This window comes from Dasypus novemcinctus, chromosome 1, assembly GCF_030445035.2.
Source record: "Dasypus novemcinctus isolate mDasNov1 chromosome 1, mDasNov1.1.hap2, whole genome shotgun sequence".
NCBI classification, from domain to species: domain Eukaryota; kingdom Metazoa; phylum Chordata; class Mammalia; order Cingulata; family Dasypodidae; genus Dasypus; species Dasypus novemcinctus.
Genome location: NC_080673.1, coordinates 62,288,080 through 62,360,168, shown reverse-complemented (window position 1 = coordinate 62,360,168; position 72,089 = coordinate 62,288,080). Strand labels below are relative to the sequence as shown.

Here is a 72,089-nt window from a genome sequence, read left to right as displayed (position 1 = left end):
CTTTTTATACTTCCATATAAATATTGCTCTGTTCCAGTCTCATCTCTCTATTTATACTTACTTGGCTTAATTTTTCATGTGCATGATGGCAAAATGGCATAATTAGTTGCCATTTTCAAAGACCTTCTCTACACAGTTTCAGGGATGAACTTGCAAAGTAGAAAACTGTTTGTGCAAATACGCTGTTTAACATTCTTCAAATCTGATCTCTAGATCCTTCATTGCCATAAGTTTTAAGATAATTCCAAGTTCCTTATACTGAGTTGTAAGCCTCTTAAATATTTGATCTTTTGCCTTTATTTCCAGAATCCTCTCTGGGTGCCCTCACTTCAGAAATAGGAGCTATAATGATCTTTATACATCATAGTACAAGACAGAGCTCTCACTCTCTGCTGAATTAAATACCCCATCAAACACTTACACACCTATATCACAGCATTAAAGAATTTATTATATTGTATTTCAGATCTTTACTAATTTTTAATATCTTCCCCCTATATTATACCCTAAAGTTTTGGAGAATAGGATTAGTAAATATTTATTGGATAAATTGAAAGGTGGCTAGGCAAATCAGCAAAACAGGTTTTAAATAAAATGCACACATTAGTTTTAAGTTTAACTCTAATTCATAAGAAATTTATTCAACCCTGGGTTGTTTTGTTGTAGAAATATTGTTTCCACTTTAAAATTGGACCTGAGTCTCAGTACTTGTTGTGTCACTTAGGAACCATGAGACTTCAGGTTACTTATATAACCTACCTAAGGCAGAATGCCTTCATCTCAATAATGGAGATAATAATACCCACTAAAGGCATTATAAGCGTAAAAGGACATAAGAAGATAAATGTATAAAATGGTTAATATATCCCCCCAAATTTAATAAGCACTCATTAAATTTCGATTGTTCATTTGTTGAAAACTTTTAATATATTACATATTCAATAAATATTTTGTGCTTACTATGCACAAAGTAATATTGTTACCATTTATCTACAACTCCTAATCAAGTCCTTGAAATTTGCAAAAAAAAAATTTTTAAATCACAAGAGTTGGCTTGTAAATCTAAGAGATCCCTAAAAAAAATTTCTATTAATTTTTAAATGTTTGTTAAGAATTTTTAACTGAAGACTTACTGATATTATTTTTCACTAAAAAATCATTAGTCCTACTATATTCAGTCTCTTAAAGGTTATAGAAATTACTCAAGATCACCTAGCTAATAAAGATGTGTTTTCAAAATTCACACATTTCCTTATACCTGTCAACAATGCCAAGTTATGAAGGTAGGTTGAGTTCTGTGAGGTCTGAAGAGATGCCGTTGAATTTGAAATTTGGGCACCTTATTAAGGCCTACCTTCTTAGAGTAATGGGAAGGAAGTGAAGTTCGTTGAGGGGAGGGGTGAAAAGAAAAGTGAAAAAGAAAGTAAAAATTTGTTGATTCACAATAAAGTTCATAACAAGAAAATGTGTAGAGATTGATGTCAAGACAAATGATGTCTTTTTCTGAAGAGTTGAAACACTGTGTTTTAGGAAGAACATAAATAGTAATGGCAAGAATGAAAATGAAGAATAGGGAGATAGAAGATATAACTAATAACAGAATTTTTCAAAAATGGTTCACAGGGATCCAACCGACAATGCTCAAATGGAGTGATATACCTTTGTATTAGGCAGGTTCTCTAGGGAAACAGAATCAATAGGAGATATCTGTAAACAGTATGAGATTTTATAAGTCTCTCATGTTTCCATGGGGGGGAGTTAAATCCAGGTTTGCAGGCGGGCTGCAAACCAGGGACTCCAATGAAAGTCCAATGTAAGTCCTTGATGAATTTCCAGGTGACGTTGGCTGTCCAAAGACTTCTCTCTGAATGCTGAAATTATTTCCCCCTTTAAGGCATTCAACTGATTGGATAAAGTGTCACTCATTGCTGATGGCAATCTCCCTGATTGATACAGATGCAATCAGCCATCTATGCAGTAAACTCAACGATGGATGACTAAAGCCCATAAATGTCCTTGTATTACAATTTGCCCAATGCTTGCTTGACCAAACAACTGGCACAGTTACCTGGCTGAGTTTGCACAGTAGACTATCACAACCTTAGAAAGGGTGTAGAATGGAAACCAGAAAGACCAGTTGAAAATAAAAAAACTATGCAGCTTTTATTTTCCTTCAGAGCAATGTAAAATTGCTTATTATGGAATTCAAACTCTCTATTAACTCGTATCAAGTTGCTTTTCCCTCCCCCACTTTACAGACCAATCCTTTACCCAAGCTGAATCACTATATTCATTGTCATTTTCATCTGAATACAGTTCCTGTTTTCCCATTTCAATGTCTCATTTAAGTGAATCTCCCAGCACAGATGTCTCTGACTCTCCATCACACCCACTCTCCTCACTCATGTCCAATCCAAAACTCCCTCTTCTCTGAAGTCTCCCTTAAAACTACATTTTAAAATTAGTTATTCCTTCATAGTAATTATTGCATGTATGAGTTCTTAATCATTAATAGTTTCATGACTTTTTTACCATTATATATAGATATAAGTCATCTCAACTAATAGATGACATGCTCCTTGATCATTTGTAATACCATAGAATCCAAAGTTATCTTTTCCCACAGAAACAGATGAGTAAATTATTTGAGTTAAATAAACCAATGAAAACAGTGATCTTTTGTCTTCCAGCATAAGGAACACATGCCTTAAATCAAACTTTTTCTGGTAAGTATTTCTTCTGTGTTCTACAAATTAAGCACAATATGGTGATTTCACTCCACAAACAAACATTTATTGACTAAGTGCACTGCATTAAAGAAAAGTGATTTATGTTCAGGATACAACAGTTGGCAAAACAGACTTCTTTCTTTTTCTAGTGGTTGTTATTACATGCAGTGACAGAAACTCTTACTAAATAATCATTAAAATAATCATGTATTTATAAAGAGAATTAATACTCATGTAGTGAGTTTGCACTGAAAACATTAAAAGACCCAAGCTGTTGGGAAATGGGCAAATCTGTTAAGGTAACATTACCCACTGCATATTTAGTGTGATATAGAGCAAAATGTGACAAATCATGTACACATTTCCTCACATAGACCTCTTTAGATAGGAGACATATGATGGATTGAATTATTTACTTCAGTTTGGACATGTTCTTAGTCTTGGTCCAAATTCTGGTGAGTGTGGACTAATTCTAGGTAAGATCTTTTTAAGTTATAGAGTTCTTTATAGCCAGAATGAATAGTCAGACAAAAGAGAAGCCATTGGGGCAAGCTGTAGCTGGAAGTCATTGGCACCTGGAAGATAAAATAGAAGATACTGCCATATGCATTGCCATGTTACAGAAAAGCCAAGAAACAAGAATCACTGGCAGCCAGCCACAGAATGCCAGTCTTCTGGGAGAGAGCAGTGCCTTGCTGACAGCTCAGTTCTGGACTTCTACTAGGCTCAAAACTGTGAGCCAATAAATCTCCTCATTAAAGCCAACATGGGAAACGGACTTTGGCCCAGTGTTTAGGGCGTCCGTCTACCACATGGGAGGCCCGCGGTTCAAGCCCCGGGCCTCCTTGACCCGTGCGGAGCTGGCCCATGCACTGCAGTGCTGATGCGCGCAAGGGAGTGCCGTGCCACATAGGGGTGTGCACCCATAAGGAGAGCTGCCCAGCGCGAAGGAGGGAGCAGCCTGCCGAGGAATGGCACCGCCCACACTTCCCGTGCTGCTGACGACAACAGAAGCGGACAAAGAAACAAGACGCAGCAAAAAGACACAGAAAACAGACAACCGGGGGAGGGGAGGGGAATTAAATAAATAAAAAAATAAAATCTTAAAAAAAAAAAAAAAGCCAACATAATGTATGGGATTTGTTTCAACAACTAGTAAACTAAAACAAGGTTAGTATATAAAGGTAAAATAAATATCTATGTACAACAACACATTATTAGAAAATCTTATATTTCAGAACAGATAGCATTTGCAATCACAACAAAAATAAATAACATACTCAGAAATAGTATATGTATGCTTTCTTTATAAGGTTCTTCAAATTAACATTCAAAATTCTTTATCAAACTTTTTAAAAGATAATGAAATCATTTTAAGGTGTCATTTCTATACTAGACATTTTAATATTTTAAAGAAATTTATTCTTCAAGTTGATCTATGGATTCAATACAATCACAGGAATTTTTGTGTTAAACACAATTTATAAAGCAATTTAAATTTAATAGTGAAAATTGTAGGGCCAAGAACAGTTAACACACTTGTGTAGGTGGAGAATAATTTGGTAGGACTTACTACATCAGTGCTAAGAACATATATTTTAAACCTATGGTAATTAAGACAGTGTTTCAGACATCAACTTAGAAACATAGTAGAGAACCCTACAGTCAACCAATTCATATGTAGAATATTTATTAATTACAGTGTGGGCATTGCAGTTAAGGAAAATGAACAAATAATGGAGTATTCATTAACTTTTGTGGGAATAATTGATTATACACTTAGATACAAATATGATTTTTCACACTGCACTTAAAATATTTAAAAAGAGGTTCAAGCCTGTACAGACCAACTATGGTTGGGAGGATGGGTCAAATGGTCCATGGAATTGGGGGGTGGGTTGGGGGTGAGCCGTTGAACATGGGTGATTGGCAGGTATGTGGTTAAAACTATAATGTTGAAGAAACTCTTCAGACAATATAATGAAGAAGAGTTACTGGTTTAGGGTGTTGGATGGGGGGGGACATTTGGCACAGGATGCACCTGGGGCAGGCTTCTAGAGAGGGTGTAAGTGTTCAACTTGTCATAGTGTGTTATATCAGTAGGTGGAGACTCATTCAATGAGTGGGAAAGTGTTGTAAACACCCATTTTGGGGAGGTCCAATGTTCTCAGAGTGGAGGGTATCTCATGAGAGCGTGGGTGGCTCCTAATGGGGGAGGACAGACTACTGTGTCAAGCCCCCAGCATTGTTGAAAGTAGCTATGGATCTTGTCCTTCAAGCAGTCAAGCTTGCTTGTCACTGTGGCTCCCAAGGGGAGAGGGAAAGAGGAATAGAACAGATGGCAGAAGAGGTAATTGGAGATGATTCGAAGTATTCCACATGATCGTGCAATGGTGGATACAGGCCATGTTAAATTTTACCAGAAATTCAGAAAAGTGTACCATCTAAAATATAAACCATAATGTAAACTACTGATCATGGTTTGTAGCTATGCTTCAATATTTGTACATGAGTAGCAAATGTTACAACCACGTGAAAAGATCATTGTTGGAGAAGGGGCAAAAGGGGGAAGATGTTGGGTATATGGGAGTCCCCTATATTCTGTATGTGGCTTTATTGTGACTTAAAACTTCTTTGAAAACATAATGGAAAAAAATGGGAAGACACTGAGAAAGAAATGGAAGACATTGCCTTGCAACTGCACATACAGGACAACACCTATTAAAGTGAAGAAAGGCAAAAAATCAAAAGAATTATAATATGTTTTATTTTTAATATCTCACTTTTTAAAAATTACTTTTCTAAAATATTATGAATTTTATTTCTAATATTTAAACCAATCATGACTATTTCATTTTCCTATTAATTGAATTTGACTATATTAGGCTTCATTTTTTAAGAAGTTTTGAATCACAGAGGGGTTCAACTATGGCAGGGGAAGAGCACAGGTCTGGGGTATCATTGACAGGGGGATGCATTGGAGGGAGTTCACCTGGACATGCATATAGGGTATATAAATATGTTCAGATATTCACTGGGTATTGACACAGTCAGTAGAGATTCACATGACAACTAGGGAGTGCTGTGTTCCCATCCTGGGGAGCTCTGTCACATTCCCCAGTGGAATAGGAACAATCCCTCAAATGCAAAGGCAATGACCAGTGAACAATGGTCCAATGATGGACCCTTGATACTGTTGACTACGCTTATGAGCCATTGCACTTGGATTTTCAAACTGGCCTAGTGTTGTAGGGTGGCCAATAGTTACCTCCTGAGAGCCTCCATGTTGCTCAAATGTGGACACTCTCTAAGCCAAACTCAGCATATAAATGCATTACTTTCCGCCAGCATAAGACATGACTTTTGGGGATGAGCTTCCCTCGTGCCAAGGAATTACTACCAATCACCAGCTGGTGTTGCAACTAGAAAAGCTCTTGAATCAAAGGGGGAAATGGCAAAGACAAATGAGTTTATATAGCTAAGAGACTTCAAAATCAGGAGGTCATCAGAGGGGTCACACTTATGCATGTCTCAGCAGGATCTCAGAGATAGCCAAAGTAGATACAACCCCAGGTAGTGGTACTCCTGAGGGCTTTGGAAACACTCAGGTCCTATTAGCAGATGGCTCTGGAGTTCAGTGCCTTACCAGTGGACCCTATTTTAGAATTTATGTTCCTGAGTGTGATGGATTTGGACTCAGATGTGAGTCCTCTACACATGCCTCTTCTGTCCCTTTTATTGAACCTGTGGTTGGTGTTGGGGTTGCTGTATGATCAGGAGACTTGAATCCCTGAGCTGTCCCTATGCCAGCTGGGCCCTGAGTCTCAGCAAAGATACAGCATTCAATATCCAGTTCATTGGACTTACCCAGGTCAGCTGACAGGTAGTTGAGGATGGACAACCACTACACCAAGGAACTGAAAGATTGTGTAGCTGGGGGCATGAGAATCCCATCCACCAGCCATATGGGATCAAAGCTCCCTCTCAATTGAGTGGTGGAGTGGGCTTCACCACCCCAGGGTCCTTAAGATGGAGGAATAAAATATGGATTAGAGTGGACTTACTGATATTCTACTATAGAATTATTGTGACTTTAGCAATGGAAGAAATTATATCATTGTGGTGGAGACAGTGGCCATGGGAGTTGAAGGCAGGGAGAGCGAAAAGGAGGTGTGATATGGGGGCATTTTCAGGACATGCAATATCCTGAATGCTAATGCAAGGACAGATGCAGGACACTATTTATCCTACTATAACCCACTGAATGGACTGGGAGAGAGTAAACTACAATGTAAACTATAAACCATGCTGTGTAGCAGTGTTCCAAAACATATTCATCAATTGCAATGAATGTACCACATTAATGAAAGAAGTTGTTGATGTTGGAAAAGTGGGGGTTATGGGGGTGGGGCATATGGGAACCTCTTATATTTTTTAGTGTAACATTTTGTACAATCTATGTATCTTTTAAAAATAAATACAATTATGTTTTAAGTAGTTCAAAATGAATTGTAGATCTAAATATTAAAATAAAAACTACAGAAATTTTTGAAGACAATATAGGAGAATAAATATATTTTTGATAAAATAGGGAATTATTTTAGGGCAAAAGATTGCAAGCATGAAGAAAGATTTATAAATTGTTTTACATTAGAACAAAGATTCTCTTTTCATCATAACACACTATGTCTCTAAATATAAGCTACAAAATGTAAAAAGTATTTGTATTTCACAAAAGAAGAAAATATGAATAATCAAACAATATTTTTAAGGTTTTTAAAATTATTTAGTAAGGAGGAAATGACCTGTCCTTCCATTCTTGTAATCTATGATCAGGTGCTTTCAGAAGCCCAGTTTTCCAAATAGTTTAGCTCACATCCTTGTTTTTAGTTTCCTTGATTCAGTTGTGATTTTCTTCCAACTCTAATTCTCTTCTGCTCCGGCTCTATCAGTCCAATGATGTCTCATGATCAAAGCCCAAATATGAATGTCACCTCCTCCAAATTTCCCATTAGGTGGAGATTGATCTTGAAAATGCAGCAGATAGGGATAAATTTTAAAACTGTGTACATGCAAATTTATGAAAAAATATAAAGCAAAGGGAACATTCATCCATTGCCATTTTGGAAAGCAGATGGAAAGGAAGATTGCATAAAAATGAGTCAATGATTATACTTCAAGGCATATACCTAAAGGTTTTAAACAGAGTACATGTCCTAGAATGTTCCTCTCAACATTATTCATAATATTAGAAAATAAAAGGAACTAATTCAAATGTCCATTAAAAGTAAATGCCATTATTTTTATGCATTACAATATTAGTCAACCATGAAAGTAGCCACTAGATCAGTAAGATGGATACCTTTCCAAAAGAAGGTAACCCTGACTGAGCAGCTCAAAGAAGAATGCATGTACTTTATAAAAATTCAAAACCAGGATAAATAAACAGTAGATTTACATATGTAGGTGGTAAAACCATAATTGAAAGTAATGAAATTATTGACATGAAATTGAAATTCAGTGCAATATTAACTATGGAACTTTCTGGGGAGTTAGGGAGAGCAATAGGGGATTAAGGCCTACTTTATAAATACAATTTTATTTTACCACATGAGTGAGGAGTACATTGATATCTTTTTTTTTTTTTTTGCTTTATTGTCTCCGTTTATTGAGGGTAGAGCATTAGAATATATACTAAAGGGAGGGTATTAGCAGGGGGTGATAGGCTGATGAAGCGACTCTTCCATATAAGGCAATAAAATGCTGTTACACCACTTGCTATAGGTTGCTAGTCTTCAATGCTGGTCATGGCTTCAACATCTTGTTGCGCAGGCATGACACTTTTTGCCCAGGAAACTGGGGAAAGGGGAAGAAGAAAGCGGAAGCATAAGGGTAGAATAGGCATAGTTATGAAAACCACCATGTTGCTGGAGACTGCAAATGCACATAGCTCTGGGCGGCTCCCCACAGGTCCCCCTTCTTTATTATATTTTATGAAGCTCCCTGAGTTCACGGGGAACTGTGCCTGTCTTAGGTCGGGGCGTGCAAACGGTTAGGCAGATTGCCTTACCAGTCATGGAGAGTGCAACAGCGGCGAAAGGCTGTGTCTCTGTCTTAGGTGGCTCTGCCATGGAACCGATCACGCCCAGTTGCCCGTCATTGGCTATCCAGTTCATCACCTCAGAACCTGACAGGGTTCATATGTATTTGAGAACCACTGCCAGCAGTCAGGGTGCTCCCATTTTGGTTATAATGTGTGGAGGCCAGAGGGAGGTGCGGTACGCACCGTGTTCTCTTACTGCAGTTTCATAATGGAGGTTTGGGGAGGTGAAAGCAAGAGGGGGAGAGAGAAACATGAGGGAGCTGTAGCAAGGATGGGCTCTTCAGTCGCAAACAGCTGGCACTGGCGGATGTGGTGTGCGGCGTTGGCTGATACACTCTTAGGTTGTACTAAAGACTTGGAGTGCCGGCGGCGTCACAGAAGGATTCCAGGGGGGGCTGTACAGCCGCATGGGTTTTAGCATTGGTTGCTCTCCTGCAAGAAAGCAGAGTTCATCTCAGGGAGAGTTCTTTACCCTGGAGAGGTTGTTATTATCTATTTGTTTTACCAATCGTTCCGGCAGGCACCTGGCTGCATACTGTGGCATGTTTTGTGCTGGTAGTAGGTTTGTGGGTGGTGATGGGGTGTACCCAGTATGCATCAGAGGAGCCGAATGCTCTATCCCTGTGGTCACTATCAATGGCAGTGTTGTTGGTGGGTATTAGGGGGAGTATCAGTAGTTGAGCGACCCGCTGTCTGGCAGGGAAGGAAATAATGCTTTTTGGAGCAGAAGCCATAATTTTTATTTCTCCGGTGAAATCACTATCCACAACTCCAGGGGAAATGTGGAGGCCACTAATAAGGGAGCTGCCTCACCCAATGATGAGGCCAAAAGTGCCTTTTGGTAGTGGGCCAAACACACCTGTAGGCAGGGCTTGAACTCCCATAGGCGGTGTTAGTACTGTGTGGGAGGAGGTACAGAGGTCCAATCCTGGGCTCCCTGAGGTGGCTCTACAGAGGTCGGAAATAGATTGCTGCTGGCGGGAACAAAGCTGATTGCCCCATAAGTCTTATTGTTTGTCGGGGGCTGGGGCTGGCCCCTCCTCCCATTTCCCTGATAAGGAGGGAGTGGGTGACCTGAAGAATCAGTTCTTGATTTGCATTTATTAGCCCAGTGTCTGCCCCTGTGGCAATGGGGGCAGGAGTTGGGAAGGGGGGTGGCTTTTGGCTAGCAGGGGGGCAGCAACGACAATCTCTGGCTAGATGGCCAGGGTTGCCGCAAGAGAAACAGGCCCTAGGTGCATGGGGCACCAGGGATGGAAGCACTTTTCTCAAGCTTGGGCCTGTTCAGAGGTGGCCTCCCTTATGGCGGCAGCTATAGCCAGGCCCTGCTGCTTTGTGGGGCCTATGTCTGAGCAAAGCTTAAAGTAGCCAGAGAGATTTTCCCTTTTTCTATAGGGCCCGATAGCCGCTTGGTAGGCTGCATTAGCATTTTCAAAGGCAAGTTGTTTTACATAGTCAGCATCAGTATTTGCATCACCAAACATTCTCTCAGTGGCAGTGCAAATTCTACCTATGAAGTCAGAGAATAGTTCCTCAGGGCCCTGACGGGTAGAAGTTAAGGAGGTAAGGGATTGTCCCTTGGTAGGCAGTCTTTTCCAGGCCTTAAGGGCTGCGGCAGGGACTTGTTCGAAAAATCCGGCATCATAATGCGACTGATTTGAGTTCTGCTTAAAATCTCCTGTGCCAAGAAGCATGTCCTCAGTCCACCCCTTCTAAGTTCTGAGATTCTGCTGTGCGGTTTCCTTGCAAAACTCACAATATTCTGACTTCCAGAGGAGATAATCTCCTGCACTGAGAGCGGAGTGGGCAAGGGTGTGCCAGTCATGGGGAGTGAGCCACCCATCAGCAATGTGTTCTAACAGAGAGAGGGTGTATGGAGCAGTAGGGCCATAGGTGGTGACCGCGTACTTAAGCTCCTTCAAGGTTTTGAAAGGGAAAGGGTTATAGATACGCTCAGGCACAGGTTCAACAGCAACCTCGCTCCCCTCCCAGCCTCATTAGGGCTCCCAGGCCTCTCCTTAACAGGGAATGAAAAAGGGGTGGTTTGCGGAAGTTGGCAGTTAGGGGATTTTTTAGAGGAGGGGTTAAGTTGAGCTGACACTGCAGAGTTGTGCATTGAGATTGTAGATACTTTCTCTCTTTTAAAAGAGAGAGCCATAACTTTAGATCTGCACTGGGGTCTAGGCTAGCAGGGGCAGAAGTGGGGGGTGCATATGGGGGTGGGCAGAAACCAACAGAGCATTCTTCAGCCTCAGGGTTGGAGTTATCGGAATCTGTACACCGGTCGTTAGGGTTTGGATTACTAATAACTCTCCTCCTCGGATTAGGGCCAGCTCTTCCCTTAGAGCAAGAGGAAGGGGCACTCTCATCATTGCTATCTATTTTAATAGACACTGAGTCTGAATGGGGGGGGGTATTCAGGACTTTTTGCCAGGGGGGATTTAGACCTGTCCTGTGCTAGGAGTTCCTCGCCTTTAGCAACTACTTGTGCAGCCTATACATTGGTGTGGTGGATCGCGAAGAGGTCATTTATAACATTCCAGTAGAAGAAAGCGGTCACAGGAACTCTCTCAGGGCCAAAGGTTTTATAAAAGTCTTGTAGAGCGTCCCCAACTCTACTCCACCACCTTTCATTTATGGTCTCTTCCTGAGGAAGCCACGGACAGACTTCTCTCAAAAATCTAAAGAATTCTATTAGCTCCTTAAATTAAACCTTTATTCCTCTCACCTTTAACACCTCTCCAAGGCTCTTAATAAAAAGTTTGTGCTCATTCATTGCTTGTCCCATATTCGCCAATCATTTACCAAGGCTTTGCAACCGGGAGGCAGGTTCCCTCACAGCGTCCTCTTATTACTCTCTGATTCTCCTTTTTGATTTCTGGACATTACACTTGGTCCGGCCAGACTGTCTGTCGGCGTTCCTCACTGGATCCCTCGTTTTCAGGTCCCTGTGTTCGGGCGCCAATTGACCTGGCCCGCAGGTCAAACAAACCGGCACCTGAAAGAGGGAGTGGGAATTGGGGGACAAGAGGCAAGAGAAATGGAGACAAGACAGAATTCTGATCAAGTCTCTGTTTATTGAGGGTAGAGCATCAGAATATATACTAAGGGGAGGGTATTAGCAGGGGGTGATAGGCTAATGAAGCAGCTCTTCCTTATAAGGCAATAAAATGCTGTTACACCATTTGCTATAGGTTGTGAGTCTTCAATGCTGGTCATGCCTTCAACATCTTTTTTGCAGGCGTGACATTTTTTCCCCGGGAAACTGGGGAAAGGGGAAGAAGAAGGCAGAAGCACAGGGGTGGAGTAGGCGTACTTATGAAAACTGCCATGTTGATGGAGACTGCGAATGCACGTAGCTCTGGGCGGCTCTCCACACTTTATGAAGTTTGAGAATGCAATGATACATTTAAAAATTAATTTTTACAGATCATGTACTTGCTAATGGATACCATGTGGATATTTGGTTTCATATGTAATACGTTATTGGTTATTTTTAATTACTGTGAAAGTTGTTTACAAATAAAATTTTTACGTTAATTTGAGAACAAAATTTATATCTATAATTTATATTTTGATACTGATATTATTAAAACGTAAAGAAATGGAGTTATTTTTTAAAATATTTATATATCTTGTAAAATGCTAAATCATAATCTTTCCAAATTACTGATCCTTGATTATTAGCACAAGATTTTTCTTATATTCTCTCTATAAAAAAAAAAAAACAGTTTTATGACATCTTCCTCTCATGTCACTTCAATTTTTTGCAAAAAGCTTTTCAGCCTTTGAATGTATTTGAAATCCTGAAAGTTCAATCTTTATCTTTCTTCCTCTGGAAATTTTCTATCATCAAACACAAATATTGATAATATTGTTCGTTTTACTTTTACTTTTTACCCTGTAGTAATTTCCTTACAATTGCCTTGAGCAGCATCTTTATTTTCTTTATATATCTATTAACTTCTACCATGATTAACATCATGTTTGATTACCTAATAGGCAGACTAAGTTCAGAATACCAACAAAGAGAGAGAGCACTCCTGCTTATACACACAAAAACACATACGCACACTATTTTTTAAACAGAGTATGTATAGAAGTTTGAAATATTCATAATATTTTATTATTACAATTTAGCCCTAACGTATGAAAACAGTTGTCTTTGTTTTCACACTTGACAGAATGTGTCTCTATATACACCCATACATACCCACGTACACACATATGCATAAAATCTCACAGCAAACCTGCATAATGGGCAAAAACTGAATGTTTTGCTTCTAGGATCAGGAAAAAGAAAAAAAAGTCCATTGTTTTCAATTATATTAACATTTTTCTAGAGGTTTTAGCTGTGGCAATTATGCAAAAACTACATACATTTCATACATCTTGGAATGAAAGCAGTAAAACTATCTCTATTCATAGTTAGCATGCACTATTAGAACTAAAAGCAGATTCAGCTAGCTATCATGATACAAGCTCAATATCCAAAAATCAACTGCATTTATATATACTAGCAATGAACAATCCAAAAATAAAAATAAAATTTAAAAAATTATTGAAAACAATAGCGTGAAGAAAAACAAAATACTTAGGTTTAAATTTAATAAAAGAATTGCAAGTCTGGCACACTGAAAACTACAAAACATTGCTGAAAGAATTAAAGAAGATTTAAATAAAAAGATAGGCCTCCATGTTCATGGATTAAAAGCCTTAATATTATTAAAACATAAATACCCTCCAAATTGATATACAGATTTGAAACAATCCCTATCAAAATCTCAGCTGTCCTTTTTTCAGAAATTTGTAGGTCAACACAGAAATTCATATGGATTTTTCAAAGGAGTCAAATGCTAAAATAGCTGTGGAAAATGAAAGAATATTTGAAAGAATCAACTTCATTTTCAAAATAATACAAAGCAACAGTTATCAAGATAATGTGATCCTGGCATAAAAAGAGTTTAGAGAGAGAGATAGAGATGATAGAGATAGAGATAGAGAGATATTAATAAAATAATGAGAGCCTAGAAATAAACCCTCACATTTATGGTTAATTAATTTTTGTCAAGGATGCTGAGAAAATTCTATGTGTAAAGAATATTCTTTTAAACAAAATATTCTCAGACAATTGGATATCCATATGAAAAAGAATGAATTGAAACTCCATCTTACATGTGTTACACCGGGAATAACTTACAATATATCATAAACATAAATGTAAGGAGTGAAACTATACAATTCTTACAAGAAAGCCTAGGTGTAAATCTTCATGACTTCAGGTGAAGTAATGTGACAGTGAAAGTGCAAGAAATAAAAAAAAAAAAATTTAATCTCAAAATGAAAATTTTGTGCTTCAAAGAACACCATTGAGAAAGTGAAAAGACTACTGACAGAATGGCAGTTATATATAAATCATGTATCTGAGAAGGGACTTGTATTCAGAATATATAGAGAATTTTATAGCTCAAAAATAAAAGGCAGGCGGTGGACTTGGCCCAGTGGTTAGGGTGTCCATCTACCACATGGGAGGTTCTCGGTTCAAACTCCAGGCCTCCTTGACCCGTGTGGAGCTGGCCCATGTGCAGTACTGATGCGCGCAAGGAGTACCGTGCCATGCAGGGGTGTCCCCTGCATAGGGGAGCCCCACCCACAAGGAGTGCACCCCATAAAGAGAGCCACCCAGTGTGAAAGAAAGTTGAGCCTGCCCAGGAATGGTGCCGCACACACGGAGAGCTGACACAATAAGATGACGCAACAAAAAGAAACACAGATTCCTGTGCTGCTGACAACAACAGAAGTGGACAAAGAAGAAGATTCAGCAAATAGACACGGAGAACAGACAACCGGGGTGGGGGGGAAGGGGAGAGAAGTAAGTAAATAAATAAATCTTTAAAAATAAAAAAATAAAAGGCAAATAACCCAATTAAAAAAAGTCAAAGGGTTTGAGTAGACATTTCTAAAAATAATATATTCAAATAAAAATATATTAAAATATAAGCACATGAAAAGATAGCCAATACAATTCAATATCATTAATCACTAGTGATATGCAAATCAGAACTGCATTAAGATATTTTTTACCTTCTTCCAAGGTTAAAATTTAAAGAGACAGATAGTAACAAGTGTTGACAAAAATTTGGAGGCATCAGAACCCTTCTACATTGCTAGTGGGAAGGTAAAATGTTGCATCTACTATGGAAAATGGTTTGGGATTTCCTCAAAAAATTAAATATAGAGTTATCATATAACACAGTAATTCCACTCCTACATATATACCCAGAGAAATGGAAGCATAAATCCACCCAAAACTTGTCCAGAAATGTTCATAACAGCAATATTTATAATAAAAAGGAGAAACAACTCAAATATTCATCAGCTGACAAATGCACAAACAATATGTGGTATATGCCTAAAATTAAATACTATAACAATTGAAAATAATTAGTATTAATACATGCTACATAGAATATAGATGAACCTTGAAAATATGCTGATTGAAAAAGTGAGTCACAAGAAACACATATTTTATGATCTTATTTATATGAAAAGTTCAGAACAGGGAAATCCATAGAGACAATTAGTGTTGGCCAAGGACTGGCAGGAAAGGGGAATGGAGAATCACTGCTAATGGATACAGATTTCCTTTTGTAGTATGATAAAAATGTTCTAAAGTTAGATAGTGGAGATGGTTGCACTCTGAGTAATCTAAAACCCACTGAATTTACACTTATAGAGTGAATTTTATGATATATGACTTATTTTTCAATAAAGCTGTTATTAAAAACTGTCTTACAAGGAGTGAGGCATCTATCTTAGTTTTGTCACATCTGAATAGAATCAACTATGTAGTATTTCAAATAAATGAACTGATCCAAAATGCTATACAAAGAGCTAAGCCAGGATTTTATTCAGAACAACTCTATTTATAGGAATTTATAATCACTCATAGAAACTTCATTCCCTGGTAGAATGGTCTAATTGTGAGTGTAAAGTCACCATTGTCCTTGGTACAATTCAGAGCTTTTATTTGAGGATGGAATTACATGTAAGAATGTGTGTGCATATGTAGTGTGTGTATATGTAGAGAAGGAATGATGGCAAGAGAAACACAGGCCCATAGGAGGAAGTATGTAGCCTAAAACATTCCAACAGCCACTGCTTTTAATATATTCACTAATCATTACTTATAGAGCACCATGATGTGTCAGTTGCTTTTCAAGGGACTGGGGATGCATTTAACAAACTAGCTCTAATAAAGTTTAGATGCTAGTCAGCAAATTCCAATGATAAACAAAATAAGTAACTAAAATATATGTAATATTAAAATGTGATGTGTGCTATGGAGGGAAATAAAGTAGGTAAGAGGATAAGAAAGAGAAAGGGTTGTAATTTCAAAGAGGATTGCTAGGAAATGACATAACGAGATGTTGAAATTAAGGTACTCAACAAGTACTGGGGAAACACTTTCTAGTGAGGGAGTCCTTGAAGCAGGAACAAGTTTGGTATATTTTCAGAACAGTAAAGAGGGTAGTATGGTTGAATTAAAATAGGAATATGGAAAAGTATGGGAGATTAAGGCAGAGAGATAAAGGGAGGTGGGCATATTTTGTTGGTCAAGGTTTTGCTCTGATGATAGGAGAAGGTGTTTTAAGATTCTGAGTCAAGGAGTAATATGATGTAACATGGCATTATAAATCTGACTACTGCATTGATAATGACAGTGTGTTAATAAGGGACGCAGGACCTAGAACTTATTAGGAGCCATGGAACTGTGAGAAAGATTGTTTCTGTGAATATACTGGTAAAGATAAATAAGAATTGATAATAGATTTTATGTGGATTACAAGAGAAAAAGAGAAATCAAATATGCTATCTAGCTTTGTGTTGTAAGTAATTCCAAGGTTCTAATTGCTATGAAATGGGGGTGGGGTTCTTTGAAAAGTGAAAAATAGAGTAAGTCAGTGAAGATCAGGTGAAGAACATCAGGGGAACAAGTGAAGGCCAGCATTTCTGTTTTAGACATATGAGGTTTGAAATGCATACTGGACATCAAAAAGAAATGTTAAATAGCAAGAAGATAAATGATTTTGTAGAATACTCTAGCCTGAAGAAATAAGTTTGGGGGTCATCGGTGAATAATAGTATTTGAGATTGAATGAATTTTCTGAAGAAGTGAGTGTGAATAATTAAAAAAGGAAAGGTACATTGAAAGAAAAAGATCTAAAAGATAGAAAGATGAGGAGGAACCAGAAAAGAGAAGACAAAAAAAAAAGACAACCAGGGAGGTAAGAGCAAAACTGAAAGTGCAGTATCTCAAAAGCTGAGTAAAGAAAAGTTTAAAAAAAGAAAAAAAGAACATGGGAGAGATGAGGGTGAGGTAAGAAATTTGTATTAAAGGGATAAGGAAGGCCTAGAAAACCTGAAGTTCTTTAAGTGACTGAATAGGCATAAATCAGCATGGTAAAAGTGATCCGCATGGTCCTTAAGTAGACAGGAATGGCACGGTGGCATTGGAAGGAGCAATAATTATACTGAATGCAAGATTTCTTTATCAATAACATAAGCAAACTCATTCTAATTGCTACAGTACATTTTTCCATAGTTTCACACATCATACAAGGAGATATAATCCTAATCGCAATATAGAGTATAAAACACAATGAATTTTGAATGGGATCTATTTTTTCTTTTTTTTGTTTTAACTGTACAGAAATATATCTATCCATTGTTATTGTACTCAGTTGGGACAATGAAAATCATACTCGTTATTTCAATGAACAGAATTTAATAGGATTAGTTACACAAACATTGGAGAGCTTAAAGCACAAAAATAGAAACTGAGGTGTTGCAAAGATAATCACAGGAAAAAGCAACACTGAACAACAGAAATATGCTGGAATTATCAGACGATGATTGGTGGTGGTTGTTCAGAATGCTGAGGACAGCAAGCTGGTGCTATAACAATGGAATGATTAGGCCGTTTCTATGAATGCCAAAGAAGAGAAAACTAGTAACTGCTCTCAAAAGAAGGGTAATTGCTGACTGATGGTGACAGAAGCCATAAATAAATAGGGTAAAGCAAACACTTTGACCCACACTCTTGAAAGATAGTATCTCAATAATCTGCCAAATATATAAGTATGACACAATATGTATTTTAAATCTCTACAACATTAATAATTAATATATAAAGTATGATATAAAATTTGATACTTATAATCCTAGGTTTACTGGAACTCTATGTTTAACTTCGAGATAACACATATTAAGCAATAATTCTTTGCTCACCAAAAGACACAGAGAATTCCAGGTCAGAGATCTTTAATATTTATTAGGTCAAGGTGTAAAACTAAGTTGTATTTATGGCAATAATAACAAAAATTTTAGTAGGCACCCATTTATCCAAAAATAATCAGAAATTGTGTCTTTTGGTTAACTGAACATTCTTATTAATTGACATTTGTCAAATATGTCATACATGGATTAACAGTATTTGAAGAACTAGAAGGTGTTTCTTAATTGTAAAATTCTGTAACGCTTTTCAGAACATACCAGTGTTCACATATCATGTAAAGTACTCCATTGATTCAAATTAATCAACAAATAATTCTAGTCATATAACATTTGATGGGTCAAAGGTTGTGATGTTTTGAAGCTGTATGGAACCCCATAAAGTCTTCTTAAAATTGATCTATTCCTGTTGACTCATTGTAAGTAGGATCTTTTAGTGAGTAGGATCTTAAGATGTGACCCACCTCATTCAGGGTGGGTCTTAATCTCCTTACAGGAGTCCTTTATAAGATAATGAAATTCAGAGAAGATCATGGAAGCAAGATGCTGAAAGCAACAAAATCCAGAAAAAAGGGAGACACCAGCAGTTGCTACTGTGTGCCTTGCCATGTGACAGAGGAGTCCAGGATCACCAACAGCCAGTCTTCAGACAGAAGGTATTGTCTTGATGATGCCTTGATTTAGATATTTTCATGGCCTTTGAGCTGTAAGTATGCTGATAAATTACCATTGTAAAAGCCAATCCATTTCTGTTCTATTGTTTTTGACAACCTAGAAAACTAGAACAAAGATGAAACTAATAAAATTAAATTATTGGCTGTTGTTTATAGCTTAAAATTTGCTTATTTGTATATATTTATGAAACCAAATTAAGCTATGTTACAAATATTATGAAGCTAGAATTTATTTGATATGATTTTCTTGGTTAACATGTTCATACTCTATCACGTTTTAATATAAGTAATATAATAATAATGACATCATCAAGATATATTTTCTAATATAATTATTACTTTTATCCATATTCTACTAGTATTATATTTTAATTTCTCCTTTGAATTCATTATAAGCTAGCAATTTGTTGGAATAGAATGGAAGCAAACAATCAAAAACTTCATATTTGTTCTATACAAACTATTTTTGCAGCAACCAGATTATAGAAAGAAAGCATCATTTTTTTTCTGTTTTATATTGAATAACCACTAACTGCACATTATTGCATTAATTCATTCTACTTGGCATAAAGAGTACCAAATATGAAATATGTTGTATAATAATAAATATTTTTGAGTAATTACCCTATATTAGGTACAGTTCTGTAAAAATAATTTTACATATGCTTTTAAAATATTTTATTATAGTATGTCATTCATATATGAACATAAACAATAAGTGTATAGTAAACGTTGTGAAATCACAAGACAAACATACATTTCACCATACAACATTCCCATATATCATCACACCACCATCACCTTGCATTGTTGTGAAACATTTGTTGCAAACTATGAAAAAACATTGTCAAAATATTACTAAAAACTACAGCTCATATCTTAGTTGTGTTATATTTTCCCACAACCCACCTGATTATTAACACCCTGTGTTAGTAGTATATATTTACTATATCTCAAGAGAGAGTGTGCTCACATTTTTTCATTAACTACAGTCCATCTTCATCAGTGGATTCACAGTGTTATACAGTCCTACGCTTTTACAATCCATCAATGTATACACCCATTGGCACTCATTTTCATCGCACAGTTGTACTGTCATCAGTTCAGTCCATTTTAGAATGTTTTCATTACTCCAAAATTAAAATCCCATGCCCCATTACACCCACCCTTGTGTCATCCCTTAGAATTAATATATCTTCTTTACCATTGTTACAAATTCTACACACATTAAGCATCAGCTCCCATTCTCAACCCACATTCTATTTCCTAATAATGTATTCTTTAGAGTTTACTTATCATATTTAGTTCATATTAGGGAGAACATTGAATATTTTTCCTTTTGTGTATGGTTTATTTCACTTAATCCAGTATCCTCAAGGTTTATCCATGTTGTCATATGTATCTCAATTTCATTTCTTCTTACAGCTGAATGAATGAATTGTGTTCCATTGTATGTACCACATTTGATTTAAACAATTGCTAGGTGATGGACACTTGGTTCCATATTTTAGCAATTGTGAATAATGCTGCTATGAACTTCAGTGTGCAAATGTTAGTTCACATCTTTGTTTTCTGTTCTTCTAAATATATTCCTATAAATGAATTGCTGGATCATATAGCAGTACTATATTCAAATTCTTGAGGTACTGCCAAACTGTCTTCCACAGAGACTGCACCATTCTACATTCCCACCAACAGTGAAGGAGTGCTCCTATTTTTCCACATCCTCTCCAACACTTGTAGTTTTCTGTTGTTTTCTTATTTTTAATTAATTAATTAATTAATTTATTTATTTATTTATTCTCTCTCCCCCACTCCAATTGTCTTTTCTCTGTGTCTATTTTGCTGCTCTTCTTTTTCCGTTTCTGTTGTTGTCAGCGGCACAGGAATCTGTGTTTCTTTTTGTTGCATCATCTTGTTGTGTCAGTTCTCTGTGTGTGTGGCACCATTTCCTGGGCAGGCTGCACTTTCTTTTGCACTGGGAGGCTCTCCTTATGGGGTGCACTCCTTGTGCATGGGGCTCCCCTATGTGGGGGACACCCCTGCATGGCAGGGAACTCCTTGCACTCATCAGCACTGCACATGGGCCAGCTCCACATGGGGCAAGGAGGCCCGGGGTTTGAGCCCCAGACTTCCCATGTGGTAGACGGATGCCCTAACCATTGGGCCAAGTCCGCCACCTGTTTTGTTTTTTTAAATAGTGGTCATTCTATAAGGTGTTAAATGGTATTTCATTGTAGTTTTGATCTGAATTTCCCTAATGGTCAGTGAACATTTTTTCATGTACTTATTGGTTATTTGTATTTCCATTTGGAAAAAATGTCTATTCAAGTCTTTTGCCCACTTTTAATTGGGTTCCTTGTGATTTTATGGTTTAATTATATGATCTCTTTATAGTATATAACATGGATATCAAACATATATCAACATATCATTTCCATATATTTTCTCTCATTGAATAGTCTGCCTTTTTACTTTCTTTTTAAAAGATTTATTTATTATTTATTTATTTATAATAGATATATTTATTTATTTATTTCTCTCCCCTCCCCCTGCCCCAGTTGTTTGTTCTCTGTGTCTATTTGCTGCGTGTTCTTTGTCTGTTTCTGTTGTTGTCAGTGGCATGGGAATCTCTGTTTCTTTTTGTTGCATCATCTTGTTGTGTCAGCTCTCCATGTGTGTGGTGCCAATCCTGGGCAGGCGGCACTTTCTTTCGCGCTGGTCGGCTCTTCCTACAGGGAGCAATCCTTGTGTGTGGGGCTCCCCTACGCGGGGGATACCCCTGTGTGGCATGGCACTCTTTGCATACATCAGCACTGTGTGTAGGCCAGCTCCACTTGGGTCAAGGAGATCTGGGGTTTGAACTGTGGACCTCCCATGTGGTAGATGAATACCCTAACCACTGGGCCAAGTTCACTTCCCCCTTTTTACTTTCTTGACAAAATTTTTTGAAGTATAAGACTGTTTAATTTTGAGAAAGTCTCATTTTTCTATTTATTCATTTGTTTCTAATGCTTTGAGTATAAGAATTAAGAGAGTGCTGCTTACCACAAGGTCTTGAAGAGGTATTTCTATATTTTCTTCTAGGTTGTAGCTTTGATACTTAGGCCCTTGATCCATTTCAAGATAATTTTTGTATGAGGGTGTGATATCAGTCCTCTTTCTTTCCTTTAGATATGGATATTATGTTCTCACAGCACCATTTATTGAATAGACTGTTCTAGCACAGCTGGGTGGGTTTAACAGCCTTGTCAAAAATCACTCAACCACAGGTGTGAAAAACTATTTCTGAGTCTTCACTTAAGTTGAGTTGGTCAATATATCTATCTTTATGACAGAAAGCATTGCTGTTTTCCCCACAGTAGCTAAGTAATAGGCTTTAAAGTCATGAAGTAAGAGTCCTCCACCTTCATTCTTGTTTAAAGACATTTTTGGCTATTTGTGGCTACTTATCCTTCCAATTAAATTTGATAATTCACCTTTCCATATCTGAGAAAGAAAAGAAAAGAAAGAGAGAAAGAAAGAGAGAAAGAAAGAGAGAGAGAGAGAGAGAAAGAAAAGTCTGCTGGGGTTGTTATTGGGATTGCATTTAATCTTCAATCAGTCTGAGTAGAATTGACATTTAATGAATTACTGATTGTTTTAAGATTCTGGTTTAGCCAGTGCCAAAATTCAATGCAGTCTCTGCTGGCCAAATTCACTGAAGTGAAATCACTCTCTGCCTTCCTCTGCATACTCTCTCTTCCCAGGGAAGATGGCATATATTCCCACCTCATTTGGCTGCAGTAAGCCATAGGCTTTATCCAGGATTTTTACCTAAAGGGTGGAGGATGGGTGCAATTCCTGGGTGTGGGGGTTAGTAATTTGCTGAGAGTTGCTATTCTAAGTTAGCAACCCCTGCTGTGGGCTGCTACTCTAAGTTAGCAACCTACGAGGACCGGGCGGGCTTCCACGGCTCGGCGGTGAGCCCCTAGGCCAACGCGTAGGCCTAGGTTCTCCAGGCGTGGGGGACGCGCGGTAAAAACCACGGAGACAGCCTGTGAGAATGAGCTAGTCCAATTTATTGCGGAAATACACTTGATTATATAAGGTCGGGTCAAGGGAGGGGTAGGAATTGGGGCGGGTAAACTACGGGGCGGTAGTGGATAGGCGGAACTGTGCAGGCAGCTATGAAGTAGGCGGTGATTAAGAAAGGGGGCAGATTATGAGTTGGCTAAGTGGACGGGACTGGCGGGAAGGATAGCAACGGCTGGAAAAGGGAGATAACAAAGGCTAGGAGGAGGGGTGAAGGGAGGCAGCAACAATTGCTCCTTTTGTTTTATAAAAAAAAAGTGTGAGAGAGTAGAGGGATGGGCTGTGGAGGGTGAGAGAAAAAGAGGGCAGGATTGACTGGCGATGGGCAAATGACATATCATTTGGCCAGAATGTATGCATAGCCCTTAGGGTTGGTGCGTGCCGGTGCTAGACGAAATATCTAACATGATGTTGCGCATGCTTTTTTGGGGTGGATAGCGCTGTGGCTAGCTTAACTGCGAAGAATTCTCAGATGTATAGCAATAAAGGGGGGCGGAGGGTGCACCCAAGCCCTTTACGCCGAGGGAAGCGAACCTGTACCGACGGCTAAAGTCAGAGAGCTTCACAGCAAGCAGCTTCACAGGCGGGATGTACAGTGGGAAGGGGGGTGAGGACGTGGTCGAGATTGAGGAATGGAATCAGAGGTAGCAAGACGTTGGTAATGGATTTGAACAAATGAGGAAAATACACTGTCAGCATGATCTTTGGCAAGGCGGATGATTCGTCGAATGGCCCAAGGACCAACGGTGAGACCTAGAATGATGAGCAGAACTGGGGTTAGTAACGGGAGGAGATAGGGGAGGAGGGGCTGCAGAAAGCCCCAGGAACCAGCAGTTTGGGCTCGTTCAAGTCGGCGTTGGTTGAGACCTTTTTCAAGTTCTTTTAAGCTGGAGTCTACTAAACCGGTATAGTTGGCATAGACGCAGCATTCTTCTCCCAGAGCTGCACATAGGCCACCTTCTTTGAGGAGGAGGAGGTCAAGGCCTCAGCAGTTTTGCAGGACAACTTCTGAAAGGGAATTGAGGGAGTCTCTAAGATATTTGACTGCATCTCGGAGGTAGATGATATCAGAGTCTACTGCTTGTCTGAGGTTTTGGAGGGCGGAGGCTTGTGTGGCTAGGGCTGCAACACCAGTGGCAGCTCCAGCTGTAGCTAGGAGGGAAGTGACAGTGAGTACAGCAGTAATAGGTTCGCGTTTGTGGAGGTAAATAGCTTCTTGAGTGTGATCAAAGGCTTCAAAGAAATGTAGAGGAGTGTGATAGACGACTCGAGGCATGAGGAGGATGAGAGCACACGTTTCTTTGGTCTTGTTAAGTGTGGCAACAGATAAGCATGGGGTAAGTCCGGTGGAAGAGCAAAGCCATTGGGTGGTGTTTAGAGGAACTAAGTATTTGGCAGAGATGTTTGGGGAGGCATAGTTGGCACAGGCAGTAAGGCTAGGAGTGTGGGAAGAACGGGGATGAATGCATAAACCTTTGGAAGAGATGTGCGTAAAAGTGAGTGGGACATGAGTAGATTGATTCCAATTGCAGGAAGAGGGGGAATCGTCGGTGGAGGAAGTAAAGAGTGGTGAAGGGATAGCAAGTGGATCATAGAGGGGGAGGCTGGGGGAAAGACACAACCAGCAAGAGCGAGTGAGGTTGGGGTGGGAGGCGTTGAGAGAGGAATAGGAGGTGTTTAGGAGTTTGAAGTAGGGACTAGAGGGGATGAGAGGATGTGGTTGTATACCTGAAGCGGGGGGGGGGGGGGGAAGTGGGGCTTGTAGAAGGGACGACGGCGGCCGAGGTGGAAGAGATTTTGAGGGGAGTAGATGAGGACGGAAGAAGGTGAACAGTGGGTGAGGGAGGAGGGTTAAGGATGTGGTTGGGACCAATAGCAGAGGGTGGGGCGGAGACAACACGCTTTTGGATTTCAAACAAAGCGCCACGATCATAGTTGCTCATATACAACCGGAGTCCATAGGGGCGAGCGGCCAGCCATGTATCGTCGTTTGGGTTTTTTACTGTCAGCGAAATGAAGTCCCAACGGGAATTGTTGGCTACTTGGAGAGAGAGATACGGGTCTCTGTTGGGGGCGCCGGACCATCCATGGGCCATGGTCACACATCCCCAAGAGGGACAGTAGAAGTGTGATGGGTCATGACAACCTCGAGCACTAGCAGGACAGATGTAAAAACCAGACACAGGGTTAAATTGAGGGCCAAGGAGACGATTGTTTCGAGAAAGCAGGCATGCTGTATTCCCGCCTCGACAGGATGAGGAATGGTGGAAGCCTACTTTTGCTTTTTTGATGTTACTCACTTGGCATTCGGGACGGAAGGAAATTCCAGCAAGAGGGCAGACGTGCGTGAAAAAGGAGGGAGCGACACTAGTAACATTATAAGCGAGAACACGTTTTTCTGGAAATGTCTGCAGGGTCCAGTTGAATGGCTGATGGGAGGAGGAGCTTTGGGCAGAGGAGGCTAGAGACAACATGAGAATGAGGAGATGGATGAGGTAGGGGAGGGTAGGGGAACAGGAGGCGGGGGTATGAACAGAGCGGGCTCGTCGGAGGAGTTGGAGAACTTGGCGTTCGATGGGGTCATCATCTTCAAGGGAAAGACGGCTTAGGCGGCGGGCAAAGAAGCGTTGTCGATGTCGTTCGCGGTGAGAAAGAGCTGGTGTGGTTCCCATGGACGACGGTGTCGGAGAGGTAGACTCGGGTGAATTTACCTGGGGGCGTATAGTGGTCATGGGAGAAGGACGACGAGAGAGGTGAAAGTGCCAATTAAAAGTAGAAAGGCGACAGCGAGGAGGAGGCGTTGATGGAGGTTCCAATCTGTTGGGGCTGTAGCTGCGAGGCAAACAGCTGAGAAGATTGTTAAGAAAATGAAAATTACAAGAAAGAAGCAGAGTAAGAGTGGGTGCGAGGGGAGCTTGAGGAGCATCTGCACTGAGAGTTCTTTTCTGATGAACTATAAAGCACGTTTTGGTGAAGGTCAGGCACTTTTCAACGGCGGGTTGCGGAGGTAGCAAAGGCTTTTCTTGTGGAGTATGCAGAGTTGGGTCCTTTGAGAGATCTGTAATGACAAAAGAAGGAGAAGAGAGCCCTCATAGAGGAGGGGCAATCAGCAGAAAGAAACTCGGAGAGAGCACTTATTTAAATATAAGCATTTCAGGGAGGGGCTGGTTGGTGCTGAATTTGAGCGAATGGGGCGACATCTGGGCCTCCGCTGTCAATGTTGTCTCTCACGGAGGGCATAGGGTACTTATCATTAAGGGGAACCTTGGGGTCGGTGGCAGGCCTGATATAGCGCCCAGGAACCCAGAGTGGTTGTGGCTCAGAGTCTGGGAAGATACAAGCAAAACCTCTCCCCTGTGCTAGCAAGGGAGCCGGGTCCTGCCAAAGATTTGTGGCAGGGTCTTTCCAGTGAACAAGAGGGACTTGCGAGGGTTGCCACATGGGTCCCCAATGTTTGTGGGTTGGGGAAAGTCCCTTGTCATCGAAGGTCAGGAGATTGTGATGAATAAGGAGGGGCAGTGATGACGTCAGCAGGGGCTTTATGGGTGGAGGAAGCTCTTTCTTTTTGAATGAGTAGCTTGAGCTGTTGGTGAGTGCGCTCAACAATTCCTTGCCCTTGTGGATTGTAGGGGATGCCAAAATGGTGTGTGATGTGGTACATTTGTACGAAGCTGGCAAAGGTGGCACTGCGATAGGCTGGTCCATTGTCGGTTTTGAGATCCCAGGGAATTCCCATGAATAGAATGGCTTGTCGGAGTGCTTTGATGCAATGTTTAGTGCTCTCTCCTGTGAGGGGCACGGCGTAGCACAGGTGCGAGAAAGTATCAACTGCAACATGAAGATACTTAAGGCGTCCAAAGGCGCTAACGTGTGTGACGTCAAGTTGCCAGCGGGAGTTAGGCCGTAGGCCGCGGGGATTAGCTCCGCGAGGCTGCAAGGGTCCAAGAGGCAGCAAAGGTGCACATGTTTGGCAGGAGCGCACAAGATGTTTACATGTTTCAATGGGGAGGTCTGGGAAGAGCTTTTGAATGGATCGCGCTGAGAAGTGGAATTGAGAGTGTAGGAGCTTAGCTTGGTTGACAAAGTCTCCCAGTCTTGTTTTGTCAGTGAGGTTTTCTTGAATGGCAACTGGGCATACATGGCGGCCAGATGCTAAAGCGTCGGCGAGGGCATTTCCTTGAGCTAGCGGTCCTGGCAGGCCAGAGCGACTTCTGATATGAGCAATGAACCAGGGTTGTTGCCTTTCTTCAAGCAGTCGCTGTACAAAAGCGAGTGCTTGGTCAATAGTTAAGTCACTGGGTAGGAAAGTAGCAAGCGGGAGGCTGCGACACACTTGTAAAGTGTATAAGCTGTCTGTGAAGATGTTAAGAGGCTGGTCTCGGTAGAGATTGAGGACTGCGGCGACAGCTAAAAGTTCACCTGTTTGGACAGAAAAGTCATTAGCAAACACCAATTGTCGTGGCTTAGGTTCTCTTGGCGTATATATGACAGCAGCGAATGCCTTTTTTGAAGCATCGGTGAAAGCAGTGATGGCAAAAGGAATTGGCTTTCTTGCGGGCAGCGGATGGAACGGGTTGGAAAATGCTAATTGAGATACCCCTTGTAGTAGTGGATGATGCGGATAGTGATTGTCAAAGGAGCCACGAAAGAATTCTATTAGGCTTTGCATTTGGGCATTATTCATGATGAGAGAGGTAACTTCTTTTGCATCAAAGGGCCAAACGATGGTGTGTGGCGGGACGCCGTATGTTTGTATGGAGAGAAGTACTAAGTCAGTGGCTAATGTGATCCAAGCCCTTGTAAATGGGCAGATTTTTGGGAGTTTACTTTTTGACGTGTGTAGAAAAAGAAGAGGACCATCTTGCCATAGGAGACCCATTGGGGTGACTGGTGTTGGCAAAACTAAGGCAAGGATTGGGAGATCGGGAGAGAATCGCTCTAGGCGGCATTGCTGGAGTGCAGCATTTACTTGTTGGATGGCTTCTTTGGCAGCTGGGGTGATGGTGATGGGGCGAACGACTGCAGCGGATGGACTGCACTTAGTCTGCAGGAGCTCGAAAAGGGGTTGCATTAGCGCTGTTGTGATGGGGAGTGCTGATCGAAGCCAATTGATTTGTCCGCAAAGCCGTTGGAGCTCAGTCAGCGTCATGTGATCAGAAACATGGATTTGCGGGCTGGTGGGCCGAATATATTGATGAAAATGAAAGCCTAAGAACTGGAAAGGTGGCTGGGGGTTGACTTTGTCAGGTTGCACTATTAATCCAAGACTTGAAAGGTTTGTCGTAACTGCAGAGAGTAAATCATTGAGAAGTGTGTTAGAACTTGCTGCTAAAAGGAGGTCATCCATATAGTGGATGATGTATGTGTGCTCTGGATGGAACTTAGAGCGTAGCGGCTCAATGGCATGATTGACATAGAGCTGACATATAGTTGGACTGTTCCGCATACCTTGTGGTAGTACTCGCCATTGGAATCGGAGTGCTGCTCCTTGATTGTTGGTATGCGGGACTGTAAACGCAAATCGTGGACAGTCTCGCGGGTGAAGAGGAATGGAGAAAAAGCAATCTTTGATGTCAATGGTGGCTGCATAAAAATGCTGAGAGACTGCAGTGGGATGCGGGCAACCAGGCTGAGGTGATCCCATTGGCTTAATATGTTTGTTAATTTCTCGAAGGTCATGAAGGAGGCGGAACTTGCTCGTGTTCTTTTTATTGATGACGAAGACTGGTGAATTGTAGGGACTGGTAGATGGCTCAATATGCCCTGCTTGTAGCTGTTCTTCGACGAGGGCAGAGAGAGCTTGCAGTTTATGAGTTGGCAAGGGCCACTGCTCAACCCAGATGGGCTCCTCTGTGTCCCATTCCAGAGGGATAGGGTCAGGTCTTGAGATGGGAGCAGTGGCCCCTATAAGGGGGGGGCGGCGCAGCTATGAAGGCTTCTGTGGTGATTCGAGCTTTTAGCTGGCTGAGTACATCTCTTCCCCACAGGATGGTTTGGACTGAAGAAAGGACGAGTGGACGAATCTGGCCTTCGTGACCTTCTCGGTCGCTCCAATGCAGAGGCTGGGAGGTTTTCCAGGAGGTAGCAGCTCCCGTGGCGCCGATGACTTGAGGGCCGGTTTCGAGGGGCCAATGATTGAAGGCGGCGATTTCAAAGGGAATACAAGAGATTTCAGCACCAGAGTCTAAGAGCCCTTCAAGCCAGTGTCCATTTATTTTAAGCTCTAAGGAAGGTTTTTGGTGACGTTTGATAGGCATTGTCCACATTAAGGTTTTGGAGCTCTCTGGAGGGCCTCTTGGGGGAGGGGCTGAGGCCTGCCCCACTGGAAGTTTAAAGGCTGGGAGATACGTTGCGATGAGCGGCAATCGCGGGCCCAGTGATACCCCTTGCCACAGCGCGGGCATGGTGTGGGGGGGCCTCTTGGTCTGTGCAGTGCTACAGCAGGGCGGGGAGCTGCCTGTTGAGGGCACTCACGGACAAAATGACCGGGCTGACCGCATCGAAAGCAGGCAGAAGTGGAGGCAGATGACACAGCCATGGCGGAAGCGAAGGCAGCAGTAAGTGCTTTAGTCTGTGGGTCAATATCTCGACAAGCCAATACCCATTCATGTATTGGCTTATCACGGATAGGAAGAATAACGGCCCGGAAGGGTGCAAGGCACCCATCGAGAATGAGTTCTTTTGCTAACACAAACTGAGCATCTTCATTAGTAATTTTCCGCTGGCATGCTTCTAAAACGCGTGCGACAAATGCTGGAAAGGTTTCTTGCAAGTCTTGAAGCATTTGCGTAAATTTGGTGGACTGCTTGGTAGAAACTAAAGAGAATGATCACTGGACAAGAGCTTTTACTCGGTGCCAAAACCCTGGATCTATGTTTATATAAGAACGAGGGTCAGCATAGCTGTTAATTCCAGTGTAGGCGTCAGCTGGATCTTGGATACCCGCCTGGACATTTTCTACCACTTGCTTATCAACAGCTACTTGATAGTAAGCACGCCATTCAAGGAACTGGCCTGGCGGAAGGATGGAACGGGCTAGAGAAATCCAGTCATAAGGAAGAGCAAGTTGAACCCCTAACTCTTCTATTAATTGTTGGACATATGGGCTACCTATGCCGTCTTCTTTAACAGCTTTGCGAAGAGTTTTAACTTCTTCGGCTGTGAAGGGAAGCCAAGTCTGAGGGCGTTGCTGTGTGGGCAGCGGGTTGAGCGGGTATAGCTGGGGGGCGGGAGAATGTGCTTCGCTAGAAGCAGGTGGGGAGCTGCTGCCATACGGTGGTGGCGAGGGATGAACGGTAGCGGGAAACAGATGAGAGAATGATGGCTTAGCAGCGTCAAGGCGGCAACAAACTGGCGGCGGGATATTTTTGGGCGCTGGACATTTTTGGGCGCTGGACAAGATGGCGGAGCGGCGACGTCACTTTTAGGCGCCTGCCAAGATGGCAATGTAGTTACGTCATTTTTGGGCGCCGGCCAAGATGGCGGCGAAGTCACGTCATTTCCGGGGGCCGGCCAAGATGGCGGCGAAGTCACGTCATTTCCGGGGGCCGGCCAAGATGGCGGCGACATTATGTCCGGGGCAGGGCCGGAAGATGACGAGACAGGGAGGGGCGGGTAAAGGTGAGAGGAGGCGCCTTTGTTCCCGCCGGCGGGCTCGGACATAGGTGAAGAAGAAGCCGGAAGTGCGCCATTTTGGGCAGAGGTGGAAGAAAAAGGAGAAAGTCCGCTATTTTGAGGAGCTACTGAAGCGGCTTCTGCGGGCCGTGGAGAGCGCGGGCGGGGAGGTTCGCGCTCGAGAGCGGCGGCGAGCTGGTCAGACAGAGAATTTGGGTCGCCAGGATCATCGGGCTCATAGTCATTGGGTTGCTTAACTGATTTGTCTCGGATGGCTTCTGACGGTGCACCAAGGAGACAGGCGCGTATGGCTACTAGAGCAGGCAGCAGGCCGTGCGGAAAAGACAGCTTTTCATGCTCTATGGTGGAGGTGACTCGATCTATGAGTCGAGAGTATGTGTCTGGGCTCCAGAGCTGGCAGGTGGCGAGCCACGGATTAAGAGGGAGTAGCAGGTCCCAATATTTTTGGAGCTGTTTTAGGGAAACGCGGACTCCATTGGTATCAAGCAGGGTGGCTAAAAGCCGAACCTGAGGGGTATGGTGTGAGGAGAGAGAGGTGCCCATAGTGGGAGAAGAAAAGACGGCGATGGGGTCCCTACCTGGAGAGCTGAAATGGTCGCCAGTAGACAGCAGCAGCAGCAGCAGAGAGGGGCCGGAGGGCGGTGGAAGGAAAGGATCCCGGGCGAGCCCCCTGCTGTGAGTTGCTATTCCAAGTTAGCAACCCCTGCTGTGGGCTGCTACTCTAAGTTAGCAACCTACGAGGACCGGGCGGGCTTCCATGGCTCGGCGGTGAGCCCCTAGGCCAACGCGTAGGCCTAGGTTCTCCAGGCGTGGGGGACGCGCGGTAAAAACCACGGAGACAGCCTGTGAGAATGAGCTAGTCCAATTTATTGCGGAAATACACTTGATTATATAAGGTCGGGTCAAGGGAGGGGTAGGAATTGGGGCGGGTAAACTACGGGGCGGTAGTGGATAGGCGGAACTGTGCAGGCAGCTATGAAGTAGGCGGTGATTAAGAAAGGGGGCAGATTATGAGTTGGCTAAGTGGACGGGACTGGCGGGAAGGATAGCAACGGCTGGAAAAGGGAGATAACAAAGGCTAGGAGGAGGGGTGAAGGGAGGCAGCAACAGTAATTCATGGTTTTCATTTTGGCTTTGACCTCCTGGAGGATGTGCCACACTCTCCTGGTCTGAAGACCCCAAAGCAACTCCTTTGGACATCTTTTTGTACTTCCTTTGTTTTGGAAAGTGTTGAGATCTGCATACCTACTCTAATGCCATCTTTCCAGAAGCAGTGTACATATGCTTTTTTACTTAATTGTCATCCCTATGAGTTTTGTGTATTGTCATTACCAAGTTCAAAAGGAAATTGAAGCAAAAGAAGCTAATCAAGGCTTATAAAATTACAAAGTAGTTGGACTGGGATCAGAATCCAGGCAGATGGGCCAAAAGTACTGACCTATCACCATTATATCACATTATCTACTTATAATTTTACAAAATTAGGTAAAATTTAAATGAAATATAAGGAATATCATTTATATAACAATTATTTTTGCTGTAAGAATAAAAGAAGGAAAAGTTTTAATAATCCTCAAAATATGACAGTGATAGAAAATGTATTATAAATTTTCATGTTCACTGAACAGAATAAACATTTTCATTTTTGAACTGTCAAAAACTATTAACCAGAGGTTTAAGTGGGATAGGTAGGAAGAAAGGGATGATTAGCATTAATAATTGGTGATATTATTGTCACTCTGACTTTAGCAAATGAGATATCCTGAAAGCTGTTATTAACCTGGAAGAGAAATAAAAAGTCCCACAATATATTATCATTACACAAGTATTCAACATGAGGTATAAAATTTGTTATTGATTAAATGATATACATACTCTAATCACCACTGATATGAATGGTAAAATTAAAATTAGAATTAACATTTATCATACCCATTAATTTTATTTTTCTTTTCTTTTATTGAAGTTGTAAAGCTTTATTGAGATTACTTAAAGTATAATAAACTGCATATATTTAAATCTACCATTACAGATTTGACACATGTATCTACGTGTGATACTACCAACAGAATCATCATAATAATATATGCATCAAACCTAAAGTTTCCTTATGATCCTTTGTAATCCCTTCCCCCATAATTCCCTGCACTTCTCTATACCCTGATGACCACTGATCTTTCTTTCACATCATATTAGCTTGAAAGTTCTGTAATTTTATTTAAATGTAATCATTTAGCATGCACCTTTTTAGCCTGATTTATTTCACTCACAATAAATATTTGAGATTCAACCATACTCTTTTATATACTGATAGGCCATTCATTTTTATTGCTGATTAGTATTCCATCATATTAATGGACTAAAATTTGTTTACATATTCTCCTTTTGATGGACATTTGAATCCAGTTTTGAGTTATAAAACTTCTATGAACATTCATGTGCATGCTTTTGTATGCATATTTATTTTACAATCCTTTGTGATAAGAATAGAATACCTGGATCCAATGTGGGTGTGTTTCACATTTTAAGAAATTGCCAAGTTACTTGGCAAATTGATTGTTCACTTTGCATTTCTATTTACACTGTGTGAATATTCAAGTGGCTCTAAATCCTTGCCAACACTTGTATGTCTAATTCTTAATTTCAGACATTCAAATATATATATATGGATTAATTTTCATAAACTTAATTATACATAATGTTAGCATATTTCATTGTGTTTATTTTCCACCAATATTTCTTCTGTAAAGTGTCTGTTAAAAACTTTTGTCTGCTGTTTTTAAATAGGATTGTTTTTTTTAATTGTTGAATTTTGAGAGTTCTTAATGTGTTGGATTCAAGTCCTTTGTCAGACCTAGTATATAGAAGATATAAAATATCTCATTAAGTGGTTATAATGATTAAATATTGAAGCAAGTTTCTGAATATATGAGATTAAACAAATATATAACTGAAAAAAAAGTCACTTTACTGAATCTAACCAAAAGATACCACATAGCATAGGTTCACATGCTCAAGAATGGTTTAGCTTAAGAAAATAATTTTCTGGGGTTCCCAAAAACCTCAAACTAAGAAAACTATTGAATGCAAAGGACAATGTGTGAATTCCACAAGCTGCAAGAGTAAAGCAATATTTTACATACAAGGGAATTCTAATTAGGTTGAGTGCTGATTTCTCATCAGAAACCATGGAGGCAAGAAGGCAGTGTGTTGAAATACTTAAAGTGCTAAAGGAAAACAAATGCCAGCTAGTAATTTTACATCTGGTGAGACTCTCTTTCAAAAATGAGGTAGAGATTAGTCATTATCAGATAAACAAAAGCTGAGAGAGTTTATCACCACTAGACCCACTTTACAAAGGAGGTCTTCAGGTTGAAAGGAAAGGACACTAGGCAGTGGTTCAAATTACTATAAAGACCTGCAATAAAGGTAACCATTTGGCTAATTATAAATGCTCATATTTTTTTATTTTACTGTATGGTATTTACCTATATTTCTTACTTCCTACAGGTGATAAAAATCATGTAAGTGATATAGGATAATGATAAATCTAGGATTTTGGAACATAATATGTGTGACTAAATAAGTGATAAATACAAAAAAGGTGGAGGCATACACAGGTTTAGGAAAAGTATACTTACATGTTTTTGAAGTTAATTTGGTATCAAACTAAATATGATTGTGATAGATACAGAAGGTCAAGTTTTAACCCCAGTAGCCATAAGTAACACAAATGAAAAATATATCCAGAAAGAAATGAGAAGGCACTCAATATTGTACCACACAAAAAAGCAAAGAAATATAAAACTAAGCTTTAACAGTAGTGAGGGATAAAAAAAGGTATAAGTTCTACAAAGGCTATCCAGCAAAATGCCAGAAGAAAGTCCTGTACTAACAGTAGTAACTTTAAATATTAATGAATTAAACTCTTCATCAAAAGATAGAGATTGTCAGAATGGATAAAAGCATTATCCAATTATATGCTTTCTGCAAGACCTTAACCTAACATTCAAAGATACAAATATATATGATGTAAGTATTAACCAAAAGAGAGCTGATATTGCTATGCTCATATCAGATAAAATAGATTTTAAGTAAAAAACAGTTATGAGTGACAAAAATGGTTATTATATACCCCTAGAGGGAAAAATTCAACAAGAAGCTGTAGCAAGTTTAAAGTATTATGTACCTAAGAGCAGAGCACCAAACTATGTGAAGAAAATGCTAACAGATTTAAAAGGAGAAATTATTACTTCTACATTAATAGTAGATGACTTTAACACAAAATATTTAATAATGGATGGAACATCTAGTCAGAAGATCAATAAGAAAGTACAGGATTTGAATGACACAGTAAAGCAACTAAATTTAATAGATATATATGGAACACTGTGCCAAGGTAAGCATAATATACATTCTTCTCAAGTGCACAGAGATCATTCTTCAGGATAGGTCAGATATTGGGTCAGAAATCATGTCTCAATAAATTAAAAAAAATATTGCAATCATACATTTATACTCTATGACCACAGTGGAATGAAACTAGAAGTCAATAACATATGAAGAAATGGAAAATTCACAAATATGTGTGAATTAAACAATGTTCTCTTGGGCAACCAATGGTTTAAAGAGGAAATTAGGAAATACCTTGAGGCAAATGAAAACGAAAATACAACATACCAAAACCTATGGGATGCAGAGAAAGAGGAGCCGAGAGGAAAATTTATACCTCTAAGTGCTTACAAAAAGAAGAGAGACTCAAAACCAAAGACTTAACATCAAAACTGGAAGAACTAGAAAATGAAGAGCAAACTAAAGCCAAAAGAAGCAAAAGGAAGAGAATAACAAATGTTAGAGAAGAGACAAATGGAATAGAAAAAAAAAAAAAAACACTAGAATTAACAAAACAAAAAAAATCTTTGAAAAGATTAATAAAATCAACAAACTTTTACCTAGGCTGAAAGAAAAGAGAGGATATAAACAAAAAAAAATCATAAATAAAAAGGCAATTGCTGCCAACACCAATGAAATAAAAAGGACTTTAAGAAAATACTATGAATAATTTTATGCAAATAAATTTGATATCCTGAATGAAATGGACAAAATTTTAGAAATGCACGAACTAACAGCATTGACTCAAGAAGAAACAGAATAGCTCAACAAAACAATTACTAGTAAAGAGATTGAATATGTAATTGAAACCCCCCCAAAAAAAAACTTTGTAGGACCAGATAAGTTCACAGTGAATCTGACAATACATTACAAGAACAATTTGCAATTCTATACTAAATCTTCCAAAAAAAATTGAAAAGGAAAGAATATTTCATAGGTCCTTCTATGGGGCCAACATCACACTGATACCAAAACCACATGAAGGTACTACAAGTAAAGAAAACTACAACCATATCTCATGAATTTAGATGCAAAATCCTAAAGAAAATACTAGCAAACCAAATACAATAGCATATTTTGAAACATTTACACCATGATGAAGTAGGATTTATTACTGTTATGCAATGTTGGTTTAATATAAGAAAATCAATTAATGTAACACACATGAAGTGAAAGAGGAAAGTTCCCACAGGATCATTTCAATCAACACAGAAAAGGCACTTGACAAAATACAGCATCCTTTCTTGATTAAAAAATAAAAAAATTAGAACAATAGGAATAGAAGGAAACTTCCTCAACATGAAAAGGGCATGTATTAAAAGCCCACAGCTAACATTGTTCCTAATAGCAAAAGATTGAAAAATCAGGAAAATGATCTTGTTCTTGTCAGAGCAATTCAGCAAGAAAAGTAAATTAAAGTCATCCAAATTGTAAAGGAAGAAGTAAAATTCTCAAGATATGTAGGTGACATGATTCTATCACTGAAAATCCTGAAAAACCCACAGCAAAGTCCCCAGAGCTTAGAAGTGAATTCAGCAATATGGGGGGTGGGGCACAAGATCAACACACACAAATCAGTGCTGTTTCTTTACACAGGCAATGAACAAGCAGAGGAAAAATCAAGAAAATAATCTTTTCACTAAAACATCTAAAAGAATCAAATATCTAGGAATATACATGGTATTAATAATAGGGGGTATGTGGATAAAATAAAACAAATGTAAGCTATAAACCATACTTACTAGTAATATTTTGACGATGTTCTTTTGTAATCTGTAGCAAATGTTCCACAACAATGCAAGATGTTAATGGAAGGGTGATGTACAGGAATTTTGCATATCATGCATGATTGTTTTTCTATCTCACAGCTTTTCTAATAAAAAAAAATAGTATTAAAAATATATCTAGGGATAAATTTAACCAAACACATAAAGGACTTGAATGCAGAAAACTGTAAACCATTGCTAAAAGTAATTAAAGCTAATCTAAATAAATGGAAGGATGTTCTGTGTTCCTGGATTTCAGGAATAAATATTGATATAATGTCAATACTGTTACTGGATTTTGTCTAGGTTCTTGACTGTACTGCAGAAATGAATTTCAAGAGCATGTCAGGTGAGTTAGGCCAGTAATTTATGAAGGTAGGGAGAGAAGAGAAATGGGAGAAAATAACAGATCATGGGTCCCAGGTAGAGAGGAAGGGGCTGAAAATTGATAAAGCAGGTTGATTTACAGACTACAATTTCCCATTATAGATTATAAATCCTCAGGTTTTCTTGCATACTGATCCAAGCAGGGGGAGAAGCTGGCCAGAATCAGGGACCAAAGGAGAAAGTGATTCAAGCTTTGCGCTTACTTTTTAAACGATTAATTATTCTACCCCTTTGTTAATGGCAGTGAAGGAGTTCCAACTGTTTGCTATTTTGATTGATTGCACCTCCCATCAGTGCATCAGAGGGTTCAATGATAAAGTCCTTGGGGAAATTCTGGGGAATCTCCTGGCTTCCAGATAAATCTTGTTCTGAATGACAGAATCTTGTGGGGGGCATCTTTCAGCAGCTATCTTGGGGCTACTGGTGTTCACATGGACTCTCTGCCTAGTTCCAGATCCATCTATTAACTCCCTATCTTACCAACCAGGTTAAATACTATCCAGAGCAATGTATAGATTTAACACAATTCCAATCAAAATTCCAAAAACCTTCTTCATAGAAATGGAAAATCCAAGCATCAAATTTATATAGAAGGACTAGTGACCCCAGAGAGCTAAAGCCATTTTGAAAAAGATGAATGAAGTCTGAGGACTCTCACTTCCAAATCTAAAACTTATTACAAAACGAAATTAATCAAAACAGGAAGTTACTAGCACAAACACAGACCTACAGAACAATGGAACCAAACTGAGAGCCCAGAAATCACCCTTCACATTTATGGACAACTGATTTTTGTCAAAGTGCCAAAAATCACTCAATGGTGAAATAATAGTATTTTCAACAAATAATGCTGGGAAAATTGGATCCCCATTTGCAAAATTAAGGAGGACCCCTATCTCACACCATATACCCAAATCAACTCAAAATGGATCAATGACCCTTAATATAAGAGCTAGAACTATCAAACTTCTAGAAGAAAATATAAGGAAACATTCTCAGGACTTTATTGTTAGGTTTTTTTAGACTATACACCCAAAACACAAGCAACGAAAGAAAAAAATAGATTAATAGGACCTCATAAAAATTTAAGAATGTTGTTTCTTAAAAGACATGATCATGAGTGTAAAATGACAATCCACACAATGAGAAAAAATATTTGGAAACCACATATCTGATAAAGGATTAATATTGAGAATGTATAAAGAAATGCTTCAACTTAAGAACAGTAAGACAAACCAATTTAAAAATGGACAAAAGACTTGAATAGACATCTCTCCAAAGAAAATTTGCAAATGGTCAGAAAGTACATGAAAAGATGCTTAACATCATTAGTCATCATAAAAATGCAAATAAAAGACAAAAAGAGATCATTTCACACTCATTAGAATAACTGTTATTTAAAGAAATGGAAAATAACATATGCTGGAGAGAATGCAGAGAAATAGGAACACTGATTCATTGGTTGTGGCAATGCAAAATGATAAAGCTTCTGTGGAATACAGACTGGCAGTTCCTCAGAAAGTTAGGTATGGGATTACCATATGATCGAACAATCCCACTTCTAGTTATATACCCCAAAATATTGTAAGTGTGGGCTCCAACAAATATTTGAACACCGACGTTAATAACAGCATTAATCACAATTGTCAAAAGATGGAAGCAACCCAAGTGTCCAACAAGTGTGGATCAATAAAATATGGTTTAATTATAAAAGGGAATGGTATTCAGCTGTAAAAAAGAATTTCAAGACATCATGTTAAATGAAATCTGCCAGACACAGGACAAATATTGAATGATCTCACTGACATGAACAATTAGAATAAGTAAACTCATAGAGTTAGAACCTAGAATATAGACTATCAGTGGACAGGGTGGGGATAAAGAATAGGAAAATAATGGTTAAAATGTTCAGGTTTCCTGAAAGAGGGCATGGAGAGGGATGGTTAAAGGGGGAAATTTTAGGTTGCATGTTACTAGAATAACAGTTTTAAAAACAAAATAAAAAACATAAGACTATAGAATACAAACAGAGAACTGACTATAGTTATAAGAACAATAATAAATATATCCCACTAATTCAAGATGATTATAATATAGTGGTATGTGGGAACTCTGTATTTACTGCATGATTTTTCTTTAAACCTTCAACTTCTTTAATTTAAAAGAAAAAAGCTATGATACTTGGCTGAGGGAAGTTGCCAGCTTATGAAGATCCTATCAGGAGGAAGCAGGCAGCATGAATTCCTAGATCTCATCTTTTCTCCCTCTGTTTTCATGAGTGAAATAAACTGAAACCCAGAGGGTAAGGGAGTTTAATGATGTAGACTGAAGTTAGTTTTGAGATGTAGAGAGAAGATGGTAATGAATGATATAGAGTAGATTTGAAAGGGCAAATAGAATCAAGAGAGCTTGCCCAATGCTTGCCTTTCTCATTTACATTACTTATATAACTCTTTGATTATATGAACTTGCAGTCTATGACCTATGTGAAAAATAGTAATATAGAGTACTTAAGCACTAATAAATAAAATTAAGTAGGGAATATATTGGGACAGAAAATACTAAATATTTTTCAAATGCATTAAGGAAAATTATTGTACTTATACCTAACAGATGGAAGTTTAAAAACTAGTGTTTTAAAACAATTTTCTTAACCTGTATTTCTTTATAAATAATTTAAAAGTCAGTAAAAGCGATTATTATTCCTATTATATTTATGCATTATTGATATTGTGATTTTTCTCTTTAAGAACAAATGCAAATCAAATAAAAATGAAACTTTTTATACAACTAACTTTCCTCATACTAAAGAAAATATAATACCAATTTAATACTTACTAGATTTTATTTTAAGAATGATCAAATCTTCAGTTCTTTCATTTTTGCCATTTAAGTAAAAGCTTCAAAGGATTTTGAAAACATATTAGGATACAGAATTAAAATCAGAAATACAGCATATCTATTAGTTATCAAAAAAGTCTATGTGAGTTCAAAATACACTATTGAGTAAGCATTGCCTAAACAGCATAGAATATATTACACTGCTGATATGTTTGAAAAGCAGAATCTCCCATTTTCATAGTTCAGATAAATTAAGGCAGCATTTTCCAAGTTCCTCTTGGTGTAAGTAAGTCATTCTTGGAAAGTAAATTTATTCCAAGACATTTTCATTCAGCGAAGTAAGGAGACAATTTCCTTGGCAATGGGGGGACTATGGCCTTTAGATACAACAGTGGCTGATCTGACATATCAGTGGTCAGTATTTCATGACTCCTGTTTGCTTATCTTCTAAAGGCATGGAAAGATGGTTTTTGCAAGTTTTTCTTCCTCAGAAGCACATTATGGTCAATGTTTCCATGAAAAGTATATTTACATGGGAAGATTGGCATAATCAGACACTTCGCACTTTCTCCCCCACTTTAATCATAAAAGCCAGATTAAAAGTATTCTACTATTAAAATATCAATTTTATTATTACAGCAGTTGTAGGTTTAATTTCACATTGTTGTGAAAGCAAAGAGATTTAATGATCATTTATTGAAGGCCAGGACTCAGGAATATTCTTGAGAGGGAAAATTTACTAATGATCAGCCAGGCTTGGGGACTCCTGTCCAAAAAACCTGAGCCCCAAATAGGGTTTCTGAGTTCCTTTTATTCAGAGAATATGGGGGGTGGGGATGATTTTGGCTTAAAAGGTTGGGTTTTAGTTTCAATTTCTGGAGCTTAGCTTTCCAAGAACTAAGCAGACTGGAGTGGTTGGCGTGGTTACAAGAGGCAGGGCTGCAGTTCTTATTGTTTGCATGCACTCATGGCTTATGCTGGAATCTTAAGTTTAGCAAGCTTACACACACAGCCCAGGTTATTTATGAAGAAACACAAAGCCCACACACACAGCCCATATCATTCCCCTCTTTGATCTGAGCTTAACTTGTTAAGCTTCAGGATCACTATTTCTGGAGTTGTGAGGTGGACCACTGTCTGCATTTTTAATGTATTTTTTTATTAAAGCATGTAGTTTAGTTATTATTAAGGGGATAAAGCTGGGAAGTATGATGACAGCATGGGAGGAGTTTTGGCTGTTTGTTGTTATGATTGATTACCCTACCTATCAATTTCCCAGTGAGGGCCCAGTGATAAAGTTTTAGGGGACTATCTGGGGCTTTTCCTTGCTCTCAGAAGAAGTCTTTGTTCTGGATAGCAGAATCCTGGGGGGTGGGGTTTTTTTTAGCAGCCATCCTGGGAGTTACTGATGTCCATGTGGACTCTTAGCCAGGGTCCAGATCCATCTATTCATTCTCTGTTATTTTATTTTGATTGGAGGAAGATGGATCTGGCATCCTGTATGAAGCTGGATGAAGTTTTTATATGGTTAACAAGATGCTCATTCTGGAAGAAACAACCTTAATTAGAATTTTGAAAATATGTGGTCCCTCTAAGAAGAAACTGGACCACAGAAGTAGAAAAGGTCAAGTGCTTGCAGAGGTGGCACCTTCACAAAGTTGGTGTGGAATAGTATCTATATATATGCTATTTTATTCTGTTAATTTTAGAGATAAATTGCAATAAACAATGGGGTTAGGTACAAATTGTCACTATCAGCTTTTACAGCAGAGGATAGGAATAAGAAGAGGCATTTTTCTTTTCAGTGAAACCAAAGGAGATTAAAAGAGGTAAGGTTTTTAAAGGGAAGTCTAGTTTGCCTTTTTTTCAGCAATAGGCATTTGGGCTAGAGATAAAGGGAAGAGTTGATTTTGACATAGACACTACTTAACTTTGTCTTTTGAAGAGGTATCTCAGGCTGTCCAATGACTGGCACTCAATTCTTTCATCAAGAGCTTCTGGTGAATTGGTATTCTTGGGTAGCTGACTTAGCACACCAAGCTGGACATGCCTTTAGCTTTGATAGCTGTGGGAGTAACCAGAACTGTAAAGTTTTTATATTTTGGCTTTCATTGAGTGACTCCTGATAAATTATTTTGACTGTTATTACCAGGCTTTGTTTTTTTGAAAACCCATTTGGCTAAGCTGGTTAGGGCATTCCTTTCCAGATGAGTGTCTTGGTGAAGTGCACTGCTCCTGGAAGGTAGCTCAGCATTTCCAACAAACTACCCTTCTAGGGAAAACCCCAACCTAGCTGCCCTGGTTTAGGCTGGGTACAGTGTGGAACTTTAGGTATTAGTAGAGGTGCTGGACTAAGGGGTTGGAGGGAAACCTGGCTTGAGAGTTTGATTCACCCTTATTTGCCCTTTGGTGTTTTTTAATAATTGAGCCTGGTAATAATTAGTCAACTACTTGTAAGCCACTGGTGGGCCTGGGCTTAAGCACATTCTTTACATGGTTTGGGGTGAAGACTGTGAGAGGTTGCCCCCAAGTTAATTTGGTAGCTTCTTTAATTTTAAAAAAAAACTGTTGGTGAGAGGAGACAGCAAGATGGTAGTAGAGTAAGGAGCTCCTAGAGTCAGCTCCTGCTACAGGGCAGTTAGTAAACATCCAGAGCTCTCTGGAGCTACCTGAAACACCTGTTTGGGGGCTTCAGGAGGCCAGAGGGGCATCCTGCAATATCGTTGAAGGAATGGAAGAAGACGGCTGCCCATCTGCAGAGACTTGTAAGTAAAATGCTCCACGCCATTGAGGCTGGTGCCTATCCTCCACCAGAGGCATAAGCCATCTTGGTAGCTGTTCCTAGACAGGAACTGAAAACTCCACTTCCCAAAAATGAGGGAGGAAGAGACAGTTGGGCACCATCTTCAGCTAATGATGAGTAAATTCAGTGGGCTAAATTAAATCCTGAGAACAGCTAAAGTTTGAGCCTGTCCAAGACAGAAAGAGGCCAGGAGCTACCATCTTAATGCAGCACCTGGCACAAGGGGAAGCAGGGTAGACTGAAAACCCCAGTGCTGGTGGTGACTGGCTTCTTTTCATCCAGGTCAGATTTCAGGTCTAGCCTAAGACCCAGTGCCAACACTGACAGGAAGGAAGCTGCAGGAACCTGTGCCAGCCTCTCTGGGAAATTGCCAGCCAATCTATGGAGGCCAGTGATTGTCCTATTCTGGTGGTTCAAGCCATCTCAGAAGCTGTTATGTGACCAGAAGTGGAAGCTCCATTTCCCAAAAAGAGGGAAGGAGGAGACAGTTGGCTGGTGATTTCAGCAACTGATTGGTAGACTCGGATGGCTAAGAAATAACCCTCTAAGAGCTAGGGTGTGAATATGTCCAAGTCAGAAAATGGCCAGTGGCTGCCATTTTGACTCTACCCCCAGCCCGAGGGGAAGCCAGCCTGACCAAATATCACAGTAATGGTAGGAATCAGTTTCGTTCACCTGAAGCAGCATACAGTGCTAGTCTAGGCTTCAGTCCTACCTCTGGCAGGGAGGAGGCTGGCAAGCTCAGCATCAGTCTAGCCAGGTAACTGAGGGTACCTTTGGCTAGCACAAACTGAATAATTAAAAGTCTACCAAGGCAACTGCAGTCATCTTGGACCAGCACTGCATAGATTGTTGCCCACACCTGCAACTCCATCCATGCCCCAGGCAGGGGAGAAAGGGGCATGATGATTCATCAGTCTCTCTGGGCAAATATAGTCTAGGCCTGCATGACCTGGATTATTCAACACAATTGTGACTCTGTCCCTACCTCTAGGAAAGGAGAAATTTGGGAGAAACTTCATCCATCCCTGGGGCAATGAGGGCAGCTTTAGCCTCAACAGTTTATAGCACCAATAACATCCTTGGTTTTTACTGCACAACCAGCAAGGGAGAAAGGGCAGGAAGCACTAAACTAAAGAGAGAAACTGCACCCAGAATAAATTCTCTGGTAATCCAGATGCCAAGACACAAACCAAAAATTACAATCCACACCAAGAAATAGGAAGCTATGGCCCTGTTAAAGGAATAAGATAAGCCTCCAGATGACATAAAGGAGTTGAGACAACTAATCATAGATGCTCAAACAAATATCCTCAATAAATTCAATGATCCTAACAATGGGAGCTCTATCACAGTCCTGAAAGGAACAGTAACAATCCCCCAAGTGCAATGGCAAAGACCAAAAAAGAAGGAAGGTCCAACAATGAACCCTTGATACTAATGACTATACTTGTAAGCCTGTGCACCTGAAATAAGAACAAGGCCTAGAGCTGCAGGATGCCTAAGAGTTACCTCCTGAGAGCCTCCATGTTGTCAAATGTGGCTAGTCTCGAAGCCAAACTCAGCATGTAAATGTATTGCCTTCCCCCCAGCATGGGACATGATCCTGGGGATGAACCTTCCTGGCACTAAGGACTTACTACCAAGTACCAGTTCATGACATAACTAAAAAATGACCTTGAATAAAAGGGTCAACTCAGACCAGCAGAACATCTCAGTCTACATATAATACCAGGAGTTAAAAATGTTTTTTGACCTGAACAAAAGGGGGAAATGGAAAGAACAAATGAGTTTATATGGCTAATAGTCTCCAAAAAGAGCCAGGAGGTTATCAGAGGGGTTGCCCTTATGCACATCTCAGCAGAGTCCCAGAGACAGATAAAGTATATACAACCTCAAGTACTGGTTCTTCTGAGGGCTACAGAGATCCATAGGTTCTATATAGTCATGACAGATGGAGTTCAGTGCCATGTCAATTGGTCCTACTTTGGAGTTTGTGTTTCTGTGTGATGGAGCTGGACTCAGATGTGATGTTTGTCCACAAGCCTCTCCTGTTACTTTTACCAGAACTCTAGTTGATGCTGGGATTTAATGTATACCCAGGGGACCTGAATCTCTGTACTGACCATGTGATAGCCAGGCCCTGAGCCTCAACAGACTTGCAACTATTACACTCTGGTTTATGGGACTTACCCCACTCATCTAACATGGAGGTGAAGAAGGTCAACCAACACACCAGGGAGCCAAGAGTGCCTACAACTGAAAGCTGAATTGCATCTCCTGAAAGTAGTAGAATCTAAGCCCCTCTTGATATAGATGTGGAGTGGACACAATATTCTAAGTTCCACAGGATGGAGGAATAGAGTATGGATTAGAGTGGACTTATTGATATTCTATTCATTGAACTATTGTGATTAGTAATTGAAGAAAATGTGGCATAGGTGTGGAGAAAGTGGCCATGGTGGCTGCCAGGGGTAGGGAGTGGGAGGAAGAGATGTGATGTGGGGGCATTTTTGGGGGTTGGAGTTGTCCTGGATGGTGCTTCAGGGACAGTTACCAGACATCATATGTCCTCTCATGGCCCACTGGGTGGACTGTGGGAGAGTGTGGGCTATGGTGTGGACCATTGACCATGAGGTGCAGTGGTGCTCAGAGATGTATTCACCAAATGCAATGAATGTCTCATGATGATGGAGGAGGTTGTTGTTATGGGGGGAGGAGTAGAGTGAGGGGGGTGGGAATTATATGGGGACCTCATATTTTTTTAATGCAATATTAAAAAATCAAATAAAGACAAAAAATAAATAAAAACATATGAAATATAAAAAAATATAAATTCAATGAAATGGATAAAGAGATTAAGGATATTAAGACACTGGGTGAGCACAAAGAAGAATTTGAAAGCATGCATAGAAAAATAGCAGATCTTACTGCAGTGAAAGTTACAATAAATGAATTTTTTTAAAAATTGGAATCATATAATAGCAGCTTTGAGGAGGCAGAAGAAAGGATTGGTGAACTTGAAAAAAAATGGCCTCTGAAAGTGAACATACAGAAGAAGAGATGAAGAAAAGAATGGAAAAAATTAAACACAGTCTCAGGGAACTAAACAACAGCCAGAGAAGTGCAAACATACATGTCATGTGTGTCCCAGAAGAGGAAGGGAAAAGATACAGAAGGAATATTTAAAGAAATAATTCCAGAAAATTTCCCAACCCTATTGAAGGATGTAGATATCCATGTCCAAGAAGCACAACATACTCCCTTCCGAAAAAATCTGAATAGACCAACTCTGAATCATATACCAATCAGAATGTCAAATGCAAAGACAAAGAATTCTGAGACAGCAAGAGAAAGGAAAAGCATAACATATAAGGGATACCCAATAAGATTAAGTGCTGATTTCTCACCAGAAACCATGGAGGCAAAAAGACAGTGATCTGATATATTTAAGATACTATGAGACAAAAACTTCCAGCCAAGAATTTTATATCCAGCAAGACTGTCTTTCAAAAATGAGGCAAGATTAGAATATTCACAGATAAACAGAAACCATGACAATTTCTAAATGAGAGTTCAGATTTTCAGGAAATACTAAAGGGTGTGCTAGAGCCTGAAAACAAAAGACAGTAGAGAGAGGCCTGAAAGAGAGTCTAGAAATGAAGGTTATATCAATAAAAGGAACTAAAAGTCTCAAAAGAGTGGTGAAAATAAAATATGACAGATAAAACTCAAGTAATCAGGAATAAACATAACCAACAATATAAAGCAATTATATTCAGAAAACTGTAACCCAATGTTAAAGAAATCAAAAAAGTCCTAAATAACTGGAAGAATAGTCCATACTCATGGACTGGAAGTCTAAATATCATTAAGATGTCAGTTCTACTCAAATTGATATACAGATTCAATGCAATACTGATAAAAATTCCACCAGCATTTAGGAAATAAATTGAAAACACAATTAGCAAATTTATTTGGAAGGGTAAGTGGTCCTGAATAGCTAGAAACATCATAAAAGGAAAAGCAAACCCTCATCTCTGGACTTTAAATCATACTACCACACTATGGTGGTAAAAACAGCATGGTACTGACATAAAGACAGATACACAGACCAATGAAACCAAAGTGATGGCTCAGAAACAGACCCTCACATGTATGGTCAAGTGATTTTTGACTAGCCTGTGAAACTCACACAGCTCAGGCAGAACAATTCATTCAGCAAAATGGTGCTGAAGAACTGGATATCTATAAAAAGAAGGAAAGAGGACTTTGATCTCACATCATATCCAACAATTAACTCAAAATGGATCAAAAACCTAAAAATAAGAGCAAGAACCATAAAACTTCTATCAGAAATTGTAGAAAAATATCTTCAAGACCTGGTGGTAGGAGGTGGATTCTAATGAAGGTAAGAAAAGGACATAAATGGACTACTGATGTTTAATATATGTAAAAGTTTTAATTAGCTTTACTATAAAAGTGTGGAACTGTATAGAATGGATGGTAAAAACAGTAATAGCTAGTTTATAAATAGGGATGTGGCTGAAAATGGTAGTCCTAGGATGTAAATGCCAATTGACAAAATGCTAGATAATAATCTAGGAACTGAATAGTACAGTAAACCAAGATGTGGATGAGAATTTCGGTTGATGATACAGATGCAAGAGTGTCCTTTGTGAGCTAGAGCAAATGTATATCACTAGTGCAGGGTGTTGGGAACACATGGAAAAAATACAACTGGAATGACCTATGGACTGTGGTTAACAGTAATGATGTAATATTCTTGCATCTATGCTAAAGATGTACTGTGTTGATAATGGAGCAGTATGGAAAATGTGAGCCAAATGTATACTATGGACATGGTAACAATCAGATGATATTATTTTATCTGTAACAAATGTTCCACCACAGTGTGGTGTGTTGAAAGAGGGGTGTTGTTTTGGAATTCTGCATATGTGCATGATTGTTTTATAAGTTTACAGCTTCTCTCATAAAAAATATATTTAAAAAATAATAATAAGGTGTGTTGGGGGAAAAACACACCAAATGTAAGATAGGAGCTATAATTAGTAGTAAGATTTTGACAATATTCTTTTGTAATTTGTAACAACCATCTCATAACAATGCAAGGTGTTGGTGGACAGTTGATATATGGGAACTCTGTATGATGTTATGCATGTTTGCTTTGTAAGTTCACAACTTTTACTGTATACTTAATTGTCTATGTATGTTCATATATAAATGACATAAAGATAGCAGTAATAGGGAGGGTTGGGGGAAAATACTTTGTTTAGCAGTAATATTTTGACAATGCTCTTTAATCATTAGTTAAAAAGGTTTAACAACTATGTAAAGTGTTGGTGGTAAGGTGAGTTATAAGAGTCCTATATAATGTTATATACATTTATTTTGTAAGTTCACAACTATTACTATACACTTATTATTTATGTATGTTTACGTGTGGGTGATATGTTTCAATGAGTTAATTTTTTAAAAAGGTGTTGGCTTCACTGCTTTTAGGCAAAATGGCCATTTGTATCTTATAGACATGTTTATTAATTAATCAGAAAATGAAATTGATTGGGACTTTTAAGACATGTTCAATGTTCTTTTGAATATGATTTACTAGAAGTATTACCATAATTATTAGATATATATCTAGAATATTATTTTGATACAGTACTTAAAATTAATTAATGTACTACTTAATGTATAAGTCTTTTCTTGAGTTGCAATTAATAATTTTAAGCTTCAGGTTTGCAATACCATATAGGTTATTTTTCCATGGAAGCAAGCTATAGTGCTGATTGTGTTTAAGTTCTACTTACAGTATTCTGGTATTCATTATTTCACTGTGTGTGTTCTTCACAGAAGCTGCAGCACTGTTGACTCTAGAGGGAACCTAGGGAGTAGATTTCACCTGCCTGGTGCATAGCACTCTCTATCACTGTGAAACAGTGCCAGTTTGGAGATTACATTCATTGTACATTTGGCTGTGCTTAGCCACTGTTGACTGCTGCAGGAGTTTAAAACTGTAAAGTAGTTTCCATCCACTTCAGGAGCATGACCAGAAATGTAGTAGATACTTTTATTAGAGGTCAGTGATCAAACCAGCCAATTACTCATGTGGAGAAGTACCTTGCATGTATTGGACACCTGGTTTGAATGAACAAGAGACTATGACAATTTTGAAGTTTATCTCTTGATATTTATATATCTTTTAAACACTTTTAATGTAATGTGTTATATATTAAATGAATTTTCAGTACTTTGCTTTTTATTTTTACACTTTTACCATGAAGGCTTCAATTAAATAGGTATTTTATTTTAGCAGTAGAGGGAAAAATCACTTTTTCTATTTTTTTAGAATGAAAACTGAAGATTTTCAATGGAATCAAGGTAACTTTTCACTACTACCACTTGAATATGCACATTGAGGTGACTTTCAGAAAAGTTTTATTGTTACAAAGTTATTTTTTGCCATTAATATTAATTTAGATTTTTAATTAATAATGGCTTTTTACAATGAGCCATTTAAATGCTTAAATTTGGAAGATGCTCATGAACTTTTTATACTTAAATGCAATTACATAGACTGGATAATTTACCTTAGATTACAATTGGCAACCTATGGATTTTACTTTACACATTTAGAAGAGGGCAGATTTGCATTTTTAAATTCAATTTTATTAAACACAAACTTAAAGCCTTTATTATTTTAAAGATCCAATACATCTAATGTTAACCTATTAACCTGGTGTCCTACAAACCAAAGAGATAAAACTCAAGCTAAATAAGTTGAAATTGTTATTGCTTAAGCAAAGAATGTTATTTTCTTTTTTTTCTCTTTTCTTTACAGGGGTTTAAAACTTTCTGTTTTTGATAAAACTTTTATTTTTGATAAAAAATTTTGATAAAATTTTAAAAGCTTACTGACTTCTAGACTTTGGAATATAATATAATTATTTAATTTGCTTTAATTATAATTTAATAAGGATTTTTTCATAGCTTTCCCAATAGTTTTTATATTTAGATATCTATATGATCTTTCTATACTGCTTAGTCTAATTTGGGTTTTAGGAATATTCATCACATATATAACTGCATATTTAATTTTTTAACAAATTGAGCAAATAGGCAGACATGAATAGTTTTGTTTTTTGGGTTTTTTAAAGATTTATCTTTTATTTATTTCTCTCCCCTTCTCCCCTCCCCCAGTAGCCTGCCCTCTGTGTCCATTCGCTGTGTGTTCTTCTGTGACCACTTCTATCCTTATCAGCAGCACCCAGAATCTGTGTTTCTTTACGTTGCATCATCTTGTTGTGTCAGCTCTCTGTGTGCAGTGTCATTCTTGGGCAGGCTGCACTTTCTTTTATGCTGGGTGGCTCTCCTTACGGGGTGCACTCCTTGTGCGTGGGGTTCCCCTATAAGGGGGGCACCCCTGCGTGGCAGGACACTCCTTGTGCACATCAGCACTGTGCATGGGCCAGCTGCACATGGGTCAAGGAGGCCCAGGGTTTGAACCACAGACCTCCCATTTGGTAGGCAGACACCCTATCCATTGGGCCAAGTCCGCTTCCCAACATGAATATTTTGACATGGAAACACAACTTAATTGCCTAAAACTTTTCTTTTTTTTAATGTATAAAACAAGTTTAACTATAAAACAACCATTGAAAGATTTCCCTGAAGGCTTTTCTTTGCTGGCTTCTCCAGACTAGGGGTTCATGATTTCCCCTATTTGTGACTTTCTTAATCAATGGCTTATAATCAAAATGTTTCTAATGTTATGATACAATTTTTCTTTGTTTTAGAACCATAAGCAGAGGCAAGGGGTATGCCCAGACTTGAAGTAACCATAAGCAAAGGCAAACTGAGTTTATAATTACCCTCACAATAGTTGAAGTCTAGGGGTAGGTGAAACTAGTTATAAAATAATCATAATTAAAGGTAAGCTTAGGTTATAATTACCATTTTGGTAGTAAGCATTAGACTTACTACCATAAGCCATAAGCAAAGGTAAATTAAGTTAAGATTACCATTACAATATCTGAAATCTAGGCTACATTTACTCTGTTGTAATAATTTCAGTTATTATTTCTTTTTACTCTTATATGATTTCAGCTCTTAGTTTCTAGAAAGTTTTTACTTAAAATGACCTTGGACACCTTTATTAACTATGCAATTAAAACAATATATTAGTAGCAAATCTGTGCAGTTCTTCCACCTTTCCAGCAATCAAATAAATTTTACCTGTGAGTTATGTGTTAAACCCACTAAGAAGACAGTAATGGCATTTAAAGATTTATTTTTAGGTTACCTTTCACCATTATCGAACTTGTAATAGATGAACCCCAAATCTGATTTCCTAGGCACAAGAAAACTGACAAAAGCAAATTAACAAAAGTAAACTGACAAAGTTAAATACAAATTTTAAGGTTGAACAGAAGGTTATGCACAGATTAAAACAGAAGAATTTTATATTTAGCATTTCTAGGAATTCTTTGACCTTAATTGATGGTACATGAGGTTTTCTTTTTTTTTTTAATTTGATCACTATTCACACTCTTTATAGGCATGACTGAGTTTAAACTGAGCAGTTTGAGGTTTATTTCCTCAATTTTTAAGGAAACACAGCATGTGGTTTCTAGGTTTCAGATCTTTTTGCTCCCTTTCTTTTTTACACCAGTTTAACTGGATTTCAGAGCTCCACACAGAGGCTGCTTTTTGGCTATGTGGACCAGCAGCAGGTAGAACTCCTGATTCCTGAGAAAAAAACTCCCAGGGGGAGCCTGCAGCCATACCAGAAACCATGCTTATCATTTCTAGAAAGAATGGAGGGAAAACTTTTAGTCGACTGGTGTGGTGTTCCAGAGTTGCAGCTTAACCGAAGTCCACCATTTTACACAATCTAATATACCATCCAGATGCATGAAAACATACACTGGCATTGAATAAACTGACAAACACTAAAGAGTCACACCACACAGAAACAGTAAGGCCATCAGTTTGATTCATAATTTCCATTTCTCCAGTATGGACATTTTTGAGCTATAACTTGTTAATTATTGCAATTTTAGGAAGGGGGAACTTTCAATGGGACTTTTTGCCTACCCTTGTTGTTTATGAAACAAGCTCATTTGCAATCCAGTACCAAAACAAAGACTTATTTCTGGCTAAACATTTCCATTGCTTAACTTATATTCAGACCAGGTTTATTACAAGAACCAATTCACTTTTCTATAACCAAGATTTTCCAAATCCAGGCCAATTTTTCAGGATGCATCCCAGTGGAAGGCACTGGGATACTGATGCTTCATTTCCTATGGTGGTAGAAAGAAAGAGAAAGAGAGAGCAGACCAAGAAAGGCACAAGTGGCAGCAGGCTATTTTTCCTTTTTTTTTTTTTTTTTTTTTAATGAGGTAGCAAGCAGGACTTATAAACCCATCAATGCCTCTCCCACTGTAACCAAACCTTTGCTATCTTAGTGAAGGCAGGACCAGATGCCAACCTGCAGTTAGCTAAAACCAAACATTAGGATTTTTCCCTTTTTCTTTTCAGACCTGGAGAACATGGTTTCCCCCTGAACTTTTGGAGGTACTGGGGTCCTCTTTGGGAGCTGATCAGAACCCTCTTCTAATGTTAAAGTTAGGCTTTCCTGACACTATGTCTCCTGAGGGAGGGTTCTTATCTGTCTGATGCATGGAGTTTCATTTTTGTTCTCAGATTTCCTTTTAAACCATTCAGTGTGTCTGATTTATTCCCAGGAGGACTCTGGTGGAGCCAACATCCTCTTTCTGGACTGAAAAGGCCTTAGGGAGTGGAAGTCCATGTTGCTAAGCCCATGCTTAACTTCCATCCCTATCATCATGACAGATTTGTTCATTAACCCATTGGAAAATAAAAGGAGTGGCTGGGTAAGGAAGCTGACTAATATTCAAGGAATGGGTCATCTTATCCACTTATTATTAAATCTTCCTCTGTTGAAGTGATCCTCTGTTAACCATTTCCTTGGGACACAAAGAGCTTTATGGCTTTTGCCCATTCAGAAGGGTTTATCCACATACCTCTCCCCCAGAACTGTTTGCCACCAATTTTCCAATTATGTTACTTCCATGTCACTTGTTATCCAGGAAAACATTAGTGAAGGTCATTAGTCAGTATACAAATGAACTTTGACCATTTCTCCTTCCAAGTAAAATGAACAACTGGATGCACTGCTTGAAGTTCCAAATATTGGGAAGATTTCCCTTCACCACTGTCTTTCAGTGATGACCCAGAAGGGAGAGCAGCCACCAAAAGGGACTTAGTGCTGCAGCTGTCAACTTTTTTGGTATATGTTTTGCAGAATCATATGAAAACTGGACCAAAATTTCTCTTCCTCAACAAATTAATTTTAAGGAATTCCCCGAAAAGTGATAGTTGTGGGCTGGGAAAAAGAAGGTAATGTGGTGGGAGGGCATGGGAATTTGGGAATCTTTCTCATGTATTTTGATGGGTTGCTACCATGCATGCCCAACTTTACAGGTTGATGGGCCATACAACACCCAGTTCATGATAGGCGACTCAGGCCTCATGTTAACTTGGTGGCCCAAGGTCAAGCATTCAGACTCTACTAAGGCCTAGTAATAGCCTAAAAGATGTTCCACCTAAGGAGAGTAGTTATCAGCAGAAAATGGCAAGGGTTTGCTCCAAAATCCACAGTCTTCATTGTGATATTCTTATAGAGCCCTACCAAAGGTGCAAGACAGAATCTTTATTTTTCACTAACACTTCTAGCACCAATGGATATACTAGATCATATGGTTCACGTGGAAAAACTGTTTGCACAGCAGCTTAAACTGGGTTCAAGAGCCTCCTTTTGTTTCCATCTCAAATCAAAACTAGCAGATTTTGGGTCCCTCAACAAACGGGCAAAATAGTACACTAAGATGAGTAATATGTTGTCTCCAAAATACAAAGGGGCCATTTTGGGGGTCATAGAAGGGACCAGATGATGTAATTATCCTTCACCATAGAAGGGATATCCCACACCACTGAACACCAAGAAATTTCACAGAGGTGAAAGTCTCCTGTATTTTTGTTGGATTTATCTTCCATTCTCTGACACACAAATACCTTACCAATAAACCTAGAGTCCCTACTTCTTGCTTACTAGGTCAAATCAGCATGATTTCATCAATATAATGGAATGGTGGAGTGCCTTGAAGGAGGGAGAGAAGATCAAGGTCCCTGTGGACTAAAACGCATCATAAGGATAGAGAATTGATATATCCCTGAGGTAGGACAGTGGAAGAGTTTTTCTTGCCAACTGGAAGAAAACTGTTTCTGGTCGTGTACTAATCTACCAAAGGAGTGCTAATGCAAAGGACCAAAAATCTGTTGACTTTTTTAAAGAGTATTTATTACAGGGAAAAGCTTACAGGTACAAGAATGTAAAAAGTTCAACTCTCTTATATATGGATTGTGGAAAGATGGCATCAGATAACAGGCAGGATTCAATGCTCTCACTCTCTCTCTCTCTCACACACACACGCACACACACACACACACACAAAACAGAGAAAGAGCAAAAAGTTGTTTGAATGACCTGCTTTGGGAGTCAGCAGACTAAGACAGAGCAACACAACTCCCAGGTGGGTGAGGGACAGAGAAATGAAGAATCAAAAACAACAAATGTGAGTTACCAAATCACTGCAGCTGCCTGGAAGGACTCCCTCCCTCACCTCAAGATTTTAAGTTGGGGTAAAACACCTGGCTCACTGCAGATGACTGAGAGGGGAACATACATCTTCATCCCTGTCAGCTGTTTCAAAGGAAAAGGGAGGAAAAGTTGGTGTGGGGGGATTTTCTTTACTGAATTAGGCAAGCAGAGCCTGATTTGTATTTTCCCTCTGGAAATTCAACACAGGAACACAGGAATCCTAAACTGAAGCTTATCTTTGGAAAGGTGCACCAATGAGCATGATCTGTTGGCTGGTCTGGAAATTAAAAGGAAGAAAAAACTATTTTCCATTCTCTCTATATCCTAACCCCTGGGAGAAAATCCATGCTCCATTAGTGAGTCCCTGGCCTGATTTTGATACCTTAAGGTGGGAAATTTAAAAACTTAGAATATGTTGAACCAAATGTAAAAGAAGAAGAAGGAAAAAAAAAGAAAACAAGCATGAGAAATAACTTGACCATCTGAGTAAATTCATCAGAATATTCAGATTCCTAGAAACCAGCAAAAAATTACAAGCCATACCAGGAAACAGGAAGAGTTGACCCAACAAAAGGAACAAACCAAACATCCTGAAAGATAAAAGATTAAAGACAATTAGTCAGTGATAATCACACAACTCTCCTAAATCACTTCAAATAACTTAAAGAAAATATGTCTAAAGAAATAAAGGATATTAAGACACTGGGTGAGCATAAAGAACAATTGGAAAGCCTGCAAAGAACAGTAACAAACCTTATGGAAATGAAAGACATGATAGATAAAATTAAAAATACATTATAGGAACATAAGAGCAGATTTGAATTGCTTGAAGACAGCATTAGTGATTTTGAAGGTAGAACATCTGAACTGGAAAAGACAGGAGAAAAGAAAGAGAAGAGAAAGGCCAAAAAATGGAATAGAGTCTCCAGGAATTGAATGACAATGTAAAATGCACAGCCATTCTCATTATTGGTGTCCCAGAAGAAGAGAAGGGTAAAAGATTAGGTGTGTGTGTGTGTGTTGTAGAAAGAATATTTGATGAAATAATGACTGAACACTTCCCAACTCTTATGAAAGACATAAATGTCAATATCTAATAGGACAACACATTCTGAACAGAATAAATCTGAATAGATCTACCTCAAGATAGTTATTATTCAGAATGACAAATATCAGAGATAAAGAGAGGATTATGAAAGCAGCAAGAGAAAAGTAAAGCATTACATGCAAGGGAAACTTGTTAAGTTTCAACCTTGCATCACAAACCATGGAGAAAAGAAAGTGGTATGATGTATTTAAGGTACTTAAAGAGAAAAATTGCCAGCCAGGAATTTTGTATCTGGCAAAATGGACCTTCATACATGAGGGTGAGATCAAAGTCTTCACAAACAAACTTGGTAGAATATTTTAACAAAATACCAGAATTACAAGAGATACTAAAGGGAGTGCTGCAGCCTAAAAGGGAAAACAAGGGCATGAGATTTGGAGAAGAGTATAGAAATGAGGATTATTAAGAAAGATAAACTAAAGGTAAGAAGGAAGACAATAGTACAATATGACAACAAAGAACTGAAGGACAAACTGGATGAAGTAAATAATGTCTTTACAGTAATAACTCTAAATGTTAATGGCTTGAACTCCCCAATCAAAAGGCATAAATCAATAAAATGGATAAAAAATTATGAAGTGTCTATAAGGGACCCACCTCAGATGTAAGGACATAATCAGGTTAAACATAAAAGTTGGAAAGAGATATTCCATAACAATTATAGCCAAAAAAAAAAAAAAAAAAAGCTGGAGTAGCAATATCAGACAGAATAGATGCAGAAAAGTTATAGGGAATGAATAAGGTCATTACACATTTGTAAAAGAGGCAATTCACCAAGAAGAAATAACTATATAATATTTATGCATTTGACATGGCTTCCCCATATGCATGAGGCACACATTGGAAAAATAAAAGGGAGAAATAGACGTCTCAGCAATAGTAGTCGGAGACTTCAATGCTCCTCTCTCAGTATTAGATAGAGTAGTGGACAGAGGGTAAAAAAAGAAACAATAGAGCTTGAATAATGTGATAAATGAACTAGATGAACAGATGTCTATAGAGTATTACACCACAAAGCAGTAGGATATAATGTCTTTACAAGTGTTCATGGATCTTTCTCCAAGATAAACCATACGTTGTCATAAGACAAGTCTCAATAAATTTTAAAAGACTGAAGTTATACAAAACAATTTATCTGATCATAATGGAATGATGCAGGAAATGAATAATATATGGAAAAATGGACAATACATAAATATGTGGAACTTAAACAACAAATCTTAAACAGTGAGTCAAAGAAGAAGTTACAGTTATCTTGAGGGGAATGAAATGAGAACTCATTTCAAAACCTATGGGACACTGCAAAGGCAGTACTAGGAGGAAATTTATAGGCCTCAATTTTTACAGTAAAAGAAAGGAGAGCCAAAGTTGAAGATATAAATGCATACCTGGAGGAGTTACAAAAAGAACAGCAAATTAATCCCAAAACAAAGCGAAAGGAAATAAATAGTAAAGATCAGGCAGAAATAAATGAGGTAGAGAATAAAAAATCAAGAGAGAATCAACGAAACCAAAAATTGTTTCTTTGAGAAGATCAATAAAATAAACAAAACCTTAGGAAAAAAGAAGATGCAAATAAATAAAATCAGAAGTGAGAAAGGGAGCGTTACCTCTGACCCCACAGAAATAAGAGAAATCATAAAAGGAAATTATAAACATCTGTAGAAAATGTAGATGAATGTGAAAAATCCTAGAAAGACACAAACCAGCTACTGACCCTGGAAGAAATAGGAGACCTCAACAAACCAATCACAAGTGAAGAGATTGAAACAGTCATAAAAAACCTCCCAAAGATCAAAAGCCCCTGGACCAGATGCCTTCACAGGTGAATTATACCAGTCCTTCAAAAATGTCTTAATACCAATAATGCTCAAGGTCTTCCCAAATTTTGAACAGGAAAGAATGCTAACAAACTCATTCCATGAAGCCAACATCACTTTAATACCAAAACCAGATAAAGATACTATTAAAAAGAGAGAAAATTATAGACTAATGTTTCTAATGAATAGAGATGCAAAAATCCTCAACAAAATACATGCAAACAGAATCCAAAAGTACATTAAAAGAATTATATACCACAACCACCTCAGGTTTAACCCAGGTATGCAACAGTGGTTCAACAAAAGAAAATCAATTAGTGTAATAAACCACATCTATTAATTTAAGAAGAAAAATTACCTGATCCTCTCAATTAATGCAGAAAAGACATTTGACAAAATACCATTTCCTGATTTAAAAGTACCATTTCCTGATTTTAAAAAAAAGAACACTCCAACTTATAGGACTAGGAGTAAGTTTTCTCAATATGATAATGTGCTTATGTGAAAAACCTACAACTAGCACTCTACTCAATGGTGAAAGACTGAAAGTTTTCCTGATTAGATCAAGAATAAGACAAGGATGCCCACTGTCACATTGTTATTCAATATTGTGCTAGAGGTTCTAGCTTGAGCAATTAGGCTAGATAAAGCAACAAAAGAAAGAAGTAAAACATTCACTATTTGCTGAAGATACGATCTTACATCTTAAATTTCCTGATAATTCTACCAAAAGTTACTAGAACTAATAATGGAGTTCAATAGTAATAGGATACAAGATTAATATGCAAAAATCAGTAGCATTTCTATACACTGCTGAGGTGCAAACTGAGGAGGATATCAGAAAAATTCATTTATAATAGCAACTAAAAAAATCATATATTTAGGAATAAACTTAACCAAGGTCATAAACTACAAAACATTGCTCTATTCAGAAAACTACAAAACATTGCTAAAAGAAATTGAAGAAGACTTAAATAAAAGAAAGGACATTTCATGTTTGTGGATAGGAAACTAAATGCCATTCAGATGTCAATTCTACCCAAACTGACTTACAGATTCAATGCATTCCCAATAAAAAATACCAACATCTTTTCTTGCAGAAATGGAAAAACTAGTTATCTAATTTATTTGGAATGGTACGGGGCCAAAAAGATCTTTAAAAAAGAACAAAGTTGGAGGACTCTCACTTCCAGACTTTAAAGCATATTACTTAGCTAAACCGGTTAAAAAAATAAAAAAAAAGCAAACAATAACAAAAAAAGCATAGTACTGGCATAAAGACAGACACATTGACCAAATGAATTGAATTGAGAACTCAGAAATAGACCCCTACATCTCCAGTCAAATGATTTTTGGACAAGGCTAAGCCTTCCCAGCTAGTTCAGAAATGCCTTTAACAAATGGTGCTGAAAGAACTGGATATCCATATCCAAAATAAAGAAAGGGGAACCCTATCTCATATCATATACAAAAATTAACTCAAAACAGATCAAGGACCTAAATATAAAAGTGATAGCCATACAACTCCTAGTAGTACATGTAGGAAAACTTCTTCAAGTTCTTGTGGTAGGCAGTAGTTTCTTAAAACGTACGCCTAAAGCATGACCAAGAACAAAAATAAATAAAGGGAGCTATTCAAAATTAAATAGTTTTGCACCTCAAAGGACTTTGCCAAAAGGATGAATAGGCAGCTGACTCAATGGGAGAAAATATTTGGCAATCAAATATCTGATAAGGGTTTAATATCCATGACATATAAAGAGATCGCACAATTCAGCTATGAAAGGAAACTATAAAATTTAAAAATGAGAAAAAGATTTGAAAAAAAAACAATTATTTTTAAAGAAGAAATACAAATGGCAAAGAAACATGAACAATATTCAATATCACTAGCAATTTGGGAAATGCAAATCAAAACTACAATAAGATATCATTTCACAACCTATTAGATTGGCTGCTATTTAAGTGAGAAAGCTGTAAATGTTGGAGAAGATGTGGAGAGATGGGAATGCTTATCCACTGTTGTTGGGAATGTATATTGGTACAGCCACTGTGGAGGACTGTTTGGCAGTTCCTAAGGAAGTTGAATATAGAATTGCCATGGGACCTAACAATACCATTTTTAAGTATATACCCAGAAAACTTAGAGCAGAAGCACAAACAGACTTCTGCACACCAATGTTCATAGCAGCATTACCATGATTGCCAGAAGTTAGAAACAACCCAGGTGTCCATCAACTGACTAATGAATAACCAATTTTGATGTATACACATGATGGAATATTATGCAGCAGAAAGAAGAAACAAAGTCATGAAGCATATGACATGGATGAACCTGGATGACATTATGTTGAGTTAAGCAAGCTAGTCACAAAAGGACAAATATTGTGTTACTGTGCTATTATGAACTAAATATATTATGTAAACACATGGAGTTTATAATTAGAATATAGGTAGCCAGAAAATAGAAGGAGGGTAGAGAATGGAAAGCTGAGGATAAGCTCTTCAAAATTGGTAAATAGTTCTTTGTAAGTATTTGGAAATTAGTAGAAATGGTGAAAGAATATCATGCTGTTTGTAACTAGCAGAGCAATTATAATGGGTATGACAGTGGCTGGAAGGGAAAGTCTAAGGACATGTATATTACTAGAAGGAAAGCTAAAAACTCTAACAAGAGTCCATATAAGATAGTATGATCTCATATAAAACATGAATATGGGTGATATAATACTGTTTTTATAAAACATAAATGCAAATATTCTAGAGAGAAGGAGAAAGAATAGCAGCTACCTATGGCAGGAGAAGCATAGAGGGATTGAGAGGTAATTAGTTTTGTTTGTTTTTGTTTATTATTATTGGAATAATAAAAATGTTCTAAGAATAATTAAAGTGATGAATGTTCAAATATATGATTATACAGTATACCATTATAATTTTTTGTACACTTTAGATGGATTTATTCTTTATTAATATATATCAATAAAATTTATTTGTTTAAAAAAAGTCCATTTCAAGGTTGCTTTCTCACCAGTCTGTTGCCATGTGTTGACTTTGGTGAGAAAGATGGTCATCTATCTCTCTCTGATCTCTCCTTCCTGGGCTTCCTCTTCCTCCTGATGCTCTGTGGCCCCAGCTTCTTCCCAAACTTAGCTGTCAGCTGGCACAGGGCTTGTCTCTCAGGGTTTCCTATGTCAGTCTTGACTCTCTTCCCAAAGTCAGCTGCAAACTGCATCTCTCCCTGGGACTTTAGCTTTTTTAGCCTTCTCCTTTCTGCCACATGGCAGGTCAAAATGACAAAGTATTCTCCATGTACCTTCTTGAGTGAGTGCCCATTAATATCAGTCCATCAATGTGGTAGGTACTCAACCTGAGTCATGCTTTAGTGACTTGGTCAAATCAAAGTCCTAACCTTAACAGGTAATTTAATCAAGGACTCGTATATGAATCCAATATAATCAAAGGTTATCACAGCCAAAAAAATAGATTAGTTTATAAACACAATATTTCTCTTTTTGGGGATTCATAAATAATCTCAAACTATCACAGGTGGTCTTTACCACAATTGAAAAAGACCATTTGCCAGATCAATAGCTTTCTACTAGCTAATAGGCTATGTGTTTATTTGCTTAAGCAACAATACCATATCTGAAAAAGCAGCTACAATTAGTGTCACCAGTTGGCTAAGATAATACACTGTCATCATCCATGATCCATCTGCTTTTTGTGCAGCACAAATTTGAGAGTTGAATAGGCAAGTGGGAATCACCACTCCTGCATTCTTTAAGGCCTTGATAATGGCACTATTACATTACATCAGGTATCCAGTATTCCCTTTGCTTTACTCTTGCGATATATGGGAAGTTCTAGTGGCTTTCACTTGGCCTTTCCTACCATAATAGCCCTCACTCACAAACCAGTGAAACAATGTTGGGATTCTGCTAGTTATTGAGTATGCCTATTCCAATTATGCATTCCAGTATTTGTAAAATAACCACAGAATGGTTCTGATGACCCACTGGATTCACAGTGAGACAGATCTGATCAACTTGTCTCCATAAGCCCTTTCTCTGACTGGTAAAGCACAGTGACATTATAGTGTCCTGGAATTAATGTCACTTCTGAAGTAGTATCTAATAATCCCTGAGATATCTGATTATTTATTTTCCACCAATGCACAATTATCCTGATAAAAGGCCTTAGATCTCTTGGAGGAAGACTAGGAGGAAAATTAACTATAAATTTTTGACAGTGTAGCAGAATACTTCCCCAATGGAACCTGATCTACCTTTCATTCATGGGGATTTGAGTCTGTAAACTGTCTTAAGTCTAGGAATTGATTAAGGGGCCATGAATCTCTCTTTTTGTATTTCAAGGTAAACTTTTGTTCACTTGACTTAGAGCTATTAGGCTTTACAAATTAATTAAGGATTTAGTAAACTGCCCATCTGTTTTATTTCTAAGTACCCTATCATCTACTGTTCAGTGCTATAGGTCTCTGTGAATCAGACTATTTTATTTTGATGCTTTGAGTTTATGGTCTCATGTTCAACTTGTCTTTGGTTATTAAGTGCTACCAGTTGACTTCTGCCATCCTGGGATCTGATCATCCCCATTGTGTTTAATGATACAAATTCAGTGGCAGGAATTATCACAGTAATATCTGACCTGAAGATCAGAGCAACTATAGAGATCTTCAGTGGTGAAGGCTGTTTCCTCAGGGGAGGGGTTATAGACTTATCAGGCACAAGTTTAGTCTGTTGAGGTGGAAATTGGATGACTGATTCCTTATTGAAGATGGTTACACATTTATCTGGCAAAGTTTAAGCAGATTCTTGAGTTTCAGTGTCCCTACCCCAATCATCAATCCTGTATCCCCATTCCAACTTTCAGGATCCCATTCCTTTCCAACAAATGTCCTCATTTTAAAGTAGACATGCTGCAAGTTTAAGAATTTAGTTCATGTTGTAATTCAGTCAGTCACACAATGAGAATCTGGGTATAATTTTCAAAAACTTAACTCTGTGGCTACATTAAATAATAGTCTCCTTTAGGGCACAGATAGAAACATTCTCATGCTTCATGTGGTTCTTAAGTTGCAAATTTGAAAATTTGAATTTATCCCTTTCTTTTATAACTGTATCCAGCATTTTTAGGAACAACCAACATTATTTTATCTTTTAACTCTACAAAACTCTTAGGTTGTTAAAAAAATAAAAACACTCTCATCCAGAGTGTTGCCTGTTATAAGAATTTAAGTAGTCATATCCAGTGGTGATCACTACTGCCATCTCACACCATAAACTATCAGTGCCATATTGATTATTTGAAATAGAGTCATTGGTGTATATGAATCTTTCAGATTAGCAAAACAATTGCAAATCCCCAGAGGCAATTCTTAAATCTCATCCTTAAGATTCTATTTCTCAAGAACCACTAGTGGTACTAAAACTGTATTACTCAAGGGTCTTTAGGGAAACAGAACAGATAGGAGATATCTGTAAATACTATGAGATTTTTATAAAAATTGTCTCACATGAATATGGAGAGGGTACGCCCGTATTTCTTAAGGCAGGATGCAAGCTGGAAATGCAGAAGAAAGTTTTCAAAGAATCCTACAGGAGAAGGTGGCTGGTGAAGTAGAGATAAAAATTCTTCAGACTTCTGAAATCATCATTTCTCCTTTTAAAGCCTTCAACTTATTGGATGAGACTTCTCTCGGTGAAGGCAATCTTCTTAGTTGATTGTATTAATAGCTGTAACCAGCCATAGACGCACTCAATTTACTGATAATTTAAGTCCTTAAAATATTTTCACAGTAACAATCATGCCATTGCTTGCTTGACCAAACAACTGGACACCATAACTTGGCCAAATTGATATATGAACTTAACCATCACACATCCCTTTACTTACAATCTATCTATGTTTTTGTATTTAAAGTGGGTTTCTTGCAGACAACATATACTTTGGTCTTCTTTTTTTCTTTATCCAATCCAAAAATTTCTGTAGTATAATTGTCATGTCGAGACCATTTATGTTTAAATGATAGTTGGCATAGTGGGATAGTTGGGTTAGTGTATTCCATTTTTTAACTGTTTTCTATTCTGTGCTCTTTAGCATTTTTTTTTTTTTTTTTTGTCTTCCTGTCTTGTTCTACTTCCCTGGTTTCAAGTGAGCATTTAATATGATTCCACTTTCTCTCCTTTTTTAGCATATTAATTATACTTCTTTTAAAATTCTTTAGTGGTAGCCCTATAGTTTGTAATATACCTTTGCAGATAACCCTATACTGCTTTGGGTAGTGTAGGTATTTTATGATAACATAGTCGTAATTCCTTCCTCCCATCCCTTATAACACTTTCATTTATTTCACTTATCCATCATCTGTAATCACCAATATATTGTTGCTATTATTTTGTACAAACTATTACTTATTAGATCACTTAAGTAATAAAAATAAAAGATTTTGCTATACTGTCATTTATTCCTTCTTTCTGATTTATATCATGTTTCTCTCTGAAGAACTTCTTTTAGTATTTTTTGTAAGGCAGGTCTACTGGCAACTGATTACTTCAATTTTTGTTTTACTAAGAATGTCTTTTTTCTTTCATTTTTAAAGTACTGTTTCTCTGAATATAAGATTCTATGTTGTTGTCTTCTTCTTCTTTCAACACTTTATTTCACATCATTTTCTTCTTTTGTGATGGTTTCTGAAGAGAAGTCCAATGTCATTCCAAGTGATTGTTCCTCAATAAATACTCATTTTTATTGGTTTTAAATTTTAGTGTGACTTTTTTCCTCTCGTTTCTTTCAAGATTTTCTGTTTGTCTTTGCTTTTTGCATTTTGAAAATACATACTATGGTAAAGTCTGTTCATATTTTTCCTCCTTGGTGTGCTCTGAACTCACTGGTATGGTGTCTGTCATTAATTTTGAAAAAATTTTTCGCTGCATTTCTTTGGTCCTATCTTTATTCTCCTTCTCCTGGTAGTACTCACATTATTCACATGCTACACATTTTGTAACTGTTCCACAGTTCTTGAATATTATTTCTGTCTTCTTCATTATTTTATCTTTTCATTATAGTTTAGGTGTTCTATTAATGTGCCTTCAAACACACTGATATTTCCTTTACCAGGTTCAGTCTACTGATGAGACCATCAAGGCATTCTTCATATCTATTACAGTATTTTTTATCTCTAGTATTTCCATTTGTTTCTTTCTTAGCATTCCCATCTCCCTGCTTATGGTAAACCATCTGTTCTTGCATAGAGTATATTTTGTCCATAAGAGCTCTTTTTATATTAACTGTAGTTATTTTAAATTCCTCATCTGATAATTCTAACTTCTCTGCCATATTTGAGTCTTGTTCTGATGCTTGCCCTTCTCATCATGCTGTGTTTTGCTTTTTAGTAGGACATAATTTTTAAAACAAACATGATGTACATACAGGGTAAAGAGACTGATATAAAAAGGCCTTCAGTGTGATGTTTTATGTTTATCTGGTGAGGAGTTAGGCTGTATTTACTGTTTACTGTAACCATAAGTGTAAGAAGTTAAATTTTCTTCTGGTGTCCTTACTTTTTTCTCCCCTGTTGTTTGGGTTATGTGAGTGAAGTTCTTTCCATTGTAATACTCTGTTATCATACAGGAGACTTGCTGATGTCATGGCAAAGAATGGCAAAAGGGAAATATTCTATATTCCTATGATTTCATCTCAGTTTTTTAGTCATCCTGTTTCCCTAGGCTGTGACTATCATAACTGTCTCCACTCCTCACCCTCACCCCTATCTCAGCCCCTAGATGAGACAGGAACGCTAGAGGGAGTTACAGTTAGATACTTCCTTTCTCCCCACATGGGAGACTAGAGGAAATGGTGTTCACTATTTTGATTTCCCCAGGTACTTTATGCTCTACTGAAATATGATTTCACTGCTCTTCACCACTCTATCCATTAGATTTCAGCTTGTCACTGTCCCATAGAGTTTTTGACTACCCTTGCTAAAATAGCTATTTCCCCCACAATGTAGTCTCTATCCAAGGATCTTATTCATTTCCTTCATAGACAATGTTCTAATTTACAATTTTAATAGTATAATTGGAAGCATTTTTAATACTGTGTCTTGTCCTTTAGACTTTGACACCATGAAACCATGATTACAGATTAATTATTAACTAACTAATTTATTCTTTCATTTATTTTAACCACTATATAAACATTGCCTGGAATGGTGCCTGACAAATGGTAGACATTTGATAAATATTTGCTAACTCAATTTCCCAATTATTTTGATGAAAATATAAGCTGCATTACCAAGAAGTGTTAGTAATTATGTTCAATAATATAAAATCAAGTTCATTCCTATAGTTAGGTTTATTATATACCTCATAAAACCATAATTTATGAAATGGTAATTATATATTCATATATATGTATTAAGTACAAAAATTGTTTGATTCATATTTTAATGTTAATTTAACTCTTTAAAAGTTTTAATTTACTTCCTTTAAATTTTCTAAAGAATCAACAAACAATGAGTAGTCTTCCCGATAGCCTATGCCCTATATAAGGGCATATAATTCATTTTTCTTCTGTCCAACACTAAATTCCAGAAGATGCGCTTGGCCTATAATGGAAGTTTGACAATGGCATATTTAGTATAACTGTTCCCTCAAATTCTGTGGACACTGGGCATAAAACTTCCCTCCAGCCCTCAATCTTGTGTTAAGATTTCCATATCTTTTTCATTTGATCATGTTAAGATTTTTATTATATATCCAAATGAGGTTGTCAAGTAAACCATTAGATATGTGAATCTATTTCCAGAAGAACTATTACTGCCACAGAGATGTTAAATAATAGTATTAGTTATTAATATTCTGGGAATATCACTTTACAATAGTAATGATATATGGCTATCTATGTACATCTTCTTTGGGAAACAAAGATTTTGTAGTTTGATTTATATAGTTCTTTGTTTTTGTTGTTGTTAAGTCTAAAACTTTTTAATTTATCATGTGCTTTTTTGACTATTGTGAATAATAACATCTTAAAATAATATTTCTCATTACTACAATACCAATAAGTTTCTTTGGCCTGTGGTTGCATTCCCTTCTTATATTTATTCTTTTCTCAATTTTGAGGCTTTTGGGATGATGTTTGCTTCAGATTGGGAGGAGGCTTAGAATTTATGGGGCAGATGGAAGGAAATTATTTTCTTACAATTGTATATATTCTTTGTTTTGGGGGACAGGAGTTGTCCATCATCATCATTTTGTTAGTTGTCCTGGGAGAATCTGATGAACTGCAGCATAGATATTGGCTACAACTTTGCTGAGATTTAGCACCAAACTGACATATGAATAGACTGAAGATTTAAGTCCTGGGACATATATTTAATGGATACAGTGCTAATTATAGGTTCAAACAAAATAGGTAGATTCATCATGAGTAGGAAAATTATAAATGGCCTAATTTTGTTATATTGGAGAAATAGATTATCATTTATTTTAATTTTCTATATTCTTATTTTTATTTCTTAGTAGATTATCAAGTGAATTATGAGGTTTCTTATACATTTATGTTATTTACAAATAAAGTTAGCTTTATCTTCCTTTTAACTTAAACTTTTAAATTAAATTGCTTTAGCTACACTTCGATCTATTCATATAATTTTAAGTATGTGTATAATAACCTGGGTACTCTATAAGTCAGTTTTTATTACTTGTTTTCCCTTGTTTTTCTTGCTATTTTATCACCTCATGTTGTGTCTTTTTTTGCCTTGTGAACATTAATATGAAAAGTGTTGATATTAAACTGAAACTTGGTGAGGTGGCTTGGAGTTTTGCACCCCAGAAAAAAAATATTCTTAATCCATTCCTGTGGATGTGACTGTATTGTAAGTAAAGATCTTGTGATATGGTTAATTCAGTTAAGGTGTGGCCCCACTAAATCAGGATAGGTATTAATACTATTACTGGAGGCCATTATAAGAAGAATAAAATTCAGATACACAGAAAGAAAGTCACTGGAGGAATCCAGGAGTAAACAGAACCTGGAAAAGCCAGGAGAGTCTGCCAAGTACATTGCCATGGACCAAGGATCACCAATAGCCAATACTAGAATGCCACCGTCTCTGGGACAAGGCAGTTCCTTAATGATGCCTTGATTTTGGACATCTCTTAGCCTCAAAATCATGAACCCATAAATTCCCATTGTTTAAGTCAACCCATTCCATAGTATTTGTTTTAGCAACCAAGAATCTACAAACTAGTATGCTCCTATCTTTCCTTAGGTGGTTTACATTAGCTTCTGGCAATTTCTTATATCAGTTTCTAAGATCAAGATGATATGAACCCAGATTTTTGGCCCTGGACAGACCTGACTACTTCTGCTTACTCTTATTCCTGGGAATAGCATTCTGTGTTCTTGAGAAATAATATAAAGTGGTTATGAGTGCTAAATTCCTGTGCTGGAGAAGTCAGGGTCATACCTAGCAGTCATCTCCCAGCCTTTCCCTACCTACCTCCTTTTCTATTGTGTGCAGATGTTTCAGTAAATTTCACCTCACCACGCAGTCCAGATGACAGGTTTAACAAAAAGACATTGCCATATGTCAAACCCAGAACTCAGGAACTACAGCAAATGCTGCTTATCAGGGCAAGGACTCTCAGTGATTGGGCTTCTTCCTTCTGGAGTTGTATGAATCCTCAACACTCAAACAACACAGATTTTCTACTTTCTGAAGTGGTGTGCACATAGCTGCCCATCCATCATGCCTGACATCAACAGTTTACCTCAAAGGGATTTTGGCCATGATGGGATCTCTCCCCCTGCTCTTTTGGATTCTTTGTGTTGTTTAAGTAATAATGAGGTCATTTGCTGGAAGGATCTGTTGTGCTTGAGCCTATGTTAGCACAGCATACCATATAGCAACTTATTCCACACCCTCCTCCAATTTTATAGGCCCTATACATGAATTTTTGTCCCTCTAAGTGTCATATTGAGCTATACTCTATATTTCCTTCATCACTAGGTAATGAACACTTAATTCTCCACTGCCTCTTTCTCTTTCTCCAATCTCTTTAAAAAGATTTTTAATTTCTAGAAAAACTTTTATATAATTTCCTCCATAGGTTATGATGAGGATTAGTTGAGTAATTCATGTATAACTTAAAAGATTATTTTGCTTATAATAACCATGTAGTAATAGTAGGCTATTATTAAGTCAATGTTTTCTGATGCCTTCTTGCTTCTATATAAGCACAATATACGTGATATATTCTTGCTTCTTGTCCCTTTAATCTCTCCTCTCATTTTGTCTTACCTCAAGTACTTTAAGAAAGTAGTTAAGTTCATTTATTTTCAGATAGCATATATTTCAATTTACATTACATGGATCACCTGATATGCTAATAAACATCTCAGAGTGAGTCTTTGGGTATGATAGGCATTTTGAATCTCCCATGCTTTACATAACTACCCTTCTTTTTTGTTTTTCCATTGGTTTTTGTTATTTTAATTTTTTGTCTTTTTTTAAAGATACATAGATCACAAAAAATGTTACATTGAAAAATATAAGAGTTTCTCATACCCCTGTAGCATTTTGATATTATTGATGAATTCCAAAAAGAAATATTGGATTATGTTTGTAAACTGATCTTTTCCTCAGGGCATATTAGATTGCATTGGAGTCATAAGTTTACTTGATTAAGTCATTATATAAACCTCTTGTGCCATTAGGGCATAGAGTCCCCACCCTTTGGTGGGTCGGGACTCACAAATAATAGACATGATGAAGGACAGAGTAAAAGGTTCCTAATGTTGGAGTTTGGTTGTTGGAGTTTGATGCTGAAGCATTAAGCAGGACCCCAGGAAGAAAGCTCAGAGAGGAAAGAAAAGGAAGCCCCAAGAAGAAAGGAACCTTAAACCCCAAGAGAAGAAAGACCCTGGAAACAAGGAGCCCAGGAAGCCTGAACCCTCACAGTCATCAGCAGCCATCTTGCTCCAACATGTGTAAATAGGCTTTTATGGGGGAAGTAACTTTTTTGTGTGGCCTGTTATCTGTAAGCTCTGCCCCAGATAAATGCCCTTTATAAAAACCAAGCAATTTCTGTTATTTTGCATCAGCACTCCTTTGTCTGACTAATACAACCCAACACCCCAGTTCTCCCACTCCTCCCACATCATCAACCTCTTTCATCATTGTAAATATGTTTTGAAGCACTGCTGCACCACATGGATTATAGTTTACATTGTAATTTACACTCTTCCCAAGTCCACCTACCTTTCCTTTAATTTATCTCTATAACATGGGGTAAAGCAATGTATTTTCACAGATGTATCACTAGAAACCACAGACACAAGAGAAAAGACATATACAGGTTGATATAGAGTTCTCACCAGTCAGCTACACACCTGACAGTTGAATGGTCAGGAAGGTATATTAATATCCAACTTACAGTTAGTTCTTCAATATTTTACATTTTTAGTATAGGTAGGTATCAAAAGATTGTCAGATATCTGGAGGTCTACCATGAAATAAACAGTGCCAAAAAAAAAGAAAAAGAAAAAGAAAAAGATTTTGTATAAACCAAAAACAATATGGGGAGTGGAAGAAAAGATTAAATAAATTAAAAAGGAACTAATACCCACACAAATATAAGAGACTGTTCATGTGTACAAGAAAGTAGCCCAGATAAGTTGAAATAGAGAAGATTGGAGTGAGGGACTGGACTCACAATCAAGGGCTAAGAATTTTACAAAGAAAGAAAAAGGAAGGAAGGAAGGAAGGGAGGAAGGGAGGAAGGGAGGAAGGGAGGAAGGGAGGAAGGGAGGAAGGGAGGAAGGGAGGAAAGGAGGAAGGGAGGAAGGGAGGAAGGGAGGAAGGGAGGAAGGGAGGAAGGGAGGAAGGGAGGGGGGAGGGAGGGAAAAGAAAAGAAAAAAAAGAAATCTAAATTCAGTAGGGCACGTCCCTGAAAACCCTCCCCGTGAATGCGTCCTTGAATTCTAGCTACCAGGTTTTACCCTCTAGGCCACACTGTAAAAAAACAAGAATGATATTTTTTGTTCTTGAGTCAGTAATTTGCAGGAAAAAAGTCAAATCTTCATTTGTTTTCAAAATTGTAAACCAACAAGAGATTCTAACTTCCCTCTATCCATGGTGCCAAGTATGTGTGTTTTTATATGATGTGTTTGTCTGTTTTTCTGTGTGTTTTCTTCCAAGTGTGTGAGGAAATGCACACCTTACCATATGGAGCTAAGGCAAAGTATAAGCTTTGCTTCCATACTGCAAATATGTTAATATTTGCATCTAAATCTAAGTAAACTTTTTTATATTAAAAACATTCACTTTTATGGGAAAACGTGATTTGTATTATCCTGAATATACAATAAATTGAATAAAGTCACTGTGTTCCACATTAACAATTATTTAAAATAAAATTAAAAAAGCTGAGCATGCAGGAAGGAAGATTTTCAGGAAATTCCTCAATAAAACTTATGTTTCACTTAAGTCCTAGTGGTCAATTGCCTTGCTAAAGACTATTATGAAATAATTTTCATTATTATTATAGACTTTTAGAGCTAAACATACACGTAGAAATCATTGTGTTGTGTCCTACTCTCAGAAAACTGAAAAAGGTAAATTATTTCATAGGATTCATAGCTTCTTTGTGACAGAGTCCAAACTCAACCAAAATTTTTACACGTCTAATCAAGTTGATTTTCCAAATCATCAGGACATTTAAATAACACCTCCTGTTTGAAAAGCAGAAATTAAGATATTTCCTTAGCATACCTAATTCAAATTTCCACTTCCATACATTTGCAATATTGGAAAAATGTTTTAGAGTCTTTCATATTTATAATGAGAGTTTTGATTTTACTCATATATTTTTTGGCTTTATTTCTCCAAATTCAATATGAAAGTTTGTGCTTATAGTCAAGCAGTATACACTTTAATTTTGTTTTGTTGCTTTTTGACTCATTCATAATGGAATGAGGATTTTCTAAAGACCTGTGCTTAGCATTATGAATAAAGAAATAAACTGGCATGATCCAAACTCCAGTGTGATTGAAGTTTACTAGAGAAAAAATGACATGTAAACTATAAATGAAATATTAAGATTCTGGGGACAGTTACAGAAGTAAACATAGGGTACACTTGTAAACAAAGGAAGGGATGGTAAGTTCTACCTCTCAGATCCAAAATTTTCACAGAAAATTTACATATATTTAATACAGAAAGATGAGTAGGTACTATTTATAGACAGAAGGCAGTGCAGAGATAGTGATGATGGCGTTGGGGATGGGGATCACTGGTGGGGAGCATTAAAAACAGAGGAACTATTCTTAGCAAAAACAAACTAAAATATTTCAATGTTGTTAGAGGGTGAGATCAGAGAACCTCAGTTAGAAATGATGCTGGAAAGATAGTTGAGGTAAAAATATATCCATGAGCAAGATTGAGGTTACTGGATTTTTTCTATTGATAAAGGGAAGTTACCAAAGCAAGGAATGTAGCATTTATATTTTATAAATATATAAACAGTTTGAATGATGGATTTGAGGTAATAAATGTTCATCCCAGGAAACTTGTTGGGCAATTATTATTATAATCATTCATACACTAATGTTAATGCAATCAATTGTGGAGATCACAGATTTTGACAAGATGTAAAGTGATTTAGTAATGGTAGATTAGAAAGTGATTTAGGATATGAGAAATGGAGAATTATATTCTATTTTCTAGATCA

At 37.9% G+C, this 72,089-nt stretch overlaps 1 protein-coding gene across 1 annotated transcript; it reads right to left on the bottom strand.

Moving 5' to 3' along the window:
* Positions 1-24,157: 24,157 nt before the first annotated feature.
* LOC131276996 (endogenous retrovirus group S71 member 1 Env polyprotein-like) lies at positions 24,158-31,257 on the bottom strand. The gene is made up of 2 exons (XM_058290615.2): positions 31,088-31,257; positions 24,158-25,932 (listed from the first exon to the last, which is right to left on the bottom strand). Exon 2 carries the CDS (start codon positions 25,604-25,606, stop codon positions 24,572-24,574), a length of 1,035 nt encoding a protein of 344 aa, XP_058146598.1. The 5' UTR covers positions 25,607-25,932; positions 31,088-31,257; the 3' UTR covers positions 24,158-24,571.
* Between the last annotated feature and the right edge of the window lie 40,832 nt (positions 31,258-72,089).

Coding starts and splice junctions, on each gene's coding strand:
- LOC131276996 (XM_058290615.2), bottom strand. CDS start 25,606: ATGACCACTATACGCCCCCAGGTAAATTCACCCGAGTCTACCTCTCCG.